The 72,089-nt window shown below is 37.1% G+C and overlaps 1 protein-coding gene across 1 annotated transcript; it reads left to right on the top strand.

The window, feature by feature from the left end:
- Positions 1 to 34,691: 34,691 nt before the first annotated feature.
- LOC149240859 (LEAF RUST 10 DISEASE-RESISTANCE LOCUS RECEPTOR-LIKE PROTEIN KINASE-like 2.1) lies at positions 34,692 to 36,938 on the top strand. The gene is made up of 3 exons (XM_089370335.1): positions 34,692 to 35,265; positions 35,654 to 35,689; positions 35,794 to 36,938. The coding sequence occupies exons 1-3, from the start codon at positions 34,692 to 34,694 to the stop codon at positions 36,936 to 36,938; spliced, it is 1,755 nt and encodes a 584-aa protein (XP_089226461.1).
- Positions 36,939 to 72,089: the final 35,151 nt, after the last annotated feature.

The raw sequence follows: 72,089 nt of genomic DNA, 5'->3' as shown, positions 1-72,089 counted from the left end.
TATAGACATCAACATAATCATGATCCCAACATAATTACATAAGGTCAAGGTTAAGAGAAATTTCTTATTTTTTCACAGCATGCACAACATTGAGAACCATTGTTCCCAACCTAGCCAAGGCATATGACACCTCAAATCCATTTACTTTACCTATTTTGGTTACCTTTCTCTTGTCCATATTGTCACTGTCCATTTACCACAATGGACCACAGCAGTCCAATAAACTATCATAGTCTTACCTTCCTCTGTGCTTACTCATGCACCAGCTTCATCCAAGTCTTACATTACTTTTTGGGTACCACAAATCTCTCTCAAGCTCCATCAACTTTCTTCTTTCCCAAACAATCCCCAAGACTCAAAACTTAAAATGAAAGCACAAGAAACAAACAAGAAGAAAAGCATGAAAGTCAATAACAATATGACACCACAACAAAGTGGCAAGGCCTTGCACTGTACATAACAAAACTGCAAATCAAGTGCAAGGAAATCACAAAATACCAAAAGAACAAGAATCAAAATAGACACCATGACTCAATCCCCATGGTTCCCAAGGAAATATCAACCTGATCCTTCTTCATAATTTCATGGCATTTTCCTTTCCATGCAATCCCCTGCATCATATTTCCATAAACACATAAATTCCAGTGCATAAATAAACATAATGACATACTAGTTACCTTACCTTGTTGTGCCAAACATGTTTCTTGCAACTGAACACATCCACGCCATCTCTCAAGGGACTCCAATTCCCTTGACAAATCCACCTGCAACTAGAGACTAGCTAATATACATGTCAAGTACAAGTTCATGACTATAGTGCATATCCACATAATGTTAGACAAAATCAAGGTTAAGAAGACTTCTTGTATGCGAGGCACTCATTTGTTTGGAATTGGGTTTTCAAAACATAGCCAAAGGAATTCATGTCCAATTCCTTTCTTTGACCCTTTTTGCCTTGTTGAAATCGAGGCTTACTATGTACTGTCACATCACCCAAATGTTAGTTATATAAACATATCAACTATTAACTTGTCACACTAATACCAAGCATGTTTCCTACAACTATTTAACCATGTCAAGCACACATTCCAAATATCAAGACGATCATATCTACAAATTTTAAATCGAACTTTACAAACAATCATGTCATAATCCATAGTTAACTCATAGTCATTAGACATAATGCTACAAATGTCACCTACTATACTCAAGTACATATCAACTACCTCAACAGATATATGTTAGTACAATCATCTCAAAACAAGATCATTGGAAGACATACTCATATTATGAAACTTATCAAACATTCAACTAACTTGCAAACATACCATGTTAAATAAATCAACTAGATGACGTGATAGACACTAGAAACTCAACATCAAATAGATGACACAATCAAGAATGAAGCAACAAGTATACTACATAAGAAACTCATACCTTAATGTAACTTAGGGGAGGTTATCTTGTCTGCACAATCAATCTAGTTCGCAAGATATAACTTTACAACATGTCAACTCAAACATAAATAAGATCATGATATCCATAACACTAACTAACTAACATGTTCACATCATAAACTCATAAGCATTTATCATTCATGCATAACAATCACATGTGCAAATTCATCACAAACATGTCAGCTCATACTTAAATATCGTAACCATAACTATCTGCATAGTCCAATCCAATTTAGCATCATACATATAACATCAAGATATTAATGTTATAACCCTAATCTTTAAGTTAACTAACATATAATGACAATCAATTAACACATAACATGCTTATCAACAACATATGACCTAATCATCAAGCTAACTATCATATAGCAACAACAAGTTAACCTGTAGCATACTCATCAACAACATATAACATGATCATCAAGTTATCTAACATAAAACAAAAATAGAAATTCATACAACCATAGGTTACTATCATTAATGATACATGTGAATGTGACTATACTAATCAACTACCATCTATCATGTATGTAACCATAACATCAAAAACATGTACATAAACCTAATGTATATGACAGTCCTTAACTTACATACCTACATGCCAAACATACAATACCTGTATGATGATTTTCTCTTGCCTCGAGGTCCAATGTTGCAACTTCACTTTAATGATCTGCATCTCCTATTCTATCTCAGCCAACACATTAGCATCTTAACAACCAATAGAATGATGATGACCTAAGTTTTCATACAATGACTTCACAAGGAACTTTTGACCTACTAGTCACACATAACTATAACCAAGACTATACATGCATAACGACTATATAGAGACATATAGCACATGAGTGAAAAACCATATACACACCATTCTATCTAAAGTCCAGTCATCAATGCATGACCATATCGACTACACAAGCCATGACCTCATGCATGAAAACAACAAACACCTCCCATGCATTTGATAGCATGTGAACACTAACATGCATAACAATGCATAATCAACCATACACACATGAAGACATACTCCACGACAACACCTTCAACCTTCACATGGCGACATCACTAAAACCATGATCAAGGCCATGCAAATGTAATAAGCACATGGACTACCTGCATAAGGAAAACATATGCAACCAACATGAAAGAATGATCAACACACAGCCCAAGGAGAGTGCAATCACTCTCTGATACCACTTTGTAACACCCTCCTCCCACATCTACCCAAGCAATCGGCCAACCAAGGTAAACATGTGACGAGAGGGTACTATGATATGATTCAAACTCCTAGGTAACCTTAAGGAAATGGAATTGATTGAAACACAACACACAGACCTACCTCAGGTGCTTCAGGACCCCCAAGAGCTAATCCACCACTCTAGGTTCCCAACCCCTGAGTTAACCTAACATATAGATTAAGTAAACCCAAATTCACTCCCATGACAAGGCATGCATGCGACTGTAACCCTATAGTTACTCTCACAGGCTTTCTTTCCAACAATCACAGACCAAATTTTCTAGTGCTATGCTAGCAACTCTGGGATTTGAGCCACTTTTTCAGGCTGAGAGCCCAGGTCACTACCCAAAATTGAACCATCTCTCTAAATCGATAAAATAACATGGAAATGATAGTACTAGAGAAAGAACTTGCTCAATACCTTGATTGGACCTCTACTAGCCATGATAGGAATTTTTTCGAACACTTAGTAAATATACAACTTACAAGTGTAAATAACAGATCTGATTATAGGGGTCTCATACTTATCTGAGATTCACGATGAAGCATTGTCTCCTTATCACATTAGTTTCCATTTCATCCATTAGGTCATAGATGCATTCATGATTCAATAACAAATAAGAACATGATGAGAGCCACTCATGGTTGTTGTCATAAAACATGTAAATAACCAGCATAGAAGGGATATAAATACCAATGAAGTCACAACCATATAAACCACATATAATCCATAATAATACTCATAAAAATACCAGGATAAATAACCCTTTATTAATGATGCAAAATCCAAACCTAATATGGGACTTCCACGTTCCACCTGACCATAGAATGGCTGAGCCAAATCTCTCTTCAGTCATTTACCCCCGTCCCATATTCCAAGAATGGATGTGGGATCTCATAGAACACATCAATCAAAACTCATCCAGGAATTCCAGAGGCCATCCACCTCAACCCATCAAACAGTGATTCCACCTCATGGTCAGACATCACAAAACCATCATCAGATCGGTCTCTATCCTAGCCTTCGAGGGCTCAAGAGTGTTTGTTCTAACCAGGCTTCTAGGACTAGTAATTCAACCCACGACTGTCGCCGGACATCAAAGCATTTTTCCAACCAAGGCTTCGAGGACTAGTAACTCAACCCACAACATTTTCTGGGCTTCTAGAGCATTTGTTCAACCAAGGCTTCCAGGACTAGTAACTCAACCCACCAAGGGCTTCCAGAGCATTTTTCCAACCAAAAATTCCAGGACTAGTAACTCAACCCAAGTTGTTACAGGCTTCCAAAGCATTTATCCAACTAGGGCTTCGAGGACTAGTAACTCAACCCAAGCCATTACAGGGCTTCCAGAGTGGTTGTCCAACCAAGGATTTCAGGAACTAATAACTCAACCCAAGCTAAAGGAAACATGAAAACCAACCAAAACAGGCACTAAAAGTAAACCCACAATCACCATGGCTATCTAAGAAATGGAAAGGCTAGGAAAATCCAATGTCAATACAGGCAATCCTCCATGCCAGTGATAGATCATAACCAAGAAACCACATGCATTTGCCATGAATGTCAAAACTAGTGAGGAAAACATACATGCAACTCTGTACTTGCAAGAAAAATTATTGTAGCTACTGATCTTGATGCCCTCTTGTGCTTTCCTACTCTTCCTGTGCCTTATTGCTCCAATAATTCAAGTATTCCACACCCTCCAAGAGTGCTCCAAGAAAAATCTAAGTCTCTAAGAGTATGAGAGATAGAGAAAGAATAATGAGAGAGTTCCAAAACTGAACCGAAAAAAGGTTAACAACTGATCCTCAAAAGCCTTTTTATGAATGAGGTCTCTATTTTCTTCATTTTCCATTATTTTCCTTCAATTTTCTCCTCACATGCAACCTGTGACCTTTCACCTCCCTTTTCTCCTAATTTCCATTATTTTCATAAATAAATGTGCTAAAAATGACATTTTTCCTTTCCAAATCCTTAGTCATTGCCTTTGCCAATTTCGTTAGCCATAATAAACCAAGTCAACACCTATTAGGATGTCCCCCCCCCAATTCAGCATGGAATACATTTCCCATCATTCGTGGATTTATGTATATTTTTACATGGAATTTTCACCAAGGTTGTTACAATATCTATGACCCAACCACTAAGGAACTATTAGAAGATATATGAAATGTTGAAGGATTTTGTTTGTTTATAGGAGGATAAGTTGTTTGGCTTCATGCCCATGACAAACCTATATTATATTTATTCAAGTTTTGTAGCATGTATTTTGACCCATAAAGAAGGGAAGGGTGGCGTGGCTATCAATTTTCACATTCACGTACTAGGTTTATTATGATTTACCATGTGTAATACAATTTTTTAACGAGTAACTATTTTGTTGATGATGATGTTGTAATTTTCTCAAAAACCCCAATTTTTTGGAATGCACCTCATTTTCTCCATGCGATTTACAGTAGTAAAGTGCATTTTTTTAATATCTAATGGATTCAGTAGTTAGCAAGGATTAAATAAGGTATAAAGTATAGCTACATACTACTATAAATGTTGGGATAGTTGTCAGTAGAATGCAAACCAACACCTAGCATTGCCATCCTCATCCTCATCATGATTGTCATCATCATCATTATCATTAGCAACTATGTGTGTTTGGGGGGGTTAGGAGGGGTTCATGGTGGGGCATGGTTATTGTTTCTTTTTTCACTTATATCCTCACCCTTATTTATCCAAAGCATAGAGATATAGAGGATAATGAAACAATAATTTACCTAAAAAATAGAAATAACAAGATTCCCTAGATTCAAATCCATTGTTCCTTTGACCTTCAAATGCTTTCTTATCAACCCTTCAAGGATTGGTTTTGAGGGAGACATGCATATGATGAGATAATTTAATGAACCATGTAATTGTGATATTGTTTCGATGATGAGTTTGATGTATGGTTTGGTCTCTTGTAAGTATAAGTACATAATTACATTTCTTTCTTCATAGTTTTGGGGGTTAGACTTGCTCCCCGTAAAAAATGCATCATATATCAAGCATATTTTCAAAAAAACATACTGAAATTGAATTGAATAATATTTGAAAAAAATCGATATTCACAATCCGAGTTCTCCATTGTTTCCCTAAGTAAATTATATATTTATTAGACCCATGCATTCCATCCTAAGCAAGAATATAGAAAGTAGTGGTGAGAGGAAAGAAAATAAACAAAGACCCATACTTCACCTTTCCTTTCTACCAAGAGTTTATATTGACTCCTTGTTTGATTGAAGTCTCTCCACCAACCAACTCTTAATGTCTAATGATGCACCTACTTTCTTATGGAATAATTCCTCTCCTATCAATGCAATTGTAGTTTCCTTAATCATAAACTATAGACTTATGGTGAAATACAAAAGTGTCATGTTCATATGATAATTCTTCATGTTAATGGCTTTTTACATGCACTTCCTTTAATGTATTTAATGAATCCTCCCCATTCCTTTAATATAACCTCGAAACAAGGGCTCTTTGACAACTTTTATGTGTAATTATCTAGTGGATTTTACCTATGTTTCCTTTCACCTCTTCCTTGCCAGTGTTTTTCATCATTAATATATGTTTGATGAGTTTTTCAAGAACCCTTACTCCTACATTTATTATGAGCACTTTTGGGTGACCAATGGAACAAGGGAATGGCCCTAATATATTACCAAATGTAGAATTAGAGGAAGGGTGAGCCTTGGAGGTTATGAGGTCAATCCTAAGAGTAGTTTCTAGTTTACTATTATTGAAACCAAAACTGCATAGAAATCAACATAATTATGAGTAAACCGTGAATGCACTTCTTATAGCTGATGCAAGAGCACCAACCCCTAGGAAATCCATTTTTTCCTATATCTAGAGGGGGTCGTGAAGTTTCCCAATGAAAACAAATTTCCCTCAAATGTAAGTTATGTATTAGAAATAATGTGCTTTGATGTAATTACACGTGTCCTTGTTCTAGAAAGAATCTATATTGTTAGCCTATTAAGTTGTTTTGATGAGTTGGTATTTTTCCCAAGTGGGCCTTTGTAACAATAAAAGGTGTCAAGCTAAGTTTTCATATAGTTTAACAAATAGGGGACAAAAGTCCAAATAACCTTTGTTCTATTAGGAGATATTCTGGAAAATCAAAAGATTTGAATATGTGTATATAATTTGAGGTAAATTAAGTCTACTAAATAGGGTCAGAGGAGCAGAGTGGATAAGTAAAGTTGAAAGAACATCTAGATTGGGTTATGTCAGGACATCAAAGTAAATGGAGGCATATTTGGCCTTGTGACCCTCGATCACACAGAGGTTAAATTTTCAAAAAGAACATTTATAACAGGAAATAATGAAGGACAAGGGTTATAGGCTTAACTTCCTTCGGAATTAATCCCTAGGTTTTGATGATGGGAACATAGGAATTTTTAGGTTATTTGGGAGCTCAAGGGAATATATATATAAAAATACCCACAAGCATATTCCATTATGTCAAGTGGTATCATAGTGATAGTGTGCTCCTTAGGAATAAAGACATAATAGAGTACACTAAAAAGAAACTACAATTATTCGAGGGATTTAAAAAAGGAGTGTTCATGGAGGAGAATGATCAAGTGAGTCAGAGCAAAGACAAGCTTGGAATAGTCAAATGGTATCAGGGGTTTTCCATAATAAGAAGAAAGGTTGCATCAAGGATTGAGGAATACTACACAAAGAATACATCCAAGGAATAGGAAGAGTCTGAGGTGCTCAAATCATCTATATATTTTACTAAACCTCATTATGGAGAAACCATTAGCAGTATAGTTGAGTATCTGGAAAAAAGGAAATAAGTGTTTTGAGAGGAGGATGAGAAGAAAGGAGAAATATGGACGAAGCCATGCAATTCTAGGTTTGATGAGGAAATATATATGTAACTAGGATAAACCAAAGAATAAATGGAACATAAATTTGAAAGCATATTGAATTTGTTTAAAAGTGTTGATATTAGCAAAGCATACAAATTCTTGAAAGAGAATATGTTTCCCTACATTGAAGGAAGCATAAAGCTTGTCCAGGAAGAAAGGACAGTTCAAGAAAATAGAAGTGAAGGAGCACATAGTCGGTGGTGCATGGTTATAGTGAAGTTTTTTCAAAAGAAATATGAGGAGATGATTTTCCATTATACCCTTAGTTGTAAATTTAAAATCATAATTGGCCTAAGTTTAGGACAACATATGGAAGAGCAGGAATTTGTAGCAGATCGGGTGAATTATGTTTTAGTTGAAAATCAACCTTTGCATAATAATGATTAAATGGAAAAAATAAAAATGAAGGAAAGGGTCATGATATTTTTACATATTGAAGGGTATTTCAACCACCAAAGAAAGAAGATAGCAAGCAAGAAAATGTGGTTGACCGCAGAATATTGCATCAACACAGCTAGAGGGTAGCAACAAAGTAGGTTATGGGGCCCTAGAACATTTAAGATAGTAGAAAATCAACTAGAACAAGCACATCAATAGAAACGACACAAAGTATGGGCTCCAGAAAGACTACAACAAATTTGAAGACATATGACCCAAAGGTAATAAATTTTCTACATAGGGAATCTAATGCAAGAACTCAACTCCTAAGAAATCCATTTTTTCCTAGACCTAAAGGGGGTCATGAAATTTCTGAAGGGAAACAAATCCCCCTCGAATGTAATTTGTGTAAATTAGAAATAGTCTATTTTGATGTAATTACATGTGTCCTCATTCTAGAAATAATATAGATTGTTAGGGTATTAGATTATTTTGATGAGTTGGTACTTTTCCCATCTGGGCCTTTGTAACATTAACATGTGTCAAGCTGAGTTGTTAGATAGTTTTAGGAATATGGGATAGATGTCCAAACAACCTTTGTTTTGTTAGGAGATATTCTGGAAATTCAAAAGATATGTATATGTGTGTATAGTTTGAGGTAAAGTAATTCTAGTAGATAGAGCTCGAGGACTAGAGGGAATTAGTGAAGTGGAAAGAACATCCAAATTGGGGGATATCCAGACCTCAGAAGAAAGTGAGGCATATCCAGTCCTATGATGCCTGATCACATGAAGGGAAAATTTTAAAGAATTTTATTTATAATTGGAAAACAATGAAGGAAAAGGGTTATAGGCTTAAGCATCTTCGACCTATAGGAATTCTAAGGATAGTCAGGAGTTGAAGGGAAGAAAATATAAAAAAGGATCCACAAGTGTATTGGGTTACGTCAATAGCTCATCCCTCTCTTCTAGGAATTGCTCATTGATGTAGATATAGGGTGGTTGTATTTTCTATGATAATTATCATCATGAAGTGACCAAATAGGATGTTAACTTTTTCCATTCAATGTCTATATATATATATATATATATATATATATATATTACTTAATCTAACCAATATACCTTTCTCAATTATGAAAATTAATATTATTATTTTAATACTATTATATTTTTTTATATAAACTCATAATTTCACTTATTTCATAGATATGGTAGGAGTGATTTGAGGTATGATGGAATACTTAATGATTATCAAGGCTCTTCATTCTGTCTTCAACATATTTATTCAACATTGGTGTGTACAGGGATGAAACATTTGATCCTTGATTTATGCCCCTCAATAAACATTACGATGTCATTCTCAGAGCTTATCCTTATCTCGTAGTGGTTGTCCACTAATGTGAATGTAGAATGATTATATTTGACATGAAATGCTCATCATGATGTGGCAAAATAGGATGTTGATTATTTTCATTTGAGATATAAAAAATTATATCATTTTATTAACTAACTCAATAGTACCTCACATGGAAAGCCCATAAAAATGTAAATTTGAGTGAAAGGTCCTCATTTTCAAACACATAGAGTTTCTATCATATGTGTCATTTATGAAGATAAGTTTGGTGCACCTAGAGATTATAGTAATAGTGGTTCGAATTAACCTCATTTCACGTAAGTATGAGAGCGACAAAATTGTTAATTCCTCTAGAATTATGCTTGTGTATATGCGAACACAAAAGATTTTTATCTATACACATTAATATTATTATTTTAATACTATTATAGTTAAGTATGAACTCATGATTTAAATTATTTTATAGATATAATAAAAATAATTTAAAATATAATAAAATAAATAATAATTATCAAAAATCTTAATTATTAATTATTAATTCAACATTAGTGTGTGCAAAATTAAAGTATTTTATCATCGATTCATACCCTTTAAAACCACTAATGTTAAACCCTAGATGTCATTTCCAAAACTTCATCCTTCTCTTCCCAAGATTTGTTGATTAATATGAATATTAAATTGTTATATGTTTTATAATAATCTTCATTCAAAACCACTAATGTTAAACCCTAGATGTCGTTTCCAAAAGCTCACCCTGCTCTTCCCAAGATTTGTTGATTAATATGAATATTAAATTGTTATATGTTTTATAATAATCTTCGTTAAAAAGTGACTGAAATAAAATGTCACTTTTCCCATTCCAAGAATAAAAAATATAAATAAATTGGTTTTCATTTTATTATTAATAATTTTGAAAAAAAAAAATATTTCATAATTCAACCCATATAAAGTATTTGATATTTGATTATATCTTATTAACGAACACTTAACTCTAGATGCCATTATTAACCCACACTTAACTCTAGATGCCATTTTCAAGTTCATCCGTGATCAAAATAAGACGGTTGCATTTGCTGCCGTAATCCTCATCATGACAGGCTCAAAATAAAATGTTAATTATTCCATTCCAAAAAATAAATTATAAAAAAATTATTTATATTTCCAGCACTTGGTTTAAGTAATATACTTCTCTCAATTGTTCAATTTAAGAATTATTATTTTAATATTATTATAATCCACCTACATAATCATGAGATATTCCATTGATACTATAAGAGTGATTCAAAGGATGATCGAATACATAATGACTGTCAAATAATCCTCATCAGGACAGGCTCAAAATAAAATGTTAATTATTCCATTTCAAAAAATAAATTATAAATAAATTATTTATATTTCCAGCACTTGGTTTAAGTAATATACTTCTCTCAATTGTTCAATTTAAGAATTATTATTTTAATATTATTATAATCCACCTACATAATCATGAGATATTCCGTTGATACTATAAGAGTGATTCAAAGGATGATCGAATACATAATGACTGTCAAATACTTTTTATTCTTGGTTTAACATTGGTGGTCCGAATATTAGTTCAATTTATGTTTTTATGTGAAAAAATTTAAAATTTATATATATATATATATATAGATATATATAAATTGAGAAAATAAAATTTTTAAGTAAAATTTATTAATATAATTTTAAGAAAAATTGTTATTTTTTTATTATTTAAAATGTATTTTTGATGAATTAGTAAGTTTAATTATTATAAAAAAATTAAAGACACTAAAATATTGAAAATTAAATAATTTAAACTTATATTTCTTAAAAATATTTACAATTTTTTTGACAAAAAAAAATACCAAAAACTCATTTGACATATTTATATAAATAGATGATCATAGACTTCCTAAGCTAGCTTTAAATTCTAGCCAAAACCGCCTAAGGCTCAATCTGGGGTGGCATAAAGACACAAGGGCCTGGTTAAACTATTGGGAGATCAATGAGAATGATGCATTGCAAAACATTAATAACATTAAAGATATTGTTACTTCTAAGTTCAAAGAAAAAATGTGGTGTGAGAAAGATTTAGCGGCTAAAAGAAAATTAAGTTATTATAAAAAGGTCATCAACCCCATCCTATAAGATCAAAAGTATCTCTCTATTTTAACTAGCTCAAAGAAGAAAATTAATATAGAAAAGATTAGAACGAAATCTCATGAGCTCTATAGTGAAACACGTAGTTGGGCAGTTCCTAAAACACTATGGATGGAAAGGATTTTCCATATATGTGAGAATAGGAACATCGAGGATGAAAACCACTTCCTCTTAGAGTGCCCCGCGTACAACCACATTAGATCTCAATTTCACAATCTTTGTTACAATACTGACCTTCCTAGCCTTTTACAATGTCAAAATTATAGTGAGCTCAGGACACTTCTCTCCAAGCTTTTTGAGCATAGGAATAAAATCTTAAATCAAAATAAATAATTTGTTTCTTTAGGTCCAATAGCCCAAGTTTGGTTTCAACACATGTTAACCACCACCATCATCATCATCATAAAAATATAAAACCTAATCAAATAAATAATCTTAATTAATAATACATAATAATTATAAAGAATCCTATATACCTGCGCTCCTGAGAACCCTAGCGCATGAGCGCGCTGCCTTGGCCGCCATCAGAACTCTGGTTCGCGCCCCTCTCTTTCCAGATGGCCCCTCCGGAGGCTCCACCGGAGGAGGTCGCTCAGCAGCTGGCTTTCTCAGCTCTTGTTAGCTCCTTGCTGCCTCAACGAGCTCGCCCAGCCATTTCAAAATTTGTAAAAAAAATAGAAGGATTACAAGAGGTTTCCCTTCCTCCTACTCTGCCTAGAATGGCCGCACTTGCTTTGGCCGAAAAGGGTCTGATAGGGCAATTCATTGGTCTTTGGCCCTCACCTAAAACTGTTCAGAGGTGGGTGGAAAGAAATTGGTTGAACAAAATTCAAGGGAAAATTGCTATTAGATTCTGTGGGAAGGGTTACTTCACCTTCCACTTCGAGACAAAGAATGACAAGGATCTGATATTTCGCAATGGGCCATATTTTATGGACTCCAGAGGTCTGTACTTAAACAAGTGGACACCATATTTCGATCCAGAGCTTGATATTCCTAATGCGGTTCCTGTTTGGGTTTGCCTCCGCCATGTCCCATTACACTGCTGGGGAGATGAATCTGTGCGAGCCATTGGAAATGCAGTCGGCAAATATATTGACAGAAGCGAGCCAAGAGACAACATGCAAGCATGTTCCCGTATCTGCTTTGAGGTCGACCTAGGCAAAGGACTTCCAGAAGCCATCAAGATCAAAGTCGATGAATGGTCACACATACAACAACTCGATTATGAACAGATCCCCTTCAAGTGTAAGGTATGTCACGAGTATGGTCATTTTGCTAATCGCTGTACTAAGATCATTAATGTGGATAATAATACTCAAGAACAACAATGAGAAGTGGTAAAAAAAAATCAACCCCTAGACCCTCTTTACCCAATGAACCTGGTCCCTCCTCTCATAAAACCTCTGCCCAAATCCCATCTCCTCCGCCTTCCCCTCCTCATCAATCTCAATCCCCTGGATTTGGAAAATCCCTTCAATCTCCTCCATCCTCCAACCCCTTCCATGTTCTTTCCCTCCCTGAAGATGACGCTACTCCTTTGAACCCTCCTGATCATCCCTCTTCCCCTCACTCTATGACTACCCTTCCTCCCCTCTTAATTGAACCCCTCCCCCCTAGAATCACCCGAAGTAACTCCAAGGACCAGGGATCTTCCTTTGATGGCCAAAAGAAGCCGGGGAGAAAGACTTCAAAACAGCATAGGGATGAAAACGCACAGAAAGACATAGCCCTTGGTCTGTAGAATCCAATAGAATCTTACAAACAGGGCACAAAAGATCAAGAAGTAGCAAGTAGAGACAAGGGAGGCAGAGCACCTCCTCAAACCACAGTTCTGAAATGATTAAAATTATTTCTTGGAACAGTAGGGGACTTGGGAACCCCTCCAAAATCAATGCTCTAAAAGATCTTATAGTGCAGGAGAAACCATCCATCATATTACTACAAGAAACAAAGCAAAGAGAATCAAAAATCAACAATATCATTGGAAAGTATAAATAATACAAAGGAGGCATATGCGAAGCTAGAGGAGCTTCTGGAGGAATTACCACCATCTGGAATCAAAATGATTGGCACAGTGAAGCTGAGCTAATTGATCAACATTGGATAAAAACAGTTCTGAGAAATAATATCAGCAATCAATAGATTCTCATCTTTAATGTATATGTTCCCAATCATTATAGGGATAAATAAATTTGCTGGGAAGCTCTTAGTAATCACATTATGGAAGAAGACAATAGCAACATCATAGTAGGCGGTGACTTCAACTTAATTCTGCATGCTAATGAAAAGCGAGGGGGGAATTTTCTGCCAGATCCTTTAAGGAACCAAATGGAAAATATAATGCACACTGGTGATTTGATAGATATAGCTCCAAAAAATCGCAAGTTCACATGGAGCAATCGTAAGCTGGGCAGCCACAATATCATGGAGAGGTTGGATCGATTCTTGTTTAATATCTCCCTCCTGTCAACCTTCTCAACCGTAAACTCCGCCATTTTACCCTTGGTCATTTTAGACCACTATCCAATCACACTCGCATTGGATACTCACTGCGGACCAAGATTTAAATACAATCATATTTGGAGCGATCATCAAGCTGCTCGAAACATCATCCAGCTCACCTGGGGATAGCATATTGAAGGCTCCCCAGGCTACATATGGGAGAATAAATTAAAGAATGTGCAAAAAGCGCTTAGATACTGGGCCAAATCGCACTATAAGGAGCCAGAAAAGGAAAAACATGAGCTAAAACTTCAAATTGCTGAACTTCAATGCACAATAGAACAAAAGGAATACTGCCATAACGAAAAAATCCAAGAAGAAGAGCTGTACAATAAATTGAGCAAAATTAAAAGGCAGGAGGAAGAAAAGTGGCATATCAAATCAAGGCAAATATGGCTGGAAAGTGGGGACAAGAATACCTCCTTCTTTCATAAACAAGCCACTGCAAGACAAGTCAGAAACACCATAACTGCCATTACGGACAGCGCAGGGACTCAACATGTGGAACAAATAGATATCAAAGAAGCAGCCACAGAACATTTTAAGGACCTTTTAACCGAAGCACAGGAGGAAGAATCTCATGATGATTTGCTACAGCATTTGCATTCTAAAGTCACAGATGATCTGAATAAAAACCTGACAGCAGAAATAAAAGAGGAAGAAATAGTTGAAGCAATCTGGAGCCTCCAGCCCAACAAGGCACCTAGACCGGATGGATTCCCAATTTGTTTTTACAGGGACTACTGGGAGTTGATAAAGAAAGACCTCATAAAATACATCAAGTGGATCCAAAAAAAAGGCAAAATAGGTGGATATACAAATTCTACCCACTTGGCCCTCATTCCTAAGGAGAACCGTCCATCCAATTTCTCTCGCTTCAGGCCTATATCTTTATGCAATTCATCATACAAAATTTTCACTAAAATCATAGCCTCTCGGCTCAAACCTCTTCTACCGATGCTAATCTCAGAAAACCAAGGAGGCTTTATGGCTAATAGACAAATTTCAGACTCTATTCTTCTAGTTCAAGAGGCCATACACTCAAGTCATGCAAGGAATGAGAAAGGCTTCATTCTGAAACTAGATCTGGCCAATGCCTTTGACAGGGTAAGGCATTCTTTTTTATTCGCAGTTCTTCAAAGGATGGGCTTCTCACCTCTCCTTATTAATGTCATAAGAGCCTGCATCTCTGGGCCTTGGATCGCTCCCCTCATCAACGGAAGACCCGGACCCTCCTTTCAATCCTCAAGAGGACTAAGGCAAGGCTGCCCCTTATCCCCTTATCTCTTCATCCTCATGGCAGAATCATTTAGCTGTGCCCTTGACCAAAAGAGGCAGTCAGGCCTCATTACGGGCATCAAGTTTGAAGATGGCATTAAAAATATAAATCACTCTCAATTTGCCGATGACACCCTTCTGCTGGGGGGGCGACCACCATTATTGCAAGAAGATTCAAGTCCCTGCTCGACAAGTTTATGAGATATTCAGGAGGTCAAATAAATCACCTTAAAAGATGTATTTATGGATGGAATGCTTCATCCCAAATGATACATAGCATTGCCAACATTTTTGGTGTCCCCTGCAAGTTAAATTGGGACTGTTTCAGTTACTTGGGAATGCTGGTAACCATAGGGAAAGCAAAGACTGGAGTCTGGGACTTAACGCTAGACAAAATGAAAAGGAAAGTTCAAAAATGGGGAACTCTGTGGCTCAATCCAGCTGGGCGACAGGTTCTTCTAAAATCAGGTCTCTCCTCCCTCCCCTTATATCAGTTTTCTCTGGCCCAAGCTCCAGCTTCATTCCACCGAAAAATGGATAGCATCCTCAGATTTTTTCTATGGCAAGGGGGCAAGAATGAAAAGAAAAAATACAACCTAGTAAATTGGAAACTAATCATTCAAAGTCCAGAGAATGGAGGTCTTGGCATCAGGTCCCCATCTCTTATGAATTTAGCATTTGGTGGGAAATTGATTTGGAGACTACTGGACAATCAAACTGCATGGTGGAAAAAATTCCTAGAATCAAAATATCTTAATCAGTCAAGAATGCAAATTCTCACTTCTGAGATCCCCAACAGACATTGTACAAAGATATGGAAACTTTGTAAAAAAACCATCGCCTTCATGGCGCAAAATGTTTCCAAAGTGCCAAAAGGAGGTGAAACGGTGAACTTTGGTTCGGACAAAATCATGGGGAACCCTCCCATAAACAGTCTTCCAGGTATGGATCCTATAATTCATTATCTTCAAAGTAAAGGCATATCTAACCTGAGTCAAATCTCTCAATGGAATGTATCATCTAATGCCTGGGTTCAATGGGAATTTCCACCCATACCCCACCATCTTAAAGGTAGCTTTGATTCTCTTTGCAACTGTCTGCACAGTATTGCACCCACCATTAAAGGTGAAAAGGATGAGTTTCGTTGGGACCCTTCAGGAACAAATTATTCCATCAAAGCAGGATACAACTATTTGAGTAGCAAGGAACACCCCACTGCTGTTTGGGCTCACGGGAAGATTTTAAAAAGAGCTGAAGCAATTCCAAAGATCAAATTTTTCATGTGGACACTTCTGCATGGTAAACTTCTAACTGCAGAGAACCTCAGGAAAAGAGGCATTGTCGGACCCTCTAGGTGTCCCAACTGTCAAGCTGCGGAGGAATCCATACAACACTTATTTATTTCTTGTCCCTTTGCAGCCTCATGCTGGAACATCATCATCCCCTCTGCACCTCCTATTTGGAATTCCCAACATTCTATTGATGAAGCCTTAAATAACTGGAGGAGAAATTATCCTTGGCAATCAGCGAAGCAAAATCCAGCTAAAAGAGTTTGGAATGCCATTAATTTTGCTCTTCTGTGGCACATATGGATCGCTTGAAATTGTATGATCTTCCGAGATAAAACAACTACAATCAGGCACATTCTCATTAAAGCATCAAGCCTTGCCTCAAAAACTATAGCATCTAAGATAACAAAGAAAATCGATCTCGTCAGCCTATGGGCAGAGGAGCGAAATTTTATTTGGAATCTTATAGACAGGACCAGCAACATTTCCACAACAAAGATCAGTAAGTTCAGAGGCAAAGCCGACAACCCTGAATGGAAAATCTGCCTCACAAAAGACGAGTTCAGTAAATGGCTCCTTTCAAAGAAATCTCACTCTTTATTCTTTGACGGAGCTTCTAAATCTAATCCGGGAGCTGCCGGCGCAGGGGGCATCATTCTTGATCCTTTAGGCGCACCTGTGTCCTCCTTTGAATGGGGTTTGGGGAATCTAAGCAACAATCGAACTGAAGTTCTGGTTCTTTACCAAGGTATCTTACAGCTTCAGAACCAAGGGACCAACAAAGCCCTCATTTTTGGTGACTCAGCTATAATAATCAGTTTAATGAATAGCAACAGACAAGCATCCAATCTTTTTCTCCATCAAATCATCATTCGTTGTAAAAATCTACTGTCTCAGGACTTGGAGTACCATTTCTTACATGTCCTACGCTCCAACAACCAAGAAGCGGATAAGAGAGCTAGCCAGGCCAGCTCTCAGGAAAAAGGAAACCTCTTATGCAATCACGCGAGCCTGCACCAATTCATCCCCTGATTCACATGATTGCCCCAAATCGCCTCTCTCCAATGAACTGCGCCTCTGCCATTAAGGACTCTGACCAAATCCAATACACTTTTGATTCCCTCTGCAGCAAATCTCTGTCTACGCAGTTGAATCTCATTCTTGAAGATTTTGAAACAGCAAATTGGATTTTAATCAGCAGAACTCGTGATCTCCGACAGCCATCCCGAGGCCTCCAACGCCCGACATATCAGCCATATCACCATTGACTAGATGTATTGCAAAACCAGTCTGCTGCTGTCCCAATTCATAAGAATCTATACTTGTTCTAGGAACTTACAAGCGAACAGTAAAGGCATTTTTGTGTATTGCCATAATGAAATACAATCACAAACTACTACTGTGATTTCATCTATTGTAAAATCGGAGCTTAGTCTCCTCCAACTTTTTTGAATATATCAAGCAACCGATTTTGTAAAAAAAATTTTATAAATAATCTTATATAATAATTATATAAAAGGTATAAAAAAACCAATCAAATAAATAATCTTAATTAACAATATAACAATAAATTATACTTTCCCTTATTTTATGAAAGTAACAGCGAAAAATAAATATTTGCGAATAAGAATAGGGAACTCTAGAAAAAAAAGAGCAAATCTCAAAGATATGTAACATGTTCCATGAAAATGGAGGACACCAATCAAACAAACGTATTCATGCTGCAAAATTAAAAGAGTAACATATGGAACCGTAATATAATAGTATTCCACATTTACATAATAATATTGTACACTTTCTTTATTTTAAGAGAATAATGCATAAAAGGTATATTTTAAGAGGATCATGCATAACAAGTATATTTGTGAGTGGGAATAGGAAAGTATATAAAAGGAGAGATTAAATAGTAATAATAACCTGGATGAAAAGTTAGAGGAATATGAATAATATGTCGAAGGATCTTGTATCATCCCAATTAATATGATTATATTTTACACTTTCCCTATTAACCGAATAATAATTTACGCTTTTCTTTTATTTTAAGATAGTAACACAGAAAAATATATTGGTGGGAGGGACTAGGAAAGTTCAGAAAAAGGGAGATTCCAAGAAAAAAATATAACCGGATCAAAAGTTAAAGAAATATGAATAGAAGATTAGAATATTAAATGTGGTTGATATATATAATAGCAACTTAATATAATATTTTAATATTAAATATTTTTTTGTAATTTGAATAAGTTTTTTCAATTTTCTAGTTTTATATGTCTATTATTCACTTTGTTAATGGAGAGAGTAACATAAAATTTCAATCCAAAATTTCCAGTTCAATGAAACTTCATTCCAAAGACCATCACTACTTAAACTACTAGAGACAAACAAAAATTAAATATTAATATTAAATAAATATTATATTAATAAATATTAATTTAAATATTTAAATTAATTAATATAATTTTATTTATTTATTAATGTGTTTATTTTAGAATTAGCACTCACATTTTTATCATAAAATGGGAAAAAAGAATTTAAATCGCTTTCTCCTAAAATGTATAGGACAATATAATTATATAATAAGATTTTCTTTAATTAATCATTGATCTCCATGAAAAATGGAGTTGAAAATTGGACCCATTGTACCATCTCAAATTATATAAATGTGTTATAGTATTTCCCTCCTTTATTATTTGCGATCTTAATTCACAACACCGTTATTATATTTGAAATATTAAATCCCTGGCATAAATGAAATGATTGGCTATATTATTTTATTTCTAAAGTATTTATATTTAGTGAGCATAAAGAAAAGTTAATAATTCGATTCTTAGATATTTACCTATCATGGATCATCTTTATGGCTATTGAAAAATTCCTTTGTCGAATAGATATGGGGCAATTGAATTTGGAGTGGACATAAAATTCACCATTTAATTTCTCTATTGATTGTTTTTATGTTATTCAATTATTTCAACACTATTTATTAGCTATCTTTTTAATTCAAAGTGTTTTTTGAATTTAATGTTATTATTTTAGTTTAATTTACTTTGACCACATATTTTGAATTTGTACCATATATATTGTTCACAAAAGTTTTCAACATTATGTGATTATATATATATATATATATATATATATATATATATATATATATATATATATGCTATGTATTTTAAAAGTTAATGTGAAATTATGTTGTACATGTTACATAATTTTATACACTTAAATATATTTATTATAATCTAGGTCACATTTCAATAGCTACATTAAACATTGTACCAATGCCAAGTTTTATAAATATTTTTTAATAAATTATGACCACAACCATATTTTGCAAATTATTTTTTAATAAATCAGAAAAAGGTGCAGATTTAAAAAACTGAAAAAAATTATAAACGTTTTCATATTATCCATTGAATCATATATTATATAAAAAATATTCACTTAACTTGAAATTTCAACTATTCATTTCATTGAAAATGTAAATTCCTCAATCTTAAAGTGTAATTAAATAGATTTATTATACCAAACACAATAATGAATAAATATAACATTAAAGAATATAGTTCATAACTATAAACAATTATTTTATATTTATACGAATTCTGAAAAATAAAATAAAAGTTATATAATAATTAATAATAAAATAAAAATGATATAACAGTGAAATATATTAAGTAATAGTATTTAAATTTAATTCTAATAAAGAACAAGCCTACTATGTAATTCGATTGATTTATTATACCAAACACAATATTGAATAAATGTAACATTAAACCATTATTTTATATTTATATGAATTCTGAAAAATAAAATAAAAGTGATATAATAATTAATAATAAAATAAGAGTTATATAAGAGTTACATATATTAACCAATGATTTTGTGATACTTCCCTTATTGATTAATGAAAATGTATTTTTTTAATTATATTTCTATATTTATATTTTTCAATAATTTTTTTTTTAGATTTAGATTTCTAATGATGTTATATATAAATTTTGTATTTTTTATTTTTCAGATTTGTAAAATGTTGTGGATATTTTATTGAGTAGTTTTTCACAATAGATCTTATAAAACTATATTTAAAAATCTAAAATATACATTATTATGGTTTTATTTTTCTTTTAGATTTCTGGATTGGTATATTACAGCTATGTTGATGGGGAAATTTACACCACTAATAGTAAGGGGTTCTCTCAATTTTGAAGTCTTAATTAGACCTCACATTGTTTTGGATAGGAGTCCCATCTTTTATGTGAGTCCGTTGCCACCATGATTTTTTTCTCTTGGTTGTCAAATGTATAGAAGTTAGAGTGAGACCAAGTGTGAAATGCCTAGAAAATGAGGAAGAAAACAATCCATGATTGATAAACTAGCATAAAAATGTACAAAACATAAAATAAAAATAATAAAAATAATATGCCTCAACAGAAGTCACTTATCTAAGACCACCTTAAAACATGCAAGCAAAAAGGTACTAGAGATGAACTTCAACACACTTAGTTACTACCATAAGTGTAGAATAAGGGAGAAAAGATCCAAAAACAAACATATGAGTCATACACAACAAACTAGTTCATTAACATATAACCAATATGAAAGCACACATGCACCCACTGTAAAAGTATTGGATATGTATTACAAATTCCATGAAAATGCACCAATGCAAAGAGTGAAAAGCCTCTCATTAATATGTTGATAAATCCAAATACATGTGCTACAATCCCATCAAAATAGAATAGTGGAATGAGGGTTGTTCATATCATTTGTTAGATAGAAACACTACCCTGACCATCACTCAGGCCATAATCTCCTAAGAGTAGGAGCGCTCTATGCTCAAAATGCTTTCTATAGATATGCTACATGATTCAAGTGTTAAAATCCCCTACAAATGAGGCACGAGGGTCTCTTTATGCAAATGCCTCAATGACCATTTACCCCTCCCATGACTCTTAAAATTCCCCATGGCACATTTGACTCACAAGACTCATCACTTTCCAAATAACTCTTTATTTATTCTATGACCTATCATCTTCTCAGTGCCTTTACATATACAAATAGACCTTTACATAATCATTGGCATTCCACATTTTCATAATTAAGAGAACTAACATGAACCTTCCAAGCAGCTTCATCCCTGCAAGTATAAGACAAATAATCAGAATACAAATTGGAAATATTTTAAAGTAACTATATATAAAAAGTGATAATAAATATCCCTCCCTCTACAATGAATGAAATGACTATTGGCATTGTTGATAAACTCCTAAAAAGATACACCCTTTAATTGATGAAACAAATAAACTCCTAAAAAAGATACACCCTTTAATTGATGAAACAAGCACAGAACAGACCTTCAAGTTTTGAGCGATGCATTCTTATTATGCCTCTTGACAAAGAACTTTAGGTTCCCTTAGTTCTTTTCATTATTCTCATGTTCTTCGTTTTTCCCAAGCTTCAAGTAGTCTACTAGTATATCTAACATATTTTCCATCTACTTTTTACTCACTCATTTGAATCTTGAAAGTTTTTCTCCAAGGACCATTTGTAATATTGTTTCTGATGAGGAGAGATCTCAATTGTTAAAATATCTTATAACTTTGGTGGTAGAAACTTGTTGGAGCAGATGAGGCTGAAGCTCTTCATGTGAATTAACAAGCTCATTCCCATTGGTAGAGCTCAAGTTTTGTATTTCCTCACAAAACTATCTTTACAATTGAACTTGTCCTAATTTATAAATACAGTAGAGCCCACATCTCCCCAACACCATTCTGCAAGGTAGCAGAAGCTACAACTTCCAATGAAGCATGGAAGATCCTCGGAGCAAAATTTGATGCAAGGGGGAGTAATCAAGTCGAAGAGAGTAGTGTTGTTCAGCCTGTTGTAGCAGTGCTTGAAAATGAGAATGAAGATGGATCTGTAGTAGCGAATCTACAGAGAGATGAAGTGTTTGGTGAATCTCACTTGAAAGTGGATCACAATGTTGATGATGTGTTATCAACAGACACTGATTTTAGCATAGATAATGTTGCCAATGGAGAAGCATCTGTTTTAGTGGATCTAGCAATTGAAATTGTTGATGTTAAATTTGATGAAGAACAATTAACTCATGATGAGTGGTTGCAGATGATGAAACATAAAGATCTTGTTGATACATTGTTCTTTGGCGAGAGAAACCCACTTGCGTTTGAAAGCGAAGTGGAAGAGACAGAGAAAGAGACAAATATAGAGGTAGAAATAGAGTCAGAAACAAAGAAGGAAGCCCGCAAAGAGAAAACAATGACAAAGTAAAAGCTAGAGAAGGAACAAAACCAATGTGGTTCTGTAAATATTTTTAATTCTAGCATTGATTTCCAGTGTGCAGGTACACAGAATGATTATGAAGAAGAATTAAATTTCTTTGAAGTATGGCTTCAAAAACCATGTATTGATGATGCCTGCATAGAAGTTGCAGCTATGAATATTGAGGACAATATGAATGATATTGAAAATGAAATTTTCATGTATTGGAGTCCTGAAAAAATAAATTCCATTATGAACCTATGTTGTAGCAAATTGATAATCAGAAGATTGATGATGTAGAGAAAAATATTGAAGATGACATGTGGAAGCAGTCCACATATGAACAAATTTTTGAAGACGTAGAAGACATCCATGGATAGTCTGAAATGATTTTCTATGGTTTTATGATAAATAAATATATAACAATGGTAGAGCTTCAACAACAAATGAAGAAACTGAAATTTGGAACCTACGCCAAAAAGACAAAGATAAAGCAGTTTAGAGGATACCACTGTTTTAGAGGATACAGGATCTGGAAGAAAAGGAAAAAGAAATCAACCAAAAGAGTTGATGTCAAAGTTTTTCAATCATTGTAAACCTAGCTAAGACTTAGACCAACATGCATGTTTAAGTTTTGTTAAGTCATGGTTAAGTTGTCAGTCGTAATTAAGGGGGAGTGTTAGAAATAATTACTCGTGACAACACACTGCAGCTGGTGCACTCCACATCGCCTCACCGTCACCGCCATGGCCTATGCAGACTTGAAGGACGCACCACCATACTTGTTGAGTTTCGAAGAGCCATCACCGCCTCAACCTAGTTAGTGTCGAAAAGGCAAATAACCGACTTAGTTTTTGTATAAATGTAGATGAGGCATAGTCCCGACGTATAGAGTGTGAATTGTACACAATTGTAACTGCTTGATCTTCTGTAAATTAATGTTTGGTTTTTGTAATTTAATAGTTGTAGGTGTGTCTTTCGTTGTGTCCCCAGTCTTTCATTTAATATGAGAGCGTTGTTTACTCTGAATTCTTTCCATTTGGAATTCTTTCCAAGGTGAGGATTCATTATTTTCCGTTAGATGTGCGCATCGACCTTGAGACAATTCCACTTGGTTTTTGAGAGAATGGTATTGTCTTGTAGCACAACCCTATATGTGGTCAATAAAATGTTGAAACTAATAATTTGGCCTATCTTCTCATTGGGATGACCCCATTGTTCACTACTGCATAACTAAAGTTGGTGAGTCATTAAACAATAAGGAATATAGCTATCGGAGATAGTTTAACTATGCAATAGTCCGCTAGGCATCGATTAGAGAGTTAGGTATAGGAATTAGAAGAGATCCAAATTCTTATGGCATCCTATGGTGCATGCGTTGTTTCGTATCTTCTGGTTAGGATTATTTCAAGTAACGCCTTGCATGACACACTCTATAGTGTGAATGATTGGAATGGCATCCTGTCATGCTCGATCAGTCTTCTAAACATGGATACTACAATGCCACGCCTTTAGGTTTTTAGGCTTATTGGTCGCAACGAGGAAATTCATTCTGGAGAGACTGATAATTGTTATTGCCAAATGGCCAGCTGAATGTTGGCGTTACCAAACATTTCCTAAATATTCAGACCAAATTAGATTCCTCACATGATTGATACGAACATTACAAGCCATGGGACATAGTCTTGTGTTTCTTGGGCCAATCCAAATCATTATTGTCATGCAAGGCTTCGTACAAGTTCCTATTAAGCACGTATTCGTGGACCAAGGTGTTGGAATCATTGTTGGATTGATAACAGTAGAGTTTCACTATGTTTCTATGGCAAAGGATTCCAAAATTTTCAATTCCCTCCTTGGCTAATTGGTGGTCCCATTCTCTATAAATGTTTATTATTCCTTTTCTCTTTTTTTTGGAGAATGTAACACAAAGATGCGTTCTATCACTAGATCTGATCGTGCCATCCTCAATAATTTTGGTTACAGTATGGTCGCCTACTCGACTGTATGCCATTTGTATACTAGTGCCCCATTATCTATGTTTGAAAACTTGTATCCAGTTAAAATATGTAAAGTTTTCATTGTCTCGGCTGATCATAGACATAGCCTGTTACCTTTTAGTGAGGCATTTTCCATACATCAATGTCAGTGCTTTAGCTGTCAACCAATTCCCACGAAGAAGTGTGTCGAGAGCATACATGAATCTCGACCATGCTCATAAAACTTTACACTCTAAATCCACATTTATTCTCTGAGTCGAGAGGTATCAGATCGAAGTAGCATAAGTTGTGTATTATAATTGAAGTGATTTCCGAGAGAACAATGTGGATTTATGGGTGAATCATGGCATGAGAGGACCAATGAGAGATAACATTGTTGGATGCATTCCCTCACTAGGGCTTCGGCCCATCTCAACCGAAGAGTCTTCAGTAAGTAATCTTGTACTCTCGACCGACTCAAACCACTATGTTATCCTTATTTCGGTTCATTCGTATGCTCATCCTATTCATGTCACCAGAGCCTATAATAAATCATCATTTCAAATCATCCTGTAATGAACTGAAATTGCAGGGGATATTGAGGGTGCGGCTAAATCCAGTGCTTTTAAAGCCTAGCAAGAAAATATGGTTCATATTTCATAACTCGTTCTTCGCGAGAATGATTGATGGAATAATTGTGAGAGAAAAATCGGAGATATATATATCCATTCTAGTAATTGCATATCATTATCATAGCCCATTCATTTTTCACCCTTACTGTTGTTAAGTTTACTCCATTTAATTTCTCACACATACATGGTTTCGCTGACCCTATGCCTAATAAATAAGAAAGGGAGGATGACATTTCTAAATTCAAGGATGAAAAGAGAAAATAACCCTGCTCAAAGTTTGAAAGATTTTCACTTATGTCTCGTTCAACTTGATGTTTCTATTGAAAATGGAGTAATGAAATTGTTTATGTTTTTTTGGAAAAATATGCAAGAAAATGGGAAGATGGTTCAATGGCTTGCCAACTGCAAGTATATCATCTTTGAAAAAAATTCCATTAAAATTTTAACTACCGTTGTATAAGGATTTATCTAGCTTAGTGTTTACTAGAAACTTGGTGAAAGACAAAATTGCGTGAGCCTTGAAAATAAATAAGAATGTGTTTTGAGGATGATGATTGCTATAGTAGTAATGGTGAAGGTGAACCTTGAAAATAAATAAGAATGCATTTTGAGGATGATGATTGCTATAGTAGTAATGATGAAGGTGATTATTGATATCAAGAAAAGGACACATTGATCTGAGAAAGCAAGTTATTGACTTATATCATGATGAAAATTAAATTTTAAGAAGAAAGTATTATTATCTAAAGTTATAAAAATGGTGGTAAGTATAGATGAATTTAACATTTTTGGTTTGGATTTTTTTCATTTAGTAATTGTATTATTAGTTAAAGATATTTAAGTTTTGAGGAAATTTAAAAGTTTTATTATGCTTTAGAAGTTGGAAATCAGAAATTGTGTGAGGACAAGGAAACAATTGTGGTTAAATATTGTGAAGAGTAAGGAAATTTTGAAACTATGGTTTGACAATTTCTTGAAGCTAAAATTATATCTCAAAATTTACAAGTCTATAATCAATGTTATCAAAAATTATTGGAAAATATAAATTTTATTTAAATTTTTTAGGCATAAGTTTGATGAATAATAATAATATATTCATACAATCCATTATTCTTGTGAAATTATCCTTAAAAACAAAATTTTTGACAATAAACTTTAGAAATAAATATTTTCTTTACTCTCCTTAAACTACAATTGAATTGAAATTTTTTTTCTATAATTTAATATAATTATCATATTAATAAATTAAAAATAATTTGAATTTGAATTAGAAGATAGTTAGTAAGAATGAATCAGAAGATACTTAATTAGTAAGAAATTTAATTATTAAAAAATATTTAATTAATAATAAATTTAATTATTAGAAAAATATTTAATTAACTTGAAATTTAATTATTAATTCACACTTTGTAAGTATTTTAAGTTAAATCTAAACCCGTCACGAATAATAAGTGTTAAGTGTGAAGCCAAATTCCCAGAGGATTCTAGATCAGATCTTTCTAGATCTCCAGGATTCTAGATCTTTCTACACTGCCATTAGTTCCTAGAATCACATGCAAGATTCTAGATCCTCCTACACCGCCAGTGGTTTCTAGATCATTCCAGATCTCCATTTGAATCACACAAATGATTCTAGATCCTTCTTCTACCTCTATAAATTTGTAATTTCTCTGGCCAAGGAAAGCAACCCAAGGCCCGAGCCTGTTATGTAATGCAAAGTGATTTCTGTTCTCCAGTGATTGTTTTATCTATTTCATTGTTTCTGATTAAGTAATCTTGTTGTTTCTCCATTTGTCTGTTTCTGTGAATTATTCTCTGCTATTGTCGTCTATGTCTCTGAGTATAAATCTGTTGTGTGTTATGTATGCTCTGGTCTAACAACTGGTATCAGAGCCAAGTTCAAATATCCACCGTGCAAGCCACTTAGTGCCATCAACTTGCTCTGGCAGCATTCGTTAAAACGTTGGTTGTTACCCCTAGAGCTGTTGAAGGATCTGTCCAAGAAATAGTTGAGGAATGCTGGAACTAAAAGATAGTTGCTGCAAGAAAAGCAAGGTCGTGGATCTATGTTGAAACGTGTTGCTGGAGTTTGAAAAGTGGAGATACGTAGAGATTGGAGTTGAAACGTGGTGTTCATAAGGTTTTTTTTTACATCAAGCTTGCACGTATACGTCAAGTTTTTTTCCTCAAACCAACATATGTAGGTGTGAAATGTGAAAAGGTTAAAACATTATATATGTTTTTATATTTATTATGAAAAATATATAATTATATGTTGGAATTTTGAAAAGTATATTTTAAAAAGGAGCAGGAATTTTGAAAAGGGTATTTTAAAAGGAGGAAGGTCATTATTACTAAATTTTAAAGAGTAATAATTAAAGTTTTATTTTTAAGTGGAGTTTTGTGCTTTGGGGCATGAATTTGATTGAAAATGGAGACAACAGTTACATATATGGAGAAGTTGAGCGGGGCTAATTTTTCCCTATGGAAATCACAGATGGAGGATATATTGATTTTAAAGGATTAGTATTTTCCGATTGAGGGCACAACAAAGAAACCCTCATCGATGACAAATGAAGAGTGGAATAAGCTAGATAGAAAGGCGATTGCAACAATCCGCCAATATTTAGCAAAGAATGTTTATTTCAATGTGTCTAGAGAAAAGATGGCAGAAGGATTATGGAAGAAGCTCCATGATCTATATGAGAAGAACATAGCATCAAACAAAGTGTTCTTGATGAAAAAGCTTTATAATCTCAAATGAAGGAGGGTGCTTTAGTTGCTGAGCACTTGAATGCATTTAATATTATTACTAATTAGCTTGCCTCTGTTAAAATCATTTTACATGATGAAATTAGAGCTATTTTTCTAATGTGTTCTATGCTAGACAGCTGAGAAAATTTAATTGTAGCTATGAGCACTTCAACAACTACAAGGACCCTGAAGTTTGATGATGTAAGTAGCAGTTTAATGAATGAGGAGCTGCGACGCAAGTCAATTGCGGAAAACCAAAGAGGAGAGGCTCTAGCTCTAGCTGATCGTGGTAGGAGAATGGATCGAGGCTAGCAAGGGCGATCAAGATCGAGAGGCAAATAAAAATCAAGGAGATGAAGGATCATCTACTTTCATTGTGGCAAACCTGGGCACATGAAGAAAGAATGTCAATTCTGTAAGAAAGGACAAAAGGATCAGAGACCGTCCAGTACAAATCACAAGTTATCCAGCACAAACGAAGGTGAGACTACTGCTATAGCCACAGATGGTGATGTGTTGTTTACTGTTTCAGTAGAGGATGTATGTGTATATACATCTAGCAGTGGCTTTGATTGGATCCTTGACTCTGGGGCATCTCACCATGTAACCCCATGCAAATATAGTTTTGCTTCATATAATCCCCGCGATTATGGTAGAGTGAATTTGGGGAATAATCAGTTTTGTAGTATTGTTGGAGTGGGAGATGTCCAAATCAAGATGAAAGATGGACAAGATATATTGTTGAAACAAGTCAGGCATGTACCAAAAATGCGCATGAGTTTAATCTCTATGGGACGATTGGATGATGAAGGTTATTCGACAAGCTTTGGAAAAGGAGGCTGAAAAATTAGCAAAGGTGCATTGGTCGTGGCCAAAGGAACCAAGACAGGAACATTATACACATTGAAGACACTAATAGGAAAATCATATTTGGCTGCTGTCACAAAAGAAGGAAATTCAGCAGATCTGTGGCATAAGCGTTTGGGTCACATGAGCGAGAAGGGCTTAGAAATCCTTGTTGATAAAAATTTATTGCCAGGTTTGAAATCATACAATCTTGATCTTTGTGAGCATTGTATATATGGTAGAAAAAGAAGGGTTTCATTCCTTAGAGGTGGCCATGACAAAAAGAAAAATGTGTTAGAATTGGTACAGTCGGATGTGTTTGGGCCTGTTAACATCAAATCATTAGGAGGAGCATCATATTTTGTAACATTTATAGATGATGCATCCAGGAAAGTTTGGGCATATCCTATGAAAAATAAAAGTGAAGTGTTTGGAATATTTCAAAAATTCCATGTTGCTGTTGAAAGAGAAACTAACAAATTGCTAAAGTGTTTAAGAACAAATAATGGTGGAGAATATTGCTCAAATGCATTTAAGGAATATTGTAACAGGTTTGGCATAAAGCATGAGAAGACTGTGCCTGGTACTCCTCAACAGAATGGTGTCGCAGAAAGGATGAATTGCACCATTATGGAAAAGGTGTGAAGTATGTTGTCCAATTCCAGCTTGGAGAAGAATTTTTGGGCTGAAGCAGTCAAGACCGCTTGCTACCTCATAAATAGATCTCCAACTACAGCCTTGGATTGCGGTATCCCTGAAGAAGTTTGGACTGGTAAGAATTTGAATTATTCTCACTTGAAAATCTTTGGATGTGAAGCATTTGTACATATTCCCAAAGAAAATAGAACTAAGCTAGATGATAAATCTATGAAATGCATTTTTTTGGGATATGCGGATGAAGATCTTGGTTATCGTCTATGGGATCCAGTCAAACATAAAATTATTAGAAGCAGGGATGTTATATTTAATGAGCCATAAATGTTCAAGAGGACTGTAGGTGAGTTGGAGATCAAGAAGGTTATTGACAGGTTTGAATAGAAGCAGGAAAACATACCACCAATACAAGAAAATGAACAACAAATTCAGGAGCATGACGAACAACAAGTGGAAAATGATGAACAACAAGAAGAAGGAATATTGCAGGAACCTTTACAGGAGATTCAACCTGATAATGCACCACCACAGTTGGTTCACAGATCTTCTAAGCCTCATAAGCCTTCACAAAGGTATCCTCCTTCAAACTATATTTTGTTGACTGATGAAGGTGAACCTAATTGTTTTCAAGAAGCTTGTAAAGTTGAGCACAGTAAAGAATGGAAGAAAGCAAAGGAAGAAGAAATGAAATCTTTGTAGGAAAATAAAACTTGGGAGTTGGTAAAATTCCCAAAAGGTAGAAAGGCTTTACAAAACAAATGGGTGTACAGGATTAATCATGAAGATGACGAAAAGAAGGAGAGGTATAAAGCAAGACTGGTGGTGAAAGGTTTTGCCCAAAAAGAAGGTATTGACTTCACTGAAATTTTCTCACCTGTTGTTAAAATGTCATCCATTAGAGTCATTCTTGGTCTAGTTGTTGCTTTAGACCTAGAATGTGAACAGTTAGATGTAAAAACTGCATTTCTTCATGGTGAATTGGAGGAAGAAATTTATATGGAGCAACCAGAAGGCTTCATAGAAAAAGGCAAAGAAGGCTTTGTTTGTAGGTTGAAGAAGAGTCTCTATGGGTTGAAACAGGCACCTTGACAATGTACAATAAATTTGATTCGTTCATGTTGGAACATGGTTTTCAGAGGTTGGAAGTTGACCATTGTGTCTATATCAAGAGGTATGATCAAGGAAAGTATATCATATTATTGTTATATGTGGATGACATGTTGATTGTTGGGCATGATAAGAATAAGATCAATAAGTTGAAGAAAGATTTGGGTAGCAAATTTGCAATGAAGGATTTGGGACCAGCACAACAGATATTGGGCATGTGGATTATGCATGACAGGAAAAACAAAAGGTTGTGGCTGTCATAGGAAAGATATATCAAGAAGGTGCTTGACAGGTTTAATATGAAAGATGCCAAGCCAGTTGGTACACCCCTTGCGGCCCACTTCAAGTTGAGTACTGAATTATGTCCTAGTAATGACAAAGAGAAAGAAGAGATGAGAAAAATTTGTTATGCTTCAGCAGTCGGCAGCTTAATGTATGCCATGGTATGCACACGACTAGACATTGCATATTCAGTGGGAGTAGTGAGCAGGTTCCTTACCAATCCAGGCAAACAACATTGGCAAGCAGTAAAATGGATTTTAAGGTATCTCAAGGGTACTAGTCATTATTTTTTATGTTTTGGTCATGATGAGATTGTGCTTGAAGGATTTACAGATACAGATATGGCTGGAGATATGGATACCAGAAAGTCCACTATAGGTTATTTGTATACATTTGCAGGTGCAACGGTATCTTGGGTGTCAAGGCTACAAAGAATAGTAGCCCTCTCTACAACCAGAGCAGAGTACATAGCTGCAACAGAAGCTTGTAAAGAGATGTTGTGGATGCAATGATTCCTAGGAGAGATAGGAATAAAGCAGGACAAGTATGTGTTATATTGTGATAGTCAGAGTGCCATTCACTTGGCGAAAAACCCAGCATTTCACTCAAAAACCAAGAACATTGACTTAAGGTACCATTGGATCCGGCATGTGTTGGAGGAAGAACAATTATCCTTGGAAAAGATCCATACAGACAGGAACCCTACTGATAAGCTCACTAAGATTCTACCATGAAATAAACATGAGTTATGTAGAGGCATGGTAGGACTCAGTGTGACTTGATGACTCTTATTTGGCTTCAAGTGGGAGAATGTTAAGTGTGAAGCCAAATTCACAAAGGATTCTAGATCAGATCTTTCTAGATCTCCAGGATTCTAGATCTTTCTACACCGCCATTAATTTCTAGAATCACGTGCAAGATTCTAGATCCTCCTATACCGCTAGTGGTTTCTAGATCATTCCAGATCTCCATCTGAATCACACATGGGATTCTAGATCCTTCTTCTGCCTCTATAAATTTGTAATTTCTCTGGCCAAGGAAAGCAAGCCAAGGCCCAAGCCTATTATGTAATGCAAAGTGATTTTTGTTCTCCAGTGATTGTTTTATCTATTCCGTTGTTTCTGATTAAGTAATCTTGTTGTTTCTCCATTTGTCTGTTTCTATGAATTATTCTCTGCTATTGCCGTCTATGTCTCTGAGTATAAATCCAGTGTGTGTTATGTATGCTCTGGTCTAACAATAAGTTACTAGTTAGTTCATGTAGATTTTATATCATCTAATTATTAATTCAGATATCATGAGTATTTTTTAATACTTAATCCTTATCAACGGTTAGTGATTATCAATGTAAAAAATTTACCTTCATCAAATTCAATTATAAGATAGCTCATGCCTAAATAACCCACCCACTATATTTCTAGTTAACATATTAAAATAACCCATCAGTAATGGTCAAACTCAAATGTAGTTAGGACTATTTTTTAATACTAAACGTTGTTACTTCACGTGGTTGTGGCATGATATTAGCTCAACATTTTGACTTAGGAATAACTTTTATGATTTTAGCCTCAATTAACCCTTTAGAGATAACTTTTATGATTTTAGCTTCTATTAACATTTTAGAAAGCCTTTAAACATAAAGAGTTTTTCAATTAGGTAGTGATAACTTTGTTTAGGAATGACTTTTATGATTTTTGCCTCAATTAACACTTTAGAGATAATTTTTATGATTTTAGCTTCTATTAACATTTTAGAAAGCCTTTTTCGAGTTTTTCAAATCGGTAGTGATAACTTTGTTTTTATAGATTATTATATATTAATATAAAATAAAAAATAAAAATAAAAATCATTTTTTAATCATTATTTATATTTATATGTATATGTCAAATTGAAAAAATTGTCTCTATATTCAACATTGGGCCAGAATGGTACTCTTTTTTGAATTAGATTGTTGTGGATTGAATGAGACGCAGGGGTCTAGTAGTTGTGCAGACTGGTCTTTTGGTTTCTATAAATTCGTGTATATGTCAGGATGTTCTAAGGGGAAATTGAATGTATCATTACTCCGCCATACTTGATGCAGCTTCATCGATTTGAACTGGAAGCTCTGGCTCGGATTTTGCGCTGATATTAATGTAGAATAGGTCGTTTATATTAAATGTAATTGGTAGCTGAAGATATGCGTGGGGTTTTGGTGGTGGTTTTGGGGTAATGTTAACATTGTTGATTTGATAATTAAATTTTAATAAGATTTTTTAAAAATTACTTAATTTTAATAAGATAATAAATTAATTAATAATTTATAAGTAAATTTAATCTAAATATCATAAACATTTTTGTAATACTTAGTGATGGTTGTGGGTAATTTTAGTTTGAAAATTGATTATGATAAGTTTTCCCAAAAATACTTAATCCTCTTAAGAGATGTTTCACAACTAAATTATGATAAGTGATGACCGGGAGCACTGCTGGTTTCACATGATAATTTTTTCCAAAAATACTGGATCCTTTTTAGACATTATGATAACTTTTTCCAAAAATACTTAATTCTGGTTGCTTTTACAATTAAATTATGATAAAAAAATGGCTAACAACACTGCTGGTTTCACAACTAATCATAATAAATTTTTCCAAAAAATACATTAGGATAAGTTTTCCCAAAAATACTTAATGGACAAAAAAGATCAGTGGAATCTGGGTCGACTTACTTGATTGATAAATTATAGGCAAGTGGACGATTTGACGAATGACTGTTCATCGCATCAATAAATTATAGATGAGTCTCAGTGGAGTGTCGTCGAACTGTTCACTCGATTAATAAATAAGTGGCCATGAAGAGTTGATGTGTTAAATCAGTCGAAGATTCGACGAATAAGTTACTGTTCACTCGAATAATATAAGCGGATCCATGGAGAATTGATGTGCTAAAATATTCACAGTGCAATTCAAAGGCTGTATTTTGCATCAAATTTGGTATTGGAGTTATTCTTTTGTTGTTCTTTTACCTTTTCTTTTTATGTTTTTCCGCATCAAATTTGGTATTGGAGTTATTTTTTTGTTGTTCTTTTCTTTTAATATTTTGCTTGGAGTTATCAAGTTTTCATGATTCGAGCATTTCAGGATTTTTTCCAAATTTTATTCATATATTAAAAATACATAATGTTATAAAACTCAAAATCATTATATCCATTGAATCAACCAAAATAAAACATAAAACTGTCAGAGTGCACTTTGCTCGTCCTGATCCATTTATTAAGACGACAATAATAATAAAGAAAGAATTTCACCTCGATTTCTTATATACATGCTTTCTGAAAACTATACTACGCATCTATAATTTTAGTCTCCCAGATATCATTCTTGAAAATTACTCCACTGCTACCTCCGCCCCCATTCTGACTGTGATCATCTTCGTCTTCAGAAGATCGAAGCCTCTCTTCATGGAATTATATGTTTTTCCGCCGCCTCGACACGCCTTCTTTCTTTTCCTTACAGCCTGCTGTGCCTCTCTAATCCGCTACTCGTTATGCTTCGACGCGCAATATGAGTATTGCCTAAATACTAGTAATTGTGGGAGCATGAATCTAACGTATCCCTTTGGTGTAGGAAAGCGGGGATGCGGTCACCCTGGCGTTCAGATGAACTGTCTGCAGAACTCAAATCCAGTTATCGAGATTCATGGCCAGAATTACACAATACAAAGGGCACATTCTCCGTACTTCTTAGTTGTCAGAGACAAGAACTGCGATTATTTTGATCACTCCAATAATAATCTCCAGATACCGTTTTCACAATATGGAGACGCCATCTTCGACATTTCAGGTAAAGACAATCGGACTCTAAACGTGTACAAGTGCAATATACCTTTTCAGGATGCATTCCTCTCCACAGAAGGGCAACTTTGGAAATGTAATGCTACTGTCTATTGCGATTTCTTCATCTCAGGGCATTCCATCAGGGGATGTTCTATGAAACAAGTAGTTGTTGAGATCGGAATAGCGAGCTACATTTCCAGAGATACAAAGAGAGATAAAGATTGCAAATCATGTGCAGCAAGTGGAGGGATATGTGGTTACAACATTTCGGACTCAACTTCGCCTTTCCTCTGCTACTGCAAGGACGGACCCCTTATAGACAGATGCCACGGCCATGGTATGCTATATTTTAACTTTCAACAGAACTATTAGTTCAGTTAAGATGAAATGATGGTTTGACACTGATTTTTGGATTAATGATATAGAATTATTTTCTAATTTATTTTTGAAACCTACTAATAAGGTTTATATTAAGGACCAAGGTTATTCTAAATATCAACCCAGAAATAATTCTATGAAATTAATCCGAAAGTCAGCCTGAAACCATCATTCTGAATCACTGAAAAAATAAAAGATTGAAATGAATTTACTCTGAGCCCATGTTATTAGGTTATTATAGGGAACAGTTTTAGTGGGTGCGAACTGAGCTCACAGCATCTAATATTATTATATGTATATGTGGATCCTGCCTGTTATATTTGATAGTTGTTTTTGTTATGTCACAGGTCCTCCAAACAAGTCAGCCATTATAATAATAATAGGTAAATTCTGATTTCTTTCTCCGCTTTACCACACGCTGAATTGGTTTCTATTATTCTCTTGACCAAGATCACATTGATAAATCAATCTCTTCATTTCACCGCAGGTTGCTCAGTCGGAGGAGTAACGTTCACGGCAGTAGCTCTAGTACTGTTCTTGACGTTTTATATGAAGAAGAGGCATCCTTCTCCTGGTAGCTCCGCTGCAAAAGTGGAGAAATTCCTCAAGGAATATGCTTATGAAATGCCAATGAGATATTCATTTTCCCAGCTCAAGAAGATGACAAACAACTTTGCAGAGAAGTTGGGAGAAGGAGGTTATGGTGTGGTCTATAAAGGAAAGCTGAATTCCAACGGAGCTCCCATTGCTGTTAAGATTCTTGACAGACATAGACACAGCGAGGCCCAATTCATGAATGAAGTGGCCACCATTGGACGGGTCCGTCATGTGAATTTGGCTAAGCTGTTGGGGTATTGTTTTGAAAGCCCTATAAGCGCACTGGTGTATGAGTACATGCTCAATGGATCTCTCGATAAGTTTCTGTTTGCCAGAGAAGAGCGCGGGCAGGTATTAAGGTGGGGACAATTGCATTCCATTGCTTTGGGTTCGGCTCGTGGAATTGCATATTTACATCAAGATTGCGAGAAGCGCATCATACACTTCGACATCAAGCCTCACAATATCTTGCTGAACGCCGACTTCACGCCAAAAGTTTCTGATTTTGGTCTGGCAATGCTTTGTGGAAAGGAAGACGACCATATATCAATGACGGCGAGGAGAGGAACGCCGGGATATGTTGCGCCAGAGATGTGTTACAGTAATATGGGGCCTGTTACTGATAAATCCGATGTTTATAGTTTCGGTATGCTGTTGCTAGAGATTGTTGGGGTTAGAAAGAATATCAATTCGCAGGTGAGCCGTTCAAGTCGCCTGTACTTTCCTCAGTGGGTTGTCAATATGCTTGAGAATGAGAATGATGAGTTGCAGATGAGATTGCGCGGAGGAAGAGTCGGAGGTATTGAAACAGACACGGAGGCGGCGGCCAAGAGGCTGATGACTAAAGTTGGGCTGTGGTGCATTCAATATGAATCCAAGGATCGTCCATGTATGAGTAGGGTTGTTCAAATGTTAGACGGAAATGAAGAAGACGTGGACAACCCTCCCTTTCCCTTACGTTCCTCTTCTGCTACACCTGAAATACCATTATTGTCTTTTGCTCAAAACACTTCTTACTTGGGAAGAACCTTGTAGATTTTTATGTGGAATTTGCTTTATATTATAGACATCTGATTGCATAAAGAGTCTGCTATGATAGAAGTATGCAGTTTCGGAAGCTTGTGCACAAATCATGATTTCATCCTATTTATTTGACCCGTTCATATATGCGAAATTCGATTTATATATTACCAAATATATTATACTTTTTTCACGTGATCCTATGAATTAATCTAAGTCTCTTTCTAACTTTTGCAATTACTATTTATGCAGCAAATGCTAACTTTTGCAATTACTATTTATGCAGCGAATGCTATTTTTTAGAAACTTTAATCCGAACGTAAATTTAAGCATTCAGATGTATAATGTATAACCGCTAAAGTTAATCATTGAATTTTTAAGTAACGTTGCAAAAATCAGTATCTATTGGTAACTAACGGAAGAAAAAATATATATATATATATATTTTTAAGTATTTAAAATATTTATACATTGTGAAGAAAAAACTAGTATAAGAGATGAGATGTTTTAAATATCAAGAAAAAATATAATAAATATATGTCATTATTATGACTTATATATAATGAAATTAGATACATAAATTATTAACTAATTATGTTTCCTTTTTTTTTATTGGAAAAAGTAATGTTTTTCCTCTAGAGTAAGAAAGTCTTGGGGCTAGTATTGGACTCTCATGTCCTTTAGAAGAAGAAGTAGGAGGAGGTAGGCTACATCCTCTAGTGGTGAACATGCTAAGTGGTTTCACCTCCTCTTCTTAATGCTCACCCTCCACCTCCTCCTCATCCTCTATCTCTCTCTCCCCTACAACTACTACCTCCTCCTCATCCTCTACCTCTCTCTCCCCTACAACTACTACCTCCTCAAATGCCTCCTCCTCTAACCTATCAACGGTCGATTCCATGCGAAGCCTCTCACCCTCAAATTTTCATGCAACAATGGTGTTAATCACATCCAATGAGATGGCCCCTAGGTCTTGTGTTTTTTTAAGTTTCCTTACCCATAATGGGAGATTGTAGTAGATGTAGGCCATGTCATTAAGGCGCTAGGACTCCAACTTGTATGAGGGTCATGAATTATAAATTAATAATTACAAAAATAATAAATTATTGATTTATAATGAATTCAAAAAGGTATTTTGAAAATTTTTAACCTCTTTAACTTCTTGGTGTGTCTTTTTCTCAAATACACTTCAATTTTGCTCGCACCGATAGGAGCTACATGTTTGGTTGAGTACTTGAAGGTCAAGCTTTTGGAGATTGGATGCTATGACAACACAACTTGTCCACCACAGGTCTACAACAAATAAGAGAAACATAAGGAAAAACAAATTGAAACTTGAAAGTTTAAGCACACTATGAAGAGACAATGAAATTCGAGCAAACCAACACTTGACATTTTAGTCTTCCTATCATAGATAACCATGTCAAAGCTAAATGTGACACCTAACATCCTTTATATCTCCATTTCATTAAAAAAAAGTGCATGTTTTTCTAGAGATGACACCATATTATGAACGCAACTAAAGAATCCAGCCATCACCTCAACATCAAATATAAAACCAAAGTAAAAAAATGTGGAGTTGATGTAGATCTTTGCAATATGAATGCGACAATGAAGTGTATTGTTTAATTGTTCATTAATCACTTCCATAGAAGCTATTGTTTCTCAAACTCCTTATCCCCCTTATCACCATAATAGTTGTGAATGGCGTATTTGGCCCTATCCATGGCCTTGTTAGTGCCTAAATCTACCTCAAGCTGAGAAAGGTAGGTCTAGGGTAACATTAAACCACGCTTAACCTGGTAGCTAGCCCTACCAGGTCGGGAGAGGGCTCTCTCCTTGTCAATCTCAGAAAAATATAACAAATAATGCAAGAGATGACTGATGTAAATACTAATTTTAGGCTAGGTATATGCTCAGAGGAGTTTGATTGATTTTGATGGTTGGTTGCTGGATCAGATGAGGAAGGCAGTTTTGGGTCCAGGAAATCAACTCAGATTTGTAGAGGTTTCTGTGGGACGAGGTAGGCAAGTGTTTTAGCACTTTGAATTAGGTGTAATGGTGAGTCTAAAGACTGGTGAGGAGTTGGAGAGGGCGTGGAAGTGTCATGAGTCCTCTTCGAACAACAAAAAACATGTAAAACTAAATAAACCCCAAGGCAGAGCACTGAAACATCAATGAATTCCACCTTTTACACTTGATTCATTTAGTTATGCAGAAAGAGAGAGATGATGGCACACATAAACATATGATAAACTGAATAACAGAGGAGAAAACAATACTAATTCACTTTGCCACAAGAATCCCACAAAATGCTGCAAAACCCTGGTTTATTTCCTTGCCAAACTGCAGAAGTGATGTACAATAGTGCTCAATGCATCCACAAGAGTCCAACCTCTATCTTTTAAAAATAATCCTATATATACCCAATTACATATTAATTATGAATTCCTAAACATAGGAATTTGAATAATTAAAACAAAAATCAAAAATAAAATATTTGATGCGGTCAAATTATATCAATTAAATTATAACAAAATAATCTAATTAAATGTAAAAAAAAAAAGAACAATTGATTTGCTGCCACAAGTCGAATTGCCAAAGTTTGTTTTGGAACCGTCGTTAGAAATCTAGAATAATCTGAGATGCTCATCTAATCATCCTCCACCTGCACTCTTGGATTCCTGAAATATTTTCCATTTGTTCGTTTAATGTTTTGAATACTGCCACCTTGCACCTGCCTGCACAAATTTTGGAGTTGTTTGATCAATCTGCTTTCTTGGAGCACAAGAGACCAGTAAAATGCAGAGTTAACGAAATGTAGCACTGCGATTGCCTGAGGCTGGGAAAACTTGGTGTGTTTTGCCTGGTTGAAGATCTCCACTAGTTTCACTTGCTCCCAAGTTCATGGGATCATATCCTAAACCTTTCCTTTTTTTACCGAAAAGATTTTTGCTTCCACTGCGATCTTTGATATCTCTTGCGATTTTTGCTTCCAATGGGATCATATTCTTAAAGAATATATCTTTCAAAAAAAATAGCTTCGATCTATCTCGTTCTTCAAAACCAAACAACAATGCAATGGCCAAGTACTCAAAATCCTCAGCTTTTTGATATTTTATAAACCAATATAACAAATTTGGCAGGATCAGAACACTCTGGTTATTGCAATCTTCAACCTTTGGCAATTTATTACAACTCACCAAATATACAGAACCCCTCGTTCTGGCGGTCAAGTCCTTCAATTTATTGTAAGTATTTATGCACATACATCAAATTTGGATAACCTGAGCCCTGTGTCGATCATAGTTGATGTTTTGCGAAACAGAAACAGTGGTCAACAACGAGAGATTCAAAGGCTCTGATGATCAGAAGTCGATAAACCCAAATCTGGGAAGATGAGGGCACACTCGTTATTAATATCTTCAAACCTTTCTGATTTGATTCAATACAAGAAAAAAACCAGCAGTACACAAGTGCTGGTGATCAAACCCTTCAATTTGTAGAAATTTTTCCAAGTAAACACATCAAATCTTGATAACCCAAGTGCTGCGGTGATCAAGATGATATTTTCCTGGACCAAAATGGCCAAATCTGAGGGCCAAAAGAACACAGATGATCAAACCTTAACAAACTTCAAAGCTACTGAAAAGCTTGTTGATTGTTTTGAATACAGCAACAAATCTCAATACCCTGAATGCTCTAAAGTACCAGAACGTACTTTGAGTGGCTTCCTTGATAGGACCAAACCTTGAGACCACAGGATTCTATAGCACCAAAATCCTTTGAATTTTAGGAAGACACCAAAATCTGAAGACCCCGAATGCTCTAGAAGACCCAGATCTCTATGGCTTTTGGGCACAAATGCCAAACCGCATGAGCCAATTGACCTGAGATATCAAAAAGTTTCCTGTTTCGGGGAAATAAGACGAAACAATGAGTACCCAATGGCGGCTCTAAACAACTAGACAATCTATAACACCAGAATGAAACACAAAACCGTAAGACCCCAGGCACCCTGAACAAAGGACTTTTGCAAGCAGAAGGAAGAACGAACCTCAAATACCAGATCTTGACCTAGTAAACCCAGATCGGCACAATCCAACCAATTTAATTTGTAAAAACTCCCAAAAGTGAGTGAAATGGAAGAGCTACTGATGCCTTGATTTTCTCCACTTTGCTTCTTATACTATCCTACTCTGTATCATAAACTTTAGAACTCATTTCGCTCTTTTGTTTCAATCTTGAAGGACCCAGCATAGCTGCCAATCCTCGAGTTGGCCCTTTCTGTGCATGTACCAATGTCGCTCCACTTTTTGCACTAACTTTATCTCTAATCTCTGGAGCTTCCTCCAGGGCCGCGCAGTTGGGCTGCAAGGAATTACAATTAGATGCGGTTGCACCATTCTAGACCAATTTCTCATAATTAGAAAGTTCTGCAGGCTTAATCAATTGTGAATTATTTTCTTGTATTGAAGATTCCATTTTATTCTCTAAGTTTACAACTGTAGGTCTCTCAGAAGACAACCTTGCATTGACAAAGAGCGTTGGGATTTCTCTTCCAGTGATTGACAAACTGGATTACCTTTACTTTCATTTACGATTGCCTAACTTCCCTTTACAAACTCACGTTTCTTATTGAAAAGCAATGATTTAGAGGCTCGACCAACTACAGTAGAAGCCAGACCAACCTTCTTCAATGAAATTGTTCCAACGACACAGGTATCAGCAGCTGAACTTGAGGATTCAGTTTCTTTTCAATGAGACTCCCTGTTTGTTCACTAGAAATATTTTCTCGATTATCAGATTCAATAGAAACTGAATCCATTCCTTCATTTAGAACCTCTCTTGCACCTTGAGCTTTTATACTACTAGAAAGTGCACCTTCTGTCACTTCCAGCTATGATAAATTCTCGCATAGAGACCCAACTTTAGCATCCAATCCCTCAACATATGAAACATTCTTGGCATTCACTGCATTTGCAATATCAGCTGATACCAGCAAAGGTTGGTTGCAAGTGCCTGAAATCTCTTTTAGCTCATCTGCTCCCTTCCTAGAAACTTGTTCCAATACACTGACATGGATTGCTTTCTTATAACGTAACGGATCATAAGGAAACCCAAACAAGATGTTGTCACGAACTGTTGCATTGTAGACCCATGGGACTCATGGAATATAGGCAACACCTCCCCTGACAACTACATCTGTGTCTGCCACTGCGGGTATCTCTCCAAGCATTGCTGAGATAAAAAAGTTTTACACTCTCTCGTGCTACCAACAATTGCCACAAGACTCCCGACCGAGATATCAAGATGAATGTTGGATAGTGTTGTTCTTTCTACCTTTGCATCCCAAGAAAAACTTCCATTTTTAATTGATATAGTAGGTAGGCCTGACTGAATAGGTGGTTTTGGTTGCAATACTCTTTTTTTTTTTTTCTTCCAAGAGCAGATCCTCTAGTATTTTCAAAGATACATTAACATTAACAACTTGAGTTATCAAGTATGGGAACATATAGAGTGAACCTCTCAATACTATAAAATAGTTAGGAGATGAAGAGACTTTTGCAGGTGTCAATTCACCACCGAGCAAAGTATACAGCTGAAAAACAAGCACGGTAACACCGATTGAAATAGTATTCAGAATCAGATAGTGTTGTTCTTTCTACCTTTGCGTCCCAAGAAAAACTTCCATTTTTAATTGATATAGTAGGTAGGCCTGACTGAATAGGTGGTTTTGGTTGCAATACTCTCTTCTTCTTCTTCTTCTTCTTCTTTTTTTGTTTTCTGCCAAGAGCAGATCCTCTAGTCTTTTCAAAGATACATTAACATTAACAACCTGAGTTATCAAGTATGGGAACATATAGAGTGAACCTCTCAATACTGTAAAATAGTTAGGAGATGAAGAGACTTTTGCAGGTGTCAATTCACCACCGAGCAAAGTATACAGCCGAAAAACAAGCACGGTAACACCGATTGAAATAGTATTCAAAATCAAGTTGTTGCACGAAAACAACAATTGTGCCCTCCTCAACCAGCTGAGCTCATCATTCCTAATAGTCTGGACCTTCGACCGAAAACTATTTTCCCATGCACAACATTTGACCGTGTCCATTGCATCCAGGATTTCATTCATGAGACCAATCCTCTTGTCTATGCTGTAATGCTTCCTTTGATAGCTTCTTCATCCTACTAATGACAAATACCTGTACAGGGAACAGAAGCACCAATACTGATGTACCAAATAGTGATGCCATGCCAAGTTGTTTATAGAGAAAAACAATAGCAACAACAATACGAAGAGGTGTTGCCCAAAGGTCATTTTCCTGTTGGCAAATTTGTGGGAGAGATTTCAGCATCTTGAGTCATCATGGTGGTTATTCTTCCAGAAGAAAATTTCTTGTGGCCTTCATGTGTCAACCTCAATGTTTTCCGAAATACAACAGCAACCAAGGTTGCCCTGATACATAAAGCAACACGCATAGCATTCTGGAGGTACTGTGCTTGTGATAGTACACCAAGGAACACTCCTAGAAAGAATAATGTTGCATACAAGCAACCAATATTTGTAGGCTCCTTGCTTTGCATTGACTCCAACAGAAAATTTAAAACAATCGGACCAACAAATTTTGAAGCATCATATCCAATCTTGAATAAACCTCCAAACCAGAATCGTCCTTCGAGACTACGATTCAATGCCCTTATTGGCCATGGTTTGTGTTTGGTACTTTCTTGTTCCCAACATCATTGGGAATATCATTGTCAGCAATGTACAGTGTCCTCTGCACACATTCATGGATATCTCTTTCAATCAAAGCAGAACGAGCTCGCCATATGTTGAGATGGGGATTAATCGCACAACAATAAACCCGAAATGCTATGTTCTTTCCTTCTCTATCACAATCCAGCCACAAAACCAGCCACTGACATCTCCTAGCTTCCTCTGGATATTTCAATACCTGAACTGCTGCACGGGAGGGTCTTTGAGCCAATCACTCATTCGGTCATATCTTTTGATCCGGGAGCCAGTTTTTGGAGTGTAATATACCGTTGGAAAGCTCTTTCCTAGCTGTGCCTAATGAATAGACTTATGACATGTTTTGTGATGATTATCATGTGAAAAACATCTAACCAAACCAAACATAGTAAGAGCTCATGTTGATCCCTAGTGACAGGCTACAAAGACTGACTCTAACATTGGCTCCATTGGGGATGGCAGCTCCTTGGAGGTGTCAAGAACACCGTAGACCAAGTGCCTCATCCATTGGGCAATACGGTCAACCAGCTGCAAACTCAAAACAACTCATACCAATCCAAACATACACATACTATAAACTGTACATAACAAACACTGGAGACTGAAATGATGCCTTTGGCAGCTTATTTATGCACATTCCTACCCTACTTTGCAACCAAATCAATAGATCAAGTGATATTGAAATTCCAGACTAACCAGTCAAGTAACTGTGACAAAGACGCATTTGTTTGATAGTGTTTGAACCAGAACATAGTTGGAAATCCTACCAGCAATATATACCCATAGTACCTCTGGCTCTGTAATAGGCAACTTGGTTTTTCTTTCAACTTAAAAATATATTCCATATATGCAGCTATAGGATCATAGAAACCAGATTCTATCTGCTGCCCCAACTCATTAACATATGCTCTTGGCTGGAGATTGTCACATCCTCACTGTAAATCATAACATCCTTCCATCCAACCATCTAAAGGCAACCTTATCTTTTCTTCTTTGGGAGGAGGGAGAATTTCCAAGAACTGTTTAGGGTCTTGGAATTCATATGATTGGATCTAATCATTTAAATATTGAATCTCCTTCTCAAATTTTTCAACAACTAACTCAAAGAAACCAGTTTTAGCTTTAGGAGGAAACTTTAGAGATCTCAAACATTGAAACATGGTAATGAAAAATACTTCATCAATTTCAATATCCACTAACTGATCTCTAACTTCTTTTAAAACTTCACAAAACACAGGGTTTGCCACATACCCTACCATTTTATTTTATTGCATGAACGGATCAGTTAGCGCTAGAATCTCTGGATTGAGTTGGAGTCGCGAGGTGAATGTTTCAGCCTTCATATGTGTCTGACTGTTGTTCACCATCAGCAATCAGATCTACAACTTGAATGATATTTCCTGGAGAAGATCTGTCACCTCTTTCCCAGTATGGTCGCCACTATGTTAGTGCCTAAATCTACCTCAGGCTAAGAAAGGTAGGTCTAGGGTAACATCAAACCACGCTTAACCTGGTAGCTAGCCCTACCAGGTCGGGAGAGGGCTCTCTCCTTGTCAATCTCAGAAAAATATAACAAATAATGCAAGAGATGACTAATGTAAATACTAATTTTAGGCTAGGTATATGCTCAAAGGAGTTTGATTGATTTTGATGGTTGGTTGCTGGATCAGATGAGGAAGGAAGTTTTGGGTCCGGGAAATCAACTCAGATTTGCAGAGGTTTCTGTGGGGCCAGGTAGGCAAGTGTTTTAGCACTTTGAATTAGGTGTAATGGTGAGTCTAAAGACTGGTGAGGAGTTGGAGAGGACATGGAAGTGTCATGAGTCCTCTTCAAACAGCATAAAACATGTAAAACTAAATAAACCCCAAGACAGAGCACTGAAACATCAATGAATTCCACCTTTTAAACTTGATTCATTTAGTTATACATAAAGAGAGAGATGATGGCACACATAAACATATGATAAATTGAATAACAGAGGAGAAAACAATACTAATTCACCTTGCCATAAGAATCCCACAAAATGCTGCAAAACCCTGGTTTATTTCCTTGTGAAACTGCAGAAGTGATGTACAATAGTGCTCAATGCATTCACAAGAGTCCAACCTCTATTTTTTAAAAATAATCCTATATATACCCAATTACATATTAATTATGAATTCCTAAACATAGGAATTTGAATAATTAAAACAAAAATCAAAAATAAAATATTTGCTGCGCTCAAATTACATTAATTAAATTATAACAAAATAATCTAATTAAATGTAAAAAAAAAAAAGAACAATTGATTTGCTGCCACAAGTCGAATTGCCAAAGTTTGTTTTGGAACCGTCATTGGAAATCTGGAATAATCTGAGATGCTGATCTAATCATCCTCCACCTGTGCTCTTGGATTCCTGGAATATTTTCCATTTGTTTATTGAATGTTTTGAATACTACCACCTTGCACCTGCCTGCACAAATTTTGGAGTTGTTTGATCGATCTGCTGTCTTGGAGCACAAGAGACCAGTAAAATGCAGAGTTAACGAAATGTAGCACTGCGATTGCCTGAGGCTGGGAAAACTTGGCGTGTTTTGCCTAGTTGAAGATCTCCACTAGCTTCACTTGCTCCCAAGTTCATGGGATCATTGATATATCTTGCGATTTTTTCTTCCACTGCGATCTTTGATATATCTTGCGATTTTTTCTTCCAATCGGATCATATTCTTAAAGAATATATCTTTAAAAAAAAATAGCTTCGATCTATCTTGTTCTTCAAAACCAAACAACAATGGAATGGCCAAGTACTCAAAATCCTCAGCTTTTTGATATTTTATAAACCAATATAGAAAATTTGGCAGGTTCATAACACTCTGGTTATTGCAATCTTCAACCTTTGGTAATTTATTACAACTCACCAAATCTACAGAACCCCTCATTCTGGCGATCAAGTCCTTCAATTTATTGTAAGTATTTATGCACATATATCAAATTTGGATAACCTGAGCCCTGTGTTGATCATAGTTGATGTTTTTTGAAACAGAAACAATGCTCAACAATGAGAGATTCAAAGGCTCTGATGATCAGAAGTCGATAAACCCCAATCTGGGAAGATGAGGGTGTTAACACTCAGGTTGTTCCCTTTGACTCCCAAGGGAATACGGCCGAGGTAACCACAAACCAATCTTTGGATCACAGGTTCTAGCCTACCTGCAATCAGAGAGGGCTCTCTCTTTAGAATTTAGCTTTGTTTTGTAATGTTTTAGGCTAGTTATGATGCACTGAATTTTGTTTAAAGTTTTGGTTGAATGATATCTTCTAACAGCTGAAATGCAATGTTCAGGGGTTTTTAGTCCATTGGGCATTGGAGTCTGTGATTATGTGTTGCTTGAGGTATTTAGTGAGAATGGTGATACTGCAGGGCCAGATGGGCACTCATGAAACAATCTTCAAATTTGGGAATATGGACTGTTACCAACCAGTGAGAGGCAACTAAGAATCTTTCACTATGCTGGTGATATGGAGAAATGAAATATTACTCAGGAGCAACTCAGAATTCCTGAACAGTATTTACTATGAAAGATTCAGTGTAAATGTGAGCAATTAAGAATTTCACATTCATAACTAATTCTGAAGAAGACATGATTAACAGCAGAGATTGAGTTTAGGGTGTTTAATAAACAAATCTTGAACTATTCTTTTTCTCTAATGCTAAGACTAAGAAATATACAACATAGGCGGATTATGTAAGAGAAAAGAACATAATGACATGGTTCAAAAAACTTATTGTAACATGAAATAACGCAGGAATCCTGCAGCAGCAAGCAATCTCATCACAACACTTCAAACAACGCAGAACTTCAGAAATTCCATCAGCTTCTTGTATTGAAAGTCTGAAATTACAGTATAGCTCTTCAGAAGAGAAATCAACAACCCCAACAAGTTTATGCGTGGGGATATATATACAACTGTTTTTACAAAAATATCTTAACGATGAGTCATTTGCTTAATAACTTTCTTTACCAACTCTCAGAAATAGTAGATGCAATAGTTATTGCTACTTTAAATGAACAATCAATGGCTGTTCACTCTTGTCAGAAATCCTTTGACTTTTGGAGGCAACGGGGGTCGGTCGAGTGCTTTGCATTGATTTTGAGAAATCTGCCTTTTACTGCCTTGTCATGGTGCGGCTGCCTTAGCCCCGTCATCTGCATTTGTAGGTCCTGCTTTGGTCGCCAAATTTGATTGCTGAGTTGGCCTTTTCCGCTCCTTTCCCAGTCAGAGCAACTTATATCAATATTTTGAAAATGCTGACTTGTGATCGATACACAAAAACCTGGTAAATAAACCTGTTTCTTCACAGCAAAGTTTGTATCATGCCCATCCACCATTCCTGCGTAGGCAATTGGTGTCTCAGGATTTTACCTAAGGTCTCATCTGCCTCAGTGTATTTGTAATAGTTTGGAGGCACTTCAAAAATATGTTTAATCTCATTCATAATAAAGAATAAATTTTCTAGCTTGTCATAGAGACTCTGCCCAGATGGAGGCTCTGTTTCCTCTGGGGCACTTGCTGATGCAGTGATCTGGTTTGTGGCATAGCTATTGACCCTTTTGGCATAGTGCTCATGTGATAGTAACCTTCCTGCACTAGTTACCAAGCTGGGAAGACCTCTGTTATGCAATGCTATGATATTTTCAATAAATTTATTCACCTCTGCCTGCATTTCTTGACACCTTCTGTCCAATGTCTGCACATAATTTCTTAGGGTAAGAACCCTCTTTATTAGTAAAATAGTATCAGTTCTACTGGTGATACCCATTCCTGCCAGCTGGGGGCCAGTGCGATTGTTAAGGACATTAATCATCCTGTTGGCTATTTCAGGCATATTTCCTAGAGATGCCCTGGCTCTCTGATTTTCTGATTGGGCCCTGCCTATGAGATCCATATGCTCATGGATAGTTTCAATATACTGCCACTGGTCTATAATGGATTGACCAATGTTGGCCCATAGGATTTTCTTAACTTCAATTATAACCTTATCAAGAGTAAGCTCTTTTTCTAGTTCCTTTATTCTTTTTTCAAGAGCCCTTACCTCTCTTGTTCTTTCAGCTATGCTCTGCTTTGATTTATCATATTTTTCTTCAATAGCAGCCAATTTTTCTTTAGTCTCATTCAGTTCAGCCATCTATGCTTTTAGTGCTTCAAGCTCCTTCATCATATTCTACATGCTGAGGCTGGGCACCTGTTCTGATGTTGTTGTTGGTGTTGTCACTTCTGTAGCTGGTGCTGAGCCTGAAGGGCCTGCCTCTGATGTTTGTCCGGTGGGAGGACCTGCTGCAGTAGTTGCAAGTGGCACACATTCAGTGGATGCAGATGTTTGTGCTGGCTGAGTTGGTACTTCACCTTGTTTTGTTTTTAATTCTACCTCCAATGCACCCTCTGTCTCCATCAATTTCTTATATAAACTCAGGAGTAAAGCAACCACATCCTGATCCTTCTTTTGTTCTGCAACCTCTCCAGTCTGAGGGTGAAGGGTAGCTGGCAGCTTGATATGCTTTCTCAGAGATGCTATGTCTTCATCTCTTTTCTTCAATAGTGCCTGCACACCCCTAGGGTCCTTTGGATCATGTCCCAGCTCTATAATAATTTCTTCCAAGGACTTGATTCTGTTGTCCTTAGCTTGAGATGATGCCTTTTCTAATTCTAGCTGAGCAGTAGTATTGTGTAGATAATTTTGTAATTGGTGGGCTAATAGAGTTTTATCAGCCAATTTGGAATAGAGCATCTCCCCTGTTTGCCTGTGTAGCTCGATCTGGTCCATGGGGTGGATGTCTTTGGCGAAAATCTCCAAATTGGTTCTGATATAGTCAGCAGCTGATTGAGGTTGAGGCATAGTAGGCCTAAAATGACTGAGAGTCATTTTTTGTTCTTGAATATCATAAGCCGACATTAGCCTCTGTTGATTAGTTGGTGCCATCTTTAAGAGTTGATTGTAGATCTGGTATTTGAGAGGCTCATTTCTTTTCTTGATGTCTATGAACTGCTTCTTGATGCTAGAGTCCGCCTTGGACCGCTGCCTTGAAGAACTTACCTCTGCCCCATGTGGCATCTCTTGTCCTTGCTGCAAGGAGTTGGCCGATGTTTCAATGCTACGAGGGAGCATAGTATTGGTTGGTGTTTCTGGCATTTCCTCCTCCGAAAAGGGATTTAGCCTTTGCCTTTTCTCACCTTGCTGATCCGTTGAAGTAGTAGGAGGAGTATCCTCTTTCCTATCTCTTTTCCTCATTCTTTCCTCATTAGCTGGTGTTTGTAAAACTGTAGACTCAACTGTTACCTCCTGCCTTGGAGGGATTTGCTCTTGTGTTTGTTGCTCTGTGGAGGCAGGTGCCTTAGCCATGCCTTCTTGTTGTTCTACTTGCTGCTCTAAATTAGGAGGTGACTCCTCTTGTTGTACTGCTTTGCCTTTAGCCATGTTTGCTGCTTGATCAGTTGCTTTGGCAGACTGCTGGGGAACAATGGATGATGAGGCAGTTTCTCCAAGATGCTAAGGGGCTGAAGACCAAACCTGTCCAAAATATTCCAAGTCAACTGCTTTTTCTAAATTCTTAATGGCTCTTTCTGCTAATTCCTCTTCAGAATAATCCTCCACTAATGTGACTTCTCTCCACTCTAATTGGTTAGCATGTTTTTCAATTTCTGGAATGCTAAAGTGATCATAGGTAGCAAGTCTATACCTGATTCTTCTGAGGCTTATGAAATGGTTAGGGTCATACGGTGCCCAATAGAAGCTTGTCTTGAGAAGGAGGCTTTTTAGAATTTTGTCTGCCTCTTCCCAAGCTTCTTCCCTCTTGTTAAAGATAAATGGACCCAGCTAGTGCTTAATTTTCAGCTGTGCTTTCTTATTTCTGCTATGAAAGTGGATCATGTCTGCATTGCAAAACTGATGGAAGTATTCTAATGCAAAAAGTCTCATGGGAACGTACTTTGGCAGTCTGTATGGGGCTAGCTCACAGCCATATATTCTGATCACTGTGTGGTCTTGGTAGAAGTACCAATCTCCAATGCTATAGTTCTTTGAAAGCTGGAGGATTTTCTGCATATCATCGGTGAGTCTAGGAGGAGGGGAACTCTGCAGCAGGGACAAGGTTGGATGAATGAACAGGTCAATGAACTCACAGTAGTTGTATGGTGAGTAATGAATATGGTGACAGACTGATGTCCAGAACATTACAGATCTTCAGTTTCCCTTTGCATCTAACTTCTTAAGGAAAACAGGAAAGCTATCAGGTTGATTGTACAATAGCAGATGATAAATGTAGGAGGTGTATTTGAATACCCTCTCTCTCTCCAGGTTCATGAACTGTTCATGAATCTTGTCAGCTATAAATGTAGCATAGTCATACTAGACAGCAGGGGGCTGTCCTGGAGTGAACATGGATAGCATTACCAAGGTTGTCTCATCCACAAACTCACTGGTTTTGAATCCTAAGATGGAGGATATCATGTCTACTAGTAGTCTTCCTATGTCATTGAACCAGACATGTAGATATGGGGGAGGCTGCGGGGGCTGGAATTCTGGGAGCATGAACAATTGGCCAATTCTTGTAATTTGTGAGTTGGACAGCTTGGCACCTTGCTCCAACAAAAGTTGCATAGAAAGAGGAGTCAGTGGCTTTGCAGATTGAAACTGTAGCATTTGGTTGATGGCTTCAGGAGTGATATGGAATAATACAGAGCCTGAAGGACTCAGAACAACCCTTTGATTGGGGTCATAACTTGTGCAGCATTGGTGAATCAAATCAGGGAACTCATTCACCTGAGGGAGATAATAGATTGGTAAGTGGGACTTCCAGATTCCCAAGAGGTCAGTACCATCTCTGTGTTTTTTCTTTAGCTCACAAACGGTTTCTATGTGATATTTGTTACATAGTTCAACGGTTTCTTTCATTTGATAATCTCTGTCAGCAAGGGCCAACCATTCTAGGTCTTTATGTGGGGCATTGAAAGGTGCAATATTCAATGCCATAGGGGTCTCCATTGTTTAACTGTTATTTGGAGTTGTATTTGAACTTGACCTTCTGAAAAAGGTAACATAGAGCAGTGAATTTCAATGGATAAGGTAATTTGCAGAGAGAACACGGGTGAATTGGGGTGAAATAGAGTTAAAATGCTGCTGAGAGAGGTTTAAAGAGCCAATGCTGGGACTGAGTGCTGCTTTTACAGTGAAATTTGTCTGCTAATGGCTTTAAGTCGCAAATGCGCAAGAAGCTGTGGGAGCTTGGTAAATTTTGAACAATGGGAGCCCTTACAAATGAATTTGGGGCTTAAAGTGGGAGATGGAGGTTCTTCCTGCTTAGGAATTTTTTAGTAGTTCTTATGCTTTTCCCTTTTCTTTCGTTTAATACAGTGAACTCGGAAGGACCAGGGTATGCAGAGGGAACTGATAAATACCTGGGGACTATGTTGCTGATGGTGTTGAAGATCGATTGAACTCACGGCGCCGGCAGCTAGGGAGAAAACTTTGGAGTTGGCGGACAGGCGACGTAAATGGCATGCAGGAAATACAGTGCGCGTTTGGTAAGAAAATAGGAAAAAACGATTTTTGCGCGATAATATGGAAAAATTGGTATTTGGCACCTTTTTGATGGATGACGTTAGCATGACATCATTGGTCAGGTCGGGTACGGATGAATGACGTGTCAACTGGTGATTGGGTTGACATGGATGAGCGACGTGGCGGACAGGTCGGAGAAATGGCGGAAGGGAAGGTGACGTAACGCTGACGCGGCGACGATGTGGAGTGGAAAGGGAGAGTGGTAATAAAGGGTGGTTAGAAGTATTATCGGACCGCTTAATGTACGGTCCCGGTAATGGTCAGAGGCCGCCCGATCCAGTAACAAATGGGCACGCGTCCCAGGCCCTACATCACCCTCTGACATATTTCGGGCGGTAAAGGACGGACGGAGGGGGTGGTCCGAAATTGATGTGGACCGTCGGATGGGAGGGCCCAAATCCGATGGGTGATGGGCTGCAAATATGTCAGTGCGATACGGCGGGACCCGGCAGGTATTTTTTTAATATTTTCTGCTTTTTTGGTGAAGCGCGCCGCAATGTAAACATTGGAAAAACGGCTTAGAGTGGGTTTTCTCAAAAATTCACATAATGAGCGGGGAGAATACGACATTGTAGTTTATAAGGTGGGTAAGGGTTATTAAACCAACCAAATGTTAATTTAATCCCCAATTATAGTATGAACTAAATACATGAAAGCATTTGATTCTGTAACGTTTTCCGAACTTTAAATATATGGCTATAGTGCCCATGGGGGGTATTTACATATTTTTTTGGTTTTTTCACAATAATGCTATAATAGTAGGGGAAGAGGAGCACTTAGGGAGTTAAATAATAGGGTTAGAAGTCAATGTGAATTGGGGATGTGAAAGATTGAAAGCGAGGAATGGTTTTATACCAGAAATGTGGCTTCTTTTCGGAGAAGAAGGTCAAAACTTGTCATGAATTTTTCCAAGGAGAAATACAAGAAGGACTATTTAGGGAGGTCCTAAAGTCCTCAAGGGGATGTTAGAAAGAGAGTCTCTAGGGAAAACATGGGAAGTTAGACATGCTTCCATATTTTGTCATCAAAATGCTGCATAGATACCTCTGCAAATGCTAATATGTGCCTTCTTGATCAACGCCAAAACTGAATAGAATCAGGCTTCTGCAACTTCTGGCTACCTACCCAGCTTAGTACCTAGCATTTTTTGTTACTTCAGGGAGGGTGCACTTAGACTTGAAAACCCTCATATGCTCTTTTCTTTTTGCTGCCCTCCTATCTAAATCTACCCTTATATCTTCCAAGGGCCCAGATTAAGCTGATGGGCTCCTTCCTTTCTCTATCCAGCTACTCATCTGTCAAGCTTGAACTGTTTGAACAGGTATTCATCCTCTAGTCTAGAACAGGTAATTTAAAACATGGCATGGCCCAGTTTGAACTGTTGAGCCATCCATCAAGATAGCAGTGGCATTTGGGTTGGCCACTTTCCTGGTCTTTCTTTGGGGTTCATTTCAATTATTTTTTCTGACCAATTCATTTTCTTGCCTTTTGATTATTCTTTTAAGGCATACCCTCTTTACATGTTTTAACTGTTTGCTTCTTTCACAAAAAATGGAACCTTTGTATCATCAAAGATGAACATTTTTGGCACTCCCACTGTCAATCATGAAAAATGAAACCCTATTGGTATAGGAGGATAACAGTGGCTCCACTTGGGGATGACTTTTCCAGATGAAAAGTCAAGATCAGCAGGTCAGACCGCCTTGTTTTTCCATTCTTTTTGCAGTCTTGCTTCTCTGAGTGTTTCTCATCACCTAGATAGTTCCCAAGTACCTTCTCTTGCTTTCCCATGACAAGGTCAATAATATGCATCAAAAAAGGTGCAGCACCTTAGTCTTTCTCAAAATCTACTTCACTTGGACCTTCATCTATCCGCTGTAAATAAACACACTGAAAATACAAATATTTATGTACAATATACAATTGAGCAGTGCTTGATCAAAGGGGGTCAAAATAATGCTTGAGCATCCTCCCATTGACTGGGCCTTCCTTGGTGTTTGAGCCATCCAAACTCTTTAGAAAATAGGTGTTATTACCTTGTACAACATAAATCACATAAGGCCCCTTCCACAAGAAGTCAAATTTACCATGTTTTCCTTTGTCCTCCCTCATGGAATCCCATCTCAGCACTTTGTTTCCTATAAAGAAGTCTTCAGCTTTGGTTCTTTTGTCAAATACTCTTTTGAGCTTTTCTTGCAGTACTTGGGTTCTTTGATAGACTTCCTCTCTTGTTTGTTGTAGGTAGCTTGTCTGATTGATCCTTCTTTGAATGTCATTGGGGTCAGCTTGTATTTCTTGCAGCAACTTGATTACAGGAATACCTAAAGATGAAGGAAACCTTGCTTCCATTCCATAAACTAGTTCATATGGACTTGTACCAATGGATATCTTGGTGGTTAGTCTATCTGCCCACAGTGCATTCACCAACTTCTTATGCCAATTCTTTTTATTTTCCTCCAAAACTTTCTTGATGATGTTGATGAGGCTTTTATTGGAAGACTCACCTAGGTCGTTACCTTGAGGATAGTAAGCAGTGGAATGACCCAAGGTCATATGATATTTATGGCAAAAGTTGATCATTTTTTTGGACTTGAAAGCGGCGGAATTGTCTGTGATAATTTTGTCTGGACAGCCAAACCTGGACAAGATGTTGGTTTCTAGAAATTGTATAATAATGGAGTCATTGGCCTGCCTACAGGGGACAGCTTCTATCCATTTGGTGAAATAGTTTGTAGCAGTCAGAATCCACCTATGCTGGCCAGAGGATGGGGGGTGAATTTCACCAATAAATTCTAAACCCCATTGCTGGAATGGTCTCTCAGTTGAAACAGGTTTGAGTGGTAAAGGTAGTAGCTTTCTCTTGCCTTCAAAAATTTGACATTTGTGACAAGACATTACAAATTTTCTCACATCAGTAAACAAGGAAGGCCAATAAAATCCAGCCCTTAGGATCTTATCAGCTGTGGACTTCCAGTATAAGTGTCCTCCACAGTCACCTGCATGAAATACCTTGACGACATTGTCAGTTTCATCCAACGTTAAGCAATTAAGTAAGATTCCTTCATGATTTCTCCAAAACAAAACATTGTCTATAATACAAATTTTTGATGCTTTCATTTTCAAGAACCTTTTCTTAGTTCTGAACAACCCTGGAGAAGCTTGCAGGTTTAACAATACAAAACATATATCAGCATACCAGGGAGATTTCATAAAGGCTTGGTTGATCTGTGGAGTCGCCATCTCCTGTTCGTTGTCCAGTTCATTAATGTCAAGGGCTTGGAAATTGGTTTCAGTCATCAGCTTGGCTAGACCTTGTCCTTTTATCAGTTTGGTAGGCTTGATTTCCATGTCATATTCTAAGATATTGGCAATCCACTTGCCCCTCCTACCTTCAATTCCTTCTTGGGTTAAAATGTCCTTAACCATTGCATTTGGGACGTAGGAAATTACATGAAGTACATGATATAGATTCTAAAGTCTTTGATTGCTTTTACCAATGCATAGGCTTGTTTTTCCATAATCTAATACTTCAAGGGGGCATCTCTAAGGGCTATGCTAAAGAATGCAATGGGTTTTTCATAGCCTTGGTCATCTTTTTGTAACAGAACAGTAGCAATTGTATGCTCATATGCAAAAGAAAAAATGATGAAATCTCTATCAAACCTAGGGCTTGTTAGGAATGGTGTGTTTGTCAATGCTCTTTTGATATCCTCAAAGGCTTGTCTAGCTTCCATGGTCCATTTGACCTTGGAATCATTTTTCAACATGTTGTTTAACAGTCTTGTGAGCTCAGCCAAATTAGGAATGAACCTTCTCAAGAAGTTAATTTTTCCTAGAAAGCCTTGTAGTTCTTTGATGTTTCTCGGATGAGGTACTTGTAGGATAGCTTGAATTCTGTCTGGATCGATCCTAATACCATATTTTGAGATTATATGCCCTAGGAGTTTACCTTCCTCCAGGCCGAACAATGATTTCTTTGGATTTAAAGATATGCCATATTTTCTACAAATTGTGAAAACCTGCCTCAAGTGTTCTAAGTGTTCTTGGTCTGATTTTGAAAAGGCAGTAAGATCATCCAGGTAGACCACCAGAAAATCATGGATTTCTTTGGCGAAGGCTATATCCATTGCTCTTTGAAAGGTGGCCCCTGCATTCTTAAGCCCAAAAGGCATTTTGACATATTTGAAAGTTCCCCAAGGTGTTGTGAAGGCAGTTTTGTCTTGATCATCTGAGTGTACTAAAATCTGATTGAATCCAGAGAATCCATCTAATAATGAGATCCTAGAGGCTCCCACTACCCTTTGTAGGATATGATCCATTTTAGGTAAGGGGTAATGGTCTTTGAGAGAGACTTTATTCAAATTTCTTAGGTCAACACACAGTCTGATCTCTCCCGTATTTTTCCTAGTAGGCACTAGGTTTGAAATCCATTCTGAGAACCTGATTGGAGCAATGATTCCTGCTTCATACATACGTTTCACTTCTTTTTCAATGAGAGGAAGGAGCACAGGGTTCACTCTTCTAAGTTTTTGTTTGAAAGGTTTTTGGTTTTCTTTTAAAGGTATGGTGTGTTGGGTGACTGAGGTATCATAGGATTTGAGGTCCTCATAGCTCCACGCAAAGACATCTTGGAACTCTTTAAATAACTCAATGTATTCCAATTTCTAATCAGGTGGTAATGCTTTAGACAATTTTATCATTTTGGGATTTTCTGTAGTTCCAATGTTACAATCTTCAATTTTAGCATTCAGCGGTTGCATTTTTGGCTTTCTTGAGACATCATTTGAATCAAACAGGTCCTCCAAAGGGGTTAGACCTGTGGGCAGAAAATTATATTTTAACTCAATTACCTCTACTTCTGTTTCAGCCAGTTCATCTTCATCTATTTGCCTCAACTTTTGTATACTTTCGTTGTTAAAGGTGGTAGGATGCAAAACCAGATTATCTGTTTCAGCTGATATATTCTGTGTAATTTTGTGTGCCTGTTGTTGATCATCTCTAGTGGTTGAATCAATGTTAATGCCGGAGAATTCCTCTTTTAGAGTGAGAAAGTTATTAATCTGTGTGTCACCCTCAAAGACTTGCCAATTCTTGATGTTGTCCGGAACTGCAGGTCTATGTTTTATTTCAGCAGTAAAAGTGTGATTGGGTTTGAAAGGCAGCTTGCAAGTGCTGGCGAAGGTTGCCAAGCTATGAGCATGTAGATTGAGCTCTCTAGAAATTTTAGTTAACTAGGATTCTGAGAAGGTATCAAGTACCTGTATAGCTGGTCCCTTATATGCTCTCAACCTCAGATCATTTGTGGTAAAGTTTCCTTTCATCTGTTGTATGATCAGATCTGAATCTCCTAAGATTGAAACTTTGGTTGCACCCAAATTCTTTATGAGTTTGAGACCTAACAAAAGGGCCTCATACTCAGCCATATTGTTTGTGCATCGGAAGTTTAACCTATATGCATGACCCTCAGCCTGGTCATTGTGCATATTGTGGATCCAGACTCCTGCTCCAGCTCCTAACTTGTTTATAGAACCATCAAATTCTAAGTACCATAAGGTTTCATGATCAAGATTTAGATTGAGATCTTTAGAAAGTTGGATCATGGGCAGATTGGTTTCTTGCAAGTTGCTTGATACATCGTGCTCCTTCTTTATATCAGTTATGCTTAAAGTCCTTTGGTCTTGGGGGGAAAATTGTTCATTTAATTCCTCTGTCTCTGCTGTCGTTAATAGTTTAGAATAAGCCTTGTTGCAGATGTCAGCATTATAGAGAATAAATGAATCCATGTGAGAGTGTATTGAATAGATTGGGAAGTTTTGGGGCTTCTCTTGACTGCTTACCACATATTTTATTAATGTTTCACAGTATAATCTCTTTGGCTATCCGAAGACTGAAATGGTAGCATAGGACATGTCTAATTGCAAAGATCCTTGGAGTTTGGCCCCCCAGGATCTGGACAAGAGCATACCATACTTAGGAGGTATGTCAGCTACTACTACATCCATCAAAATTGTTTTAGTTGGGTATTGGACCAGGGAGACACATAAATCTTTAATCAAGCCTAAGCACCTGACTTGGCTTGAATCAAATGAGAATAGATCTTTATAAGGTCTTGTGATGTCTAAGTCGAGTTTTTCCATTACAGATTTGGGCATTAAGTTGTGTGAGGCCCCGGAATCAAACATTGCATTGTGTAGAACCTTATCATGAATGTTTAAACTGACATAGAAGGGTGGAACCCCTCCATTTGTTGTTTTTCCGTTAACCTCAGGACCAAACAGTAACTCCGGTTGATCATCTAGGACATTCACAGCATCTTTATTGTCTGATATTTGGAGTGACCTATTAATCTGCTGTCTGTACACTTGATGTTTGGCCAATTCAGAAAGAGGGACTGATATCTTTAGCTTACTTATTTCTGTTTCCAAGTTAAAGGGCTTTTCTATTTGAATCTTGGCATTAAGTGCAGCAGGTTTTTCCTTTTCGGCTGGGTTGTCAGTGGTCCTTTCTTCATGGTTGGTATGATTTTGAGTGAAATTGGTACCATATTTGTTTTCCGGGGTGGTATCTGCCCTTGCCTTTGAAGGATGGAGTAGGGCTGGCTGGTTTTCAGAGGGCTGTTGTTAGGCCCCTATACTACTAGTGTAACCCCTTATTGTTATTAGTATAACCCACTTATTATATTGTTGTACCCATGTAGTGCCCATATTGTTACTATTGTGCCCCATAGAAGCCCACTATTGTTATTATTGTGCCCTTACATTATTATTGTTATGTCGGCTCTGATTATGTTATGACCCCTTAGACTCCTATATATAGAAATGAGGTCTTTTCATTTGTATCATCCAAGAATTGTTCATTTATGTAATGTAAAGGAGGTTGCCCCCTCGAAGAGGCTGAATTATAAGGTGTTGATCTATCTTTTCTATCTTTTCTTGAGCTGGTTTCATAACATTTGGTATCAGAGCTTTGGATTCTAGGGTTTCGCTGCTCCAAACAGGTCATCGTGGAATTTTCGCTATAACTTTTTTTTCTGTGACGTTTCAGAAGTCGCAAAAAAACCCATTTGAGAAGAAATCGTACGGAACCTTGGGTCTGAATTTCAGAGCTTTTCGCGCGATATTTACGGAGATATGATCTGAGGAAGTTGGTATTTTTTCAGACTCTTGAATTACATTCAAAATAGGTGACCTGGGAAAAATCATCATAACTTTCTCTCTGGGGATCAGATTGAAATTTCGTAAGAAGTTACAGAAAGAGGACGGACTGTAGTTTTTTGTATATCTTTTTTAGATCAATAGGTCAAAACAGTGATACATGGCACTTCATACAAGTTCGCTCTTCTGGAAAGTTCAATAATCAAGTCATCTTGGGAGATTGTGCATAACTCTTTCTTAGAGAATCCAATTTGGATCAGACTGGTGGCATTGGAAAGAGGACACAGAGTGCTACTATAGATCGCAATTTCATAACTTAAAGATCTAAAAGTACAGAGTTATTGTCGTTTCAAGGTCGAGCACCTAAAATCAAGAAAAACCAAGATGAGGAAGTTTGATGGCAAGGATCCGGTAAATTGGATACTTCAGATGGAGCAATATTTTGATCTACATGGTGTACAACTGTTACAAAAGGTATGTATTGCATCTTCATATTTAGAACCAGATCAATTTTTATGGTACGAAGGGCTTTGTTCTCGTAAAAAACTTGTTACGTGGTCAATTTTCACGGAGGAAATGATAGCACATTATGAGGATACAAAGAGCAACACCTTCTTTAGAGCAACACCACAACAATTGGAAAGAGTAAAAGGGCTTTGTGACATAGTGGAAAGAAAAATTATGGAAACCAGGAAGTGTGCCCCTCACAAATATAAAGATGGAAGTGTTTTTTCTCCTAGCCTTCCACAACCTACAAAGGTTACACCACAACAATTGGAAGAAAAAAGAGAGAAAGGGCTTTGTTACAATTGTGATAGAAAATGCACTAAAGGTCATAAGTGTGTTGAGAAGAAATTATTTTACATAGAATATGAAGAGGAGGAAGAAAAGGATCAAGAAACATCAAAAGAAGAAGATATACGCCAGGACCCCACCCCAGAGAAAGAAGAAATGAATCAGACCATATCTTGTAAAGCATTGGAAAAAATTACCACTCCTCAAACTCTCAAGATAGAAGGAAATATCAAGAAGAAAAATGTGCAAGAAGTGAAATATCACATCGAGAAAGAAGAAATAAATCCAACCATATCTTGTAATTCATTGTTCGAAATTACCACTCCTCAAACTATCAAGATAGAAGGACATATCAAGAAGAAAAATGTTCAAGAAGTGAAAGATCACATTGAGCATCAAGAAATTAATCCGACCATATCTTGTAAAGGATTGGAAGAAATTACCACTCAAACTCTAGAGATAGAAGGACATATCAAGAAGAAAAAGGTTCAAGCAGTGAAAGATCACATCGAGCATCAACAACAAGTTCTCCAACTTTTAATGGATAACAGCACTTCGGTGCAAAATCAAACGAAACAACAGGTAGATAAACATTGTAGTGAAAAATGTTTTTACGTAGGTGATTGGGTATTTTTACTGCTACATCTCAAGCAAGCTATTTATGAGAAGGAAATGTTGGCAATACTACATGCACTTAAAAAATGGCGACCTTACCGAATGGGAAGACTCTTCAAGGATGAGGATGTGGAAGCATTGTTTTGTGCTATTTATATTATCCAACCAGATTGGATCAATGAAGCAAGGGATGAATGGAAGAAGGATGAAGAAGTATGGCCACTTAGTCAAAAGTTGCAAAAGATCCCAATTCAAACAATATTGCCAAAAATTGAAGAGGAAGGAAAAATCATATTGAAACCTGGAGCAATCACAGAAGCAAGAACCCGACAGCTACGCAATCGATCAATTTCAGAGTATCTCATCAAGTGGAATAACTTACCCGCTGAAGATTCCACATTGGAGGACAAGAATTTTATACAAAAGCATCAAGAACTACTCAAGCGTTGAGGACAATGCTTTTTGAAGGAGAGGGGCATGTTAGGCCCCTATACTACTAGTGTAACCCCTTATTGTTATTATTATAACCCACTTATTATATTGTTGTACCCATGTAGTGCCCATATTGTTACTATTGTGCCCCATAGAAGCCCACTATTGTTATTATTGTGCCCTTACATTATTATTGTTATGTCGGCTCTGATTATGTTATGATGCCTTAGACTCCTATATATAGAAAGGAGGTCTTTTCATTTGTATCATCCAAGAATTGTTCATTTATGTAATGTAAAGGAGGTTGCCCCCTCGAAGAGGCTGAATTATAAGGCGTTGATCTATCTTTTCTATCTTTTCTTGAGCTGGTTTCATAATAGCTATTGTTCTGAGATATCCTCCATAGTGACTTCTGTGGTATGTGGGTTTGAGTTGCTAGCGGATTGTGGACGCACAGTCTTGTCATTGGTCTTTTTTGGCTGCTTATTGTCCCTTGGTTTAAGAGGTTCAGGTACATCTATAGTTCTACTCCTTAGTTTGTATTGTTTGTGTACCTCATAGACTGCTGCATCATAACCTTCTCTAAAATCAAATGATTCTCCTGACTTAGTGTGAAATTGATTGTCATTATAAACCTCTTGATCTTCTTGTGTTAAAAAGACCTGATGTTCACTGTCTAAACCCATTAGGTTGATGTGAGGCTCCTCAGTTGGTTCGTTAGATGTTGAGGCATCAACATAATTTTCTTGGAAAGGAGGTCTAATGTGTTGGTCAGGATCAGTCCTTCCAACATTAGGATTTTGATTCTTTCTAAAATTTAGATTTCTAGCATTGCTTGGTTGACCTTCCCATGATGATTTTCTTTCTATGGTTTCTACCCTGTCCCCAAGTCTGTCCATACCTTTGATGATTGCATCTAGCTTTTGCCCAAATGCTGAGGGTTCTTCCTTAAAAGTGGTTCTTCTTTCAGCTCTTGCCCGATTTCTTTTAGCAATCAGATTTGCCTCTACACTTACAGCTATGTTTTGCATGTCTGCCAGGGTTGCAGGGGCTCTTTCCCTTAGTTGATATGCCATATCAGCATCAAACCCATCCGGAAATTTGATTAAGGCTAAATCAGGTGGAGGCCTAAGATTTTGAGGAATGGCATTATAAACAGTGTTGAATCTGGTGCAATAATCTAGGACAGTTTCTTGTGGGCCTCTCCTTATGGTGTCATACTCAGATAAGATGTGTAGAGGATCCTTTTTCTTTTCCCATCTGTTCAGGAAGGATTGGTAAAGAGCGCCCGAATCAGCTATGGAATTTGCAGCAAGTGCTCTGAACCAAGTTCTTACTTCACCTGTTAAACTTTGGACAAAAATTTTCATTCTCACATCATCATCGTCTATTTCATAGTTTTCAAAGTAATCTTGCATTTTCTTGGTATGCTGTAAGGCAGTGTATGTATTGGTTCCATCAAAATAAGTGATCTTACTTTGGTAGTCCTGAGGCATGGCCCTAGGATTAGCAGGTAGTTGAACGGGGGCATAACGATTAGCCATACTAGCAGGAATCAATGGGACAATAGGTAGAAGGGGAACAACTGGAACAACAGGGACAACAATAGCAGATTGTGTATTGGGTGGAGGTGTGAATAGTATATTTTGGGAAGTGGATGAGGAAGAGGGGGAAGACTGGGTTGTGTGAGGATGAACCGATGGTTTAGCAGGGGTTGGGATATAACTTTGCTGAACCGCCTCAGGGCTGGACTCAGCAAATTCTTCTGGTTCCTTTTGGTTCCTAAGAGTCTTGGGAATCAAATTAGGATTATCGAAAACAGGTGGAGGATTTGGGTCAGGATTTGACCTAGTATGCCTAGTTCTCTTTTTAGGAGCCAGCTTCCAAACTTGTTTTTGGTATTTTTAAGAATATTTTCAGAATGGTCAAGGAACTGCTTAAATTTTGGAACCGCTATCTAAAGCAGACAGCAGTTGAAAAATTCGTTCTAGTCCCCAGTGGAGTCGCCAATTATGTTAACACTCAGGTTGTTCCCTTTGACTCCCAAGGGAATACGGCCGAGGTAACCACAAACCAATCTTTGGATCACAGGTTCTAGCCTACCTGCAATCCGAGAGGGCTCTCTCTTTAGAATTTAGCTTTGTTTTGTAATGTTTTAGGCTAGTTATGGTGCACTGAATTTTGTTTAATGTTTTGGTTGAATGATATCTTCTAACAGCTGAAATGCAATGTTTAGGGGTTTTTAGTCCATTGGGAATTGGAGTCTGTGATTATGTGTTGCTTGAAGTATTTAGTGAGAATGGTGATACTGCACGGCCAGATGGGCACTCATGAAACAATCTTCAAATTTGGGAATATGGACTGTTACCAGCCAGTGAGAGGCAACTAAGAATATTTCACTATGCTGGTGATATAGAGAAATGAAATATTACTCAGGAGCAACTCATAATTCCTGAATAGTATTTACTATGAAAGATTCAGTGTAAATGTGAGCAATTAAGAATTTCACATTCATAACTAATTCTGAAGAAGACATGATTAATAGCAGAGATTGAGTTTAGGGTGTTTAATAAACAAATCCTGAACTATTCTTTTTCTCTAATGGTAAGACTAAGAAATATACAACATAGGCGGATTATGTAAGAGAAAGGAACATAATGACACGGTTCAGAAAACTTATTGTGTACATGAAATAACGCAGGAATCCTGCAGGAGCAAGCAATCTCATCACAACACTTCAAACAATGCAGAACTTCAGAAATTCCATCAGCTTCTTGTATTGAAAGTCTGAAATTACAGTATAGCTCTTCAGAAGAGAAATCAACAACCCTAACAAGTTTATGCGTGGGGATATATATACAACTGTTTTTACAAAAATATCTTAACGATGAGTCATTTGCTTAATAACTTTCTTTACCAACTCTCAGAAATAGTAGATGCAATAGTTATTGCTACTTTAAATGAACAATCAATGGTTGTTCACTTTTGTCAGAAATCCTTTGACTTTTGGAGGCAACCGGGGTCGGTCGAGTGCTTTGCATTGATTTTGAGAAATCTGCCTTTTACTGCCTTGTCATGGTGCGGCTGCCTTAGCCCCGTCATCTGCATTTATAGGTCTTGCTTTCGTCGCCAAATTTGATTGCTGAGTTGGCCTTTTCCGCTCCTTTCCCAGTCAGAGCAACTTATATCAATATTTTGAAAATGCTGACTTGTGATCGATACACAAAAACCTGGTAAATAAACATGTTTCTTCACAGCAAAGTTTGTATCATGCCCATCCACCATTCCTGCGTAGGCAATTGGTGTCTCAGGATTTTACCTAAGGTCTCATCTACCTCAGTGTATTTGTAATAGTTTGGAGGCACTTCAAAAATATGTTTAATCTCATTCATAATAAAGAATAAATTTTCTAGCTTGTCATAGAGACTCTGCCCAGATGGAGGCCCTGTTTCCTCTGGGGCACTTGCTGATGCAGTGATCTGGTTTGTGGCATAGATATTGACCCTTTTGGCATAATGCTCATGTGATAGTAACCTTCCTGCACTAGTTACCAAGCTGGGAAGACCTCTGTTATGCAATGCTGTGATCTTTTCAATAAATTTATTCACCTCTGCCTGCATTTCTTGACACCTTCTGTCCTATGTCTGCACATAATTTCTTAAGGTAAGCACCCTCTTTATTACTAAAATAGTATCAGTTCTACTGGTGATACCCATTCCTGCCAGCTGGGGGCCAGTGCGATTGTTAAGGACATTAATCATCCTGTTGGCTATTTCAGGCATATTTCCTAGAGATGCCCTGGCTCTCTGATTTTCTGATTGGGCCCTACCTATGAGATCCATATGCTCATGGATAGTTTCAATATACTGCCACTGGTCTGTAATGGATTGACCAATGTTGGCCCATAGGATTTTCTTAACTTCAATTATAACCTTATCAAGAGTAAGCTCTTTTTCTAGTTACTTTATTCTTTTTTCAAGAGCCCTTACCTCTCTTGTTCTTTCAGCTATGCTCTGCTTTGATTTATCATATTTTTCTTCAATAGCAGCCAATTTTCCTTTAGTCTCATTTAGTTCATCCATCTGTGCTTCTAGTGCTTCAAGCTCCTTCATCATATTCTGCATGCTGAGGCTGGGCACCTGTTCTGATGTTGTTGTTGGTGCTGTCACTTCTGTAGCTGGTGCTGAGCCTGAAGGGCCTACCTTTGATGTTTTTCCGGTGGGAGGACCTGCTGCAGTAGTTGCAAGTGGCACACCTTCAGTGGATGCAGATGTTTTTGCTGGCTGAGTTGCTACTTCACCTTGTTTTGTTTTTAAATGCTACCTCCAATGCACCCTCTGTCTCCATCAATCTCTTATATAAACTCAGGAGTAAAGCAACCACATCCTGATCCTTCTTTTGTTCTGCAACCTCTCCAGTCTGAGGGTGAAGGGTAGCTGGTAGCTTGATATGCTTTCTCAGAGCTGCTATGTCTTCATCTCTTTTCTTCAATAGTGCCTGCACACCCTTAGGGTCCTTTGGATCATGTCCCAGCTCTATAATAATTTCTTCCAAGGACTTGATTCTCCTTGGCTTGAGATGATGCCTTTTCTAATTCTAGCTGAGCAGTAGTATTGTGTAGAGAATTTTGTAATTGGTGGGCTAATAGAGTTTTATCAGCCAATGTGGAATAGAGCATCTCCCCTGTTTTCCTGTGTAGCTCGATCTGGTCCATGGGGTGGATGTCTTTGGCGAAAATCTCCAAATTAGTTATGATATAGTCAGCAGCTGATTGAGGTTGAGGCATAGTAGGCCTAAAATGACTGAGAGTCATTTTTTGTTCTTGAATATCATAAGCCAACATTATCCTCTGCTGATTAGTTGGTGCCATCTTTAAGAGTTGATTGTAGATCTGGTATTTGAGAGGCTCATTTCTTTTCTTGATGTCTATGAACTGCTTCTTGATGCTAGTGTCCGCCTTGGACCGCTGCCTTGAAGAACTTACCTCTGCCCCATGTGGCATCTCTTGTCCTTGTTGCAAGGAGCTGGCCGATGTTTCAATGCTACGAGGGAGCATAGTATCGGTTGGTCTTTCTGGCATTTCCTCCTCCGAAAAGGGATTTAGCCTTTGTCTTTTCTCACCTTGCTGATCCGCTGAAGTAGTAGGAGGAGTATCCTCTTGCCTATCTCTTTTCCTCATTCTTTCCTCATTAGCTGGTGTTTGTAAAACTGTAGACTCAACTGTTACCTCCTGCCTTGGAGGGATTTTCTCTTGTGTTTGCTGCTCTATGGAGGCAGGTGCCTTAGCCATGCCTTCTTGCTATTCTACTTGCTGCTCTAAATTAGGAGGTGACTCCTCTTGTTGTACTGCTTTGCCTTTAGCCATGTTTGCTGCTTGATCAGTTGCTTTGGCAGACTGCTGGGGAACAGTGGACGATGAGGTAGTTTCTCCAAGATGCTGAGGGGCTGAAGACCAAACCTGTCCAAAATATTCCAAGTCAACTACTTTTTCTAAATTCTTAATGGCTCTTTCTGCTAATTCCTCTTCAGAATAATCCTCCACTAATGTGCCTTCTCTCCACTCTAAATGGTTAGCATGTTTTTCAATTTCTGGAATGCTAAAGTGATCATAGGTAGCAAGCCTATACCTGATTCTTCTGAGGCTTATGAAATGGTTAGGGTCATACGGTGCCCAATAGAAGCTTGTCTTGAGAAGGAGGCTTTTTAGAATTTTGTCTGCCTCTTCCCAAGCTTCTTCCCTCTTGTTAAAGATAAATGGACCCAGCTGGTGCTTAATTTTCAACTGTGCTTTCTTATTTCTGCTATGAAAGTGGATCATGTCTGCATTGCCAAACTGCTGGAAGTATTCTAATGCAAAAGGTCTCATGGGAACGTACTTTGGCAGTCTGTATGGGGCTAGCTCACAGCCATATATTCTGATCACTGTGTGGTCTTGGTAGAAGTACCAATCTCCAATGCTATAGTTCTTTGAAAGCTGGAGGATTTTCTGCATATCATCGGTGAGTTTAGGAAGAGGGGAACTCTGCAGCAAGGACAAGGCTGGATGAATGAACAGGTCAATGAACTCACAGTAGTTGTATGGTGAGTAATGAATATGGTGACAGACTGATGTCCAGAACATTACAGATCTTCTATTTCCCTTTGCATCTAACTTCTTAAGGAAAACAGGAAAGCTATCAGGTTGATTGTACAATAGCAGATGATAAATGTAGGAGGTGTATTTGAATACCCTCTCTCTCTCCAGGTTCATGAACTGTTCATGAATCTTGTCGGCTATAAATGTAGCATAGTCATACTGGACAACAGGGGGCTGTCCTAGAGTGAACATGGATAGCATTACCAAGGTTGTCTCATCCACAAACTCACTGGTTTTGAATCCTAAGATGGAGGATATCATGTCTACTAGCAGTCTTCCTATGTCATTGAACCAGACATGTAGATATGGGGGAGTCTGCCGAGGCTGGAATTCTGGGAGCATGAACAATTGGCCAAATCTTGTAATTTGTGAGTTGGACAGCTTGGCACCTTGCTCCAGCAAAAGTTGCATAGAAAGAGGAATCAGTGGCTTTGCAGATTGAAACTGTAGCATTTGGTTGATGGCTTCAGGAGTGATATGGAATAATACAGAGCCTGAAGGACTCAGAACAGCCCTTTGATTGGGGTCATAACTTGTGCAACATTGGTGAATCAAATCAGGGAACTCATTCACCTGAGGGAGATAATAGATTGGTAAGTGGGACTTCCAGATTCCCAAGAGGTCAGTACCATCTCTGTGTTTTTTCTTTAGCTCACAAACGGTTTCTATGTGATATTTGTTACATAGTTCAACAGTTTCTTTCATTTGATAATCTCTGTCAGCAAGGGCCAACCATTCTAGGTCTTTATGTGGGGCATTCAAAGGTGCAATATTCAATGCCACAGGGGTCTCCATTGTTTAACTGTTATTTGGAGTTGTATTTGAACTTGACCTTCTGAAAAAGGTAACACAGAGCAGTGAATTTCAATGGATAAGGCAATTTGCAGAGAGAACACGGGTGAATTGGGGTGAAACAGAGTTAAAATGCTGTTGAGAGAGGTTTAAAGAGCCAATGCTGGGACTGAGTGCTACTTTTACAGTGAAATTTGTCTGCTAATGGCTTTAAGTCGCAAATGTGCAAGAAGCTCTGGGAGCTTGGTAAATTTTGAACAATGGGAGCCCTTACAAATGAATTTGGGGCTTAAAGTGGGAGATGGAGGTTCTTCCTGCTTAGGAATTTTTTAGCAGTTCTTATGCTTTTCCCTTTTCTTTCGTTTAATACAGTGAACTCGGAAGGACCAGGATATGCAGAGGGAACTAATAAATACCTGGGGACTGTGTGGCTGATGGTGTTGAAGGTCAATTTAACTCACGGCGTTGGCAGCTAGGGAGAAAACTTTGGAGTTGGAGGACAGGGGATGTAAACGGCATGCAGAAAATACAGTGCGCGTTTGGTAAGAAAATGGGAAAAAACGATTTTTGCGCGATAATATGGAAAAATTGGTATTTGGCGCATTTTTGATGGATGACGTCAGCATGATGTCAATTGTCAGGTCGGGTACGGAGGAATGACATGTCGACTGGTGATTGGGTTGACATGGACGAGCGACGTGGCGGACGGGTCGGAGAAATGGCGGAAGGGAAGGTGACGTAACGCTGACGCGGCGACGATGTGGAGCGGAAAGGGAGAGCGGCAATAAAGGGTGGTTAGCGGTATTATCGGACCGCTTAATGTACGGGCCCAGTAATGGTCAGAGGCCGCCCGATCCAGTAACAAATGGGCACGCGTCCTAGGCCCTACGTCACCCTCTGACAGATTTCGGGCGGTAAAGGACGGACGGAGTTAAATAATAGGGTTAGAAGTCAATGTGAATTGGGGATGTGAAAGATTAAAAGTGAGGAATGGTTTTATACCAGAAATGTGGCTTCTTTTCGGAGAAGAAGGTCAAAACTTGTCATGAATTTTTCCAAGGAGAAATACAAGAAGGACTATTTAGGGAGGTCCTAAAGTCCTCAAGGGGATGTTAGAAAGAGAGTCTCTGGGGAAAACAGGGGAAGTTAGACATGCTTCCATATTTTGTCATCAAAATACTGCATAGATACCTCTGCAAATGATAATATGTGCCTTCTTGATCAAGGCCAAAACTGAATAGAATCAGGCTTCTGCAACTTCTGGCTACCTACCCAGCTTAGTACCTAGCATTTTTTGTTACTTCAGGGAGGGTGCACTTAGACTTGCAAACCCTCATATGCTCTTTTCTTTTTGCCGCCCTCCTATCTAAATCTACCCTTATATCTTCCAAGGGCCCAGATTAAGCTGATGGGCTCCTTCCTTTCTCTATCCAGCTACTCATTTGTCAAGCTTGAACTGTTTGAACAGGTATTCATTCTCTAGTCTAGAACAGGAAATTTAAAACATGGCATGGCCCAGTTTGAATTGTTGAGCCATCCATAAAGATAGCAGTGGCATTTGGGTTGGCCACTTTCCTGGTCTTTCTTTGGGGTTCATTTTAATTATTTTTTCTGACCAATTCATTTTCTTTCCTTTTGATTATTCTTTTAAGGCATACCCTCTTTACATGTTTTAACTGTTTGCTTCTTTCACAAAAAATGGAACCTTTGTATCATCAAAGATGAACATTTTTGGCACTCCCATTGTCAATCATGAAAAATGAAACCCTATTGGTATAGGAGGATAACAGAGGGCACACTAGTTATTAAGATCTTCAAACCTTTCCGATTTGATTCAATACAAGAAACAAACCAGCAGTACATAAGTGCTGGTGATCAAACCCTTCAATTTGTCGAAATTTTTCCAAGTAAACACATCAAATCTTGATAACCCAAGTGCTGCGGCGATCAAGATGATATTTTCCTGGACCAAAACGGCCAAATCTGAGGGCCAAAAGAACACAGATGATCAAACCTTAACAAACTTCAAAGCTACCGAAAAGCCCGTTGACTGTTTTGAATACAACAACAAATCTCAATACCCTGAGTGCTCTAAAGTACCAGAACATCCTTTGAGTGGCTTCCTTGATAGGACCAAACCTTGAGACCACAGGATTCTATAGCACCAAAATCCTTTGAATTTTAGGAAGACACCAAAATCTGAAGACCCCGAATGCTCTAGAAGACCCATATCTCTATGGCTTTTGGGCACAAATGCCAAACCACATGAGCCAGTTGACCTGAGATATCAAAAAGTTTCCTGTTTCGGGGCAATAAGATGAAACAACGAGTACCCAATGGCAGCTCTAAACAACTAGACAATCTATAACACCAGAATGAAACACAAAACTGTAAGACCCCAGGCACCCTGAACAAAGGACTTTTGCAAGCAGAAGGAAAAACAGACCTCAAATACCAGTTCTTGACCCAGTAAACCTAGATCGGCACAATCCAACCAATTTAATTTGTAAAAACTCCCAAAAGTGAGTGAAATGGAAGAGCTACTGATGCCTTGATTTGCTCCACTTTGCTTCTTATACTATCCTGCTCTGTATCATAAACTTTAGAACTCATTTCGCTCTTTTGTTTCAATCTTGAAGGACCCAGCATAGCTGCCAATCCTCGAGTTGGCCCTTTCTGTGCCTGTACCAATGTTGCTCCACTTTTTGCACTAACTTTATCTCTAATCTGTGGAGCTTCCTCCAAGGCCACGTAGTTGGGCCGCAAGGAATTACAATCAGATGCGGTTGCACCATTCTGGACCAATTTCTCTGAATTAGAAAGTTATGCAGGCTTAATCAATTGTGAATTATTTTCTTGTATTGAAGATTCCATTTTATTCTCTAAGTTTACAACTGTAGGTCTCTCAGAAGAACAACCTTCCATTGACAAAGAGCATTGGGATTGCTCTTCCAGTGATTGACAAACCAGATTACCTTTACTTTCATTTATGATTGCCTGACTTCCCTTTACAAACTCACGTTTCTTATTGAAAAGCAATGATTTAGAGGCTCGACTAACTACAGTAGAAACTAGAACAACCTTCTTCAATGAAACTGTTCCAACGACGCAAGTATCAGCAGGTGAACTTGAGGATTTAGTTTCTTTTCAATGAGACTCCCTGTTTGTTCACTAGAAATATTTTCTCGATTATCAGATTCGATAGAAACTGAATCCATTCCTTCATTTAGAACCTCTCTTGCACCCTGAGCTTTTATACTACTAGAAAGTGCACCTTCTGTCACTTCCAGCTGTGATAAATTCTCGCATAGAGACCCAACTTTAGCATCCAATCCCTCAACATATGAAACATTCTTGGCATTCACTGCATTTGCAATATCAGCTGATACTAGCAAAGGTTGGTTGCAAGTGCCTGAAATCTCTTTTAGCTCATCTGCTCCCTTCCTAGAAACTTGTTCCAATACACTGACATGGATTGCTTTCTTATAACGTAACGGATCATAAGGAAACCCAAACAAGATGTTGTCATTAAATGTCACATTGTAGACCCATGGGACTCGTGGAATATAGGCAACACCTCCCCTGACAACTACATCTGTGTCTGCTACTGTGGGTATCTCTCCAAGCATTGCTGAGATCAAAAAAGTTTTACCCTCTCTCTTCTACCAACAACTACCACAAGACTCCCGACCGAGATATCAAAATGAATGTTGGATAGTGTTGTTCTTTCTACCTTTGCGTCCCAAGAAAAATTTCCATTTTTAATTGATATAGTAGGTAGGCCTAACTGAATAGGTGGTTTTGGTTGCAATACTCCCTTTTTTTTTTCTTTTTTTCTTCCAAGAGCAGATCCTCTAGTCTTTTCAAAGATACATTAACATTAACAAC

The sequence above is a fragment of the Pinus tabuliformis genome, chromosome 8 (assembly GCF_031772625.1).
Source record: "Pinus tabuliformis cultivar Carrire ecotype Pingquan chromosome 8, CPIR1, whole genome shotgun sequence".
NCBI classification, from domain to species: domain Eukaryota; kingdom Viridiplantae; phylum Streptophyta; class Pinopsida; order Pinales; family Pinaceae; genus Pinus; species Pinus tabuliformis.
The sequence above is the reverse complement of the archived record's forward strand: the minus strand, read 5'-3'. Positions and strand labels throughout refer to the sequence as shown.

Excerpts from the sequence above, each read along its gene's own strand:
- LOC149240859 (XM_089370335.1), top strand. The coding sequence starts at position 34,692 with ATGAATCTAACGTATCCCTTTGGTGTAGGAAAGCGGGGATGCGGTCAC. Across the intron at positions 35,266-35,653 it reads AGACAGATGCCACGGCCATG|GTCCTCCAAACAAGTCAGCC; the intron begins GTATGCTATATT and ends GTTATGTCACAG. Across the intron at positions 35,690-35,793 it reads AGCCATTATAATAATAATAG|GTTGCTCAGTCGGAGGAGTA; the intron begins GTAAATTCTGAT and ends ATTTCACCGCAG.